The 61,799-nt window shown below is 35.7% G+C and overlaps 4 protein-coding genes and 1 pseudogene across 4 annotated transcripts; all 5 read left to right on the top strand.

The window, feature by feature from the left end:
* The first annotated feature begins 6,327 nt into the window (after positions 1-6,327).
* LOC132274559 (protein NODULATION SIGNALING PATHWAY 2) lies at positions 6,328-8,125 on the top strand. Its single transcript, XM_059775871.1, has one exon. The coding sequence runs from the start codon at positions 6,515-6,517 to the stop codon at positions 8,015-8,017; it is 1,503 nt and encodes a 500-aa protein (XP_059631854.1). The 5' UTR covers positions 6,328-6,514; the 3' UTR covers positions 8,018-8,125.
* A 6,746-nt stretch (positions 8,126-14,871) lies between these two features.
* Positions 14,872-21,798, top strand: LOC132274557 (uncharacterized). Its single transcript, XM_059775870.1, has 2 exons — positions 14,872-15,326; positions 20,428-21,798. The coding sequence occupies exons 1-2, from the start codon at positions 15,102-15,104 to the stop codon at positions 21,577-21,579; spliced, it is 1,377 nt and encodes a 458-aa protein (XP_059631853.1). The 5' UTR covers positions 14,872-15,101; the 3' UTR covers positions 21,580-21,798.
* A 7,194-nt stretch (positions 21,799-28,992) lies between these two features.
* On the top strand, positions 28,993-30,618 carry LOC132272942 (inorganic phosphate transporter 1-4-like; annotated as a pseudogene).
* Positions 30,619-42,435: 11,817 nt separating this feature from the next.
* On the top strand, positions 42,436-43,065 carry LOC132272941 (formin-like protein 20). The gene has a single exon (XM_059774002.1). It carries the CDS (start codon positions 42,436-42,438, stop codon positions 43,063-43,065), a length of 630 nt encoding a protein of 209 aa, XP_059629985.1.
* A 4,928-nt stretch (positions 43,066-47,993) lies between these two features.
* On the top strand, positions 47,994-50,710 carry LOC132274556 (phosphatidylinositol 4-phosphate 5-kinase 5-like). Its single transcript, XM_059775869.1, has 3 exons — positions 47,994-49,090; positions 49,978-50,206; positions 50,316-50,710. Exons 1-3 carry the CDS (start codon positions 48,231-48,233, stop codon positions 50,478-50,480), a joined length of 1,254 nt encoding a protein of 417 aa, XP_059631852.1. The 5' UTR covers positions 47,994-48,230; the 3' UTR covers positions 50,481-50,710.
* The last annotated feature ends 11,089 nt before the right edge of the window (positions 50,711-61,799 follow it).

The following is a 61,799-nucleotide window of genomic DNA, read 5'->3' as shown; positions in this document are numbered from 1 at the left end:
ATTAATTAATTAAGCAAATAATAGTTTATTCGGTGATTTTTTGGTACTAATTGATTCTATTATAATAATTAGATTTATACGTTAAACTTGTTCCAACTGAGGAAGGGTATTTACAAAATTTTGGTTAATAAATAAATAACTGGCGTTCACTTTTTCATGATTGGCATTCCCTACACTTTTTGCACATTTAAAAACGTGGAGTTGTTTAATAATTTTGTTCTCCTTCGAGTGTTTTTGTTTAGGTACAATCAAAGTGTGCCATTTTTGGGGGCACACAGATCAATATTGGACTATTTTAGTTTCAAAAAGTCAAATTGAGTTGGATGTGAACCTAAAGTTTTCTAATTTTCTAAAATTGAGAGGTGTGCAGATTTTGTAAATTAGAAGTCCCTTTTTGAATAAAATTTCATATACAGTAATATATTTGTATAAGTACTTGCTACATTGTTTAGAACGTGGATCCTTTATTGTAATGGAGATATCGGGTGATTAATCAAATAATGCTATTTATGCCACATCATAACATTATATTTAAATTGATGATGTGACATAACACCACTTTAGACCGACATAGGAGTATAGGAACCCTTTGTAAGATCTACTCGAAGGTATTAGTTTCGTGACATATATTCAAATTAATATTGAATTATTTAGGCCTAAGTTATTATAATGTGAAACCTACTAAGTTCTTTTTTAAAAAAAAAAAAATTTGAACATTTCAAACTGATTATTTTTATTTTATTGTTTTTGGAACTTGAACACTTTCTCTACTTTTTAAGGCTAGGTTATACTTTATAGTTATACCATTGGACTAAGAGTTCTTTTTGGTAACTAATAACTCTTTTTTCGATCCAATCTATTTTTACATTTTTGTGATTTTTTGCCTATTTCAAACCATATAGTTAAATATTGAACAATTTTTACTACTGAATAGCCTAATTTTTTTATACAACTCACAAGAAGTATCGAATTCATGCTTTGAAATTAAAATTGATGCAAAGTTTTTTTTTAAGTAACCGAGATATCCGGGGATTTGCCCTTTCCTTTTTCTTTTATTTTTTCAAATAAATATATATATATTAGAGAAAAACTAGTTTGAAAAAAGTTCAATTTATTCTGATTCTAATTTCAATACATCATTTCAAGTCATATATTGCATTTGAAACTACCAATTTGAAATTGGAATTAAAAGAAATTTAGTTCGAAATTTAAATTAGATTCTAATTCTTAAACTCAGGGGCTCCCAAACATACTTCAGGTTATATTTGGTTGCATAGAATTGAAGTTTTGAGATTAGAATGGATGGAATTAGAAAAAAGTAACTCATAAATTAAACCAAAATTTTCTTTAATTCCATCAATTTCAATTTTATCTGGCCGAACACAGTCTCAAAGAATTTTTGCCCTTGTCAAATTTTTATATGGAAAGTAGAGAAAAATTAAAAATTTAAAAATTTAAAAAAGGTACTATATCCGTCTCATATTAGTTGTCCATTTCGAAAATTTTGACGTGCTAACAACTTTTATTTTTTAGTCATTTGAGATTATTTTTAATCATATTCTTTTTATATGCTTATATATTACATATATCACATTTTAAATGTCTATTTCGATAACTAAATTTTTTTGAAATATACAACTAAAATAAGACGGAGATAGTATTTGAGAATAATGCGTAAGGGTCACTAGACTCGTTTACTGTTTGGTTGGCCGTCCAAATTGGAGCAGGTAAGTGCGCCGCAAGACGGACGCGCGTGCTTCATTTCCAGAAACATGTCTGTTTCACCACTTGTTGGCCGTTTCATTAATATACATACCATGCTCAAATTCTACATCTTAGGTCACTTAGTTCATCATCATTAAAATTTTAATCTCATGATACTACAAAGTACAAATTCTCTTTGAAATATATATATATATACACTCACACTACAAATTATTACCCTTTTTTTTTTCTTTTTTTTTTTACTGTTGCCCTTTTTCTCTTTTTGGAAATTTCACTGTCCCTGTCAAAGACTTGCCAGAAGTTTTGGGCCAAAACTAACTTTGACCAATTAATCCAACCTCCTCCTCTTCAACTGCCCAACTGATCCTGAATCATCCTAGCCATTCAGTTGGTTGACTTTTTCTGCATAATATTGAAATGTCCCAAGTCCTTCAATTGCGATCTTTGTGTTCTAGAATAAAATGGATAGTTCTCTCTATTAAATTTTATTTTTCAACATTTAGAGGACTATTGATGCCGGTCACGAATGTGACATTTAATTAAGGGATTGATAATTTTTTTAATAATGTCATTTTTTTAAACATTATTTTAGTATAATCCCCGGTTGATCAGAATTTAAACCACTAAGTATAGTATTTTTCTTTTGTTTCAAGTTTTTAACTTGTGTAGCATTTGTTCCTAAAGCGGCTTCCACCTAGACATGTCTGATATATTCATTCCATCATTTTCATTTTTATATTTGTTTAACTTTGGGTAAGTTTTAATTATAGTTTTGTCAATATGTCACATAGATTGTCTTTTGATTTCATAATTTCACTTGTCTTTTCTGTTAGTAACGACTGTCTAACTTGGTAACAATAATATATTATTTTATCATTTCACCCATGAAATGTTTGCTGTCATTTTAGATATTAAAAGGGCAAAACTGACCTATCCATTTTTTGATGTTGACGTCAGCAGATTCTGTTTATCTCCGCCGAGTGCCCTAACGACAAGGAAGAATTGTCATATGAAACCACAATTATGAAATGAAGAGAAAGTCTACATGGGATATAAGTGAAATTTACCCTTTTAACTTTCATAACATTTGTATTCATTGGATCATTTTCACCTATGTTTAATTTTGGGTACATTTCCTTACTACTATTGAGCTTTGTCAATATCTTATATAGACTTTCTTTCAATTTTATAATCGAGTGATGGCGTTAAATTTGATAACAAAAATGTAATATTTTTACCGTTTTGCTTATGAAATGTTTGTTATCATTTTAGATATTTAAAAGACAAAACTAACATTCTATCCATTTTTGCTTCTCACATCGGTATATTTTTTTTGTTTAAGTCAGGTGTCCCAACTGTGTGAGGAAATCCTTTACATAAAACACAATTTTAAAGAAAATAAGTGAAATTATGAAACCAAGGCGATACCGATAAAGTTCAAGATAAGTAAGTGAAATTTACACTTTTAATTTTCACAACAGTTGGCCTCGAATTAATTACAATTATAGAATAGAATATAATTGATCCCGTGAATTATCTTCTTCCATTTTCTTTCTGAGAGTTATATACATATCTTAAATTGTCTAATATAAATATACAATTTATAAAACTTGAGTTAATAATGTTGTTTCTTTAACATGTACTTAGATTTTGGGGAAGATACGTAGAACCGGAATCTAAAAAGCTAACTAATAAACATAAAGAAAAAGGTTGGGATTACTCCAACCGAATATTAGAAGTGAATGTGAGTGATAATGAGAGCAACACCTCCGTAACCTTTCCCTTGTTATTTTGTTGTTTTTGGTTTTTTCCTCACTTGAAAAGTGACTTGAGCTGCAAAAGTTACTCAACTAACCTCAATATATGAGTTTATATAATATTAAAATCTCACCTATAGCTATCAAAACATCTAGGATCTAAACCAGCCTAGCTATTGTACAATATCTACTCTCGGGGATATTTGACTCTCTCAAACAAGCTCCTTTTAAGGGTAGACTGTTATTGAGATTTAAATCAGACTTTTTTTTTTTTTTTTTTTTTGGCTCTCTCTCTCTCACACACACACAAACAAACAACGAAATTATTATCTCATAACATAATATAAAAATAACAATGATAACATATTCATGCACAACATAATATTTTACATGATTCACTTAATTTTGAGATTACAATTATAAAATAAGATATTTTAATATTATGAATCAAGAAATAGAATATACAATTATAGGTCAAAACTCCGATCACTCACTCGTTATTTCTTTTGAAGTTATATGTATATACTCGATAATTACATATATTTTTTTCTCTTCTTATGATACTTACTCTTAAACCCGTTACATATTTTCTCGATCTCTTCGCTCTCTCTACCCAAACTCATTTCTATTTATAGAATATTCAAATCCAATTCCTTATTGGATAAATATTCCCCAACTTATATACAATGAGTTACCAAATCAATTTTTAATTTTAAAATAGGGCATAGCTCCTTTCCAAATCTTCAGCTTTTTTCTCGAAGTCTTATTGCTTCCAAAACTGATTAAGAAGTTAATTCTCACACATATCAGGTAAACTCAACTGATTTTGCTTATTCAAATATCCATTTTGCCCAAACATAATCAGTTCCACTAAAACACAACAATTAATTGCTTTTTATCAGAATAGAATGCTTCGCGTAAATGTTTAGCCAGAGCTCTAACACCAACGAGTCCTTTTACTTTATGACTCAATTTTCATTGATTACACACACACCAAGCCATTAGATAAAGGACAGTAAGAAAATGGAAAGGTCAAAATTGCATATAAAAATCTATATTTTGTCTATAATCATTCCAAATAATACACTCTATACATGTACCCTGATAAATTTTCTCAATGAAAACTATATTTATAGTAATACATACTACGTACCATTTTTGTGATGGACAATGATTATTTATAGACTAGGTTCACCATTATATAAAGAAAAAGTGCTAGCTACAATAGTGACTGTTATAACTGTTGCATCTCGACTGTTTAATTACGTGATACAGTCATGATCGTTGTACTTGAATCGTCCGATCGAATGATTCCTGGTTCCATTAGGGTTAGAGGTTGCATTAGGGTTAGAGGTTGCAGGCCCCTAATAAAATGATTCAAATGGTACTCATCAACCCATTAAAATCTAGGATTAATTGAATTCAAATGGTACCCATCAACCCATCCACCTCCATTTTGACTCGTCAAATTTCATAGGTGGGACCTTGATGCATACATGATTCAACCAGCACGAAGAGAGAGAGAGAGCAAGTAGTGGGTAGCTAGCTAGCTATAAGGGATTAGTTGAGGCGGTCGAGCCGGCCAATAAATGGTGATGTGGAAGGGGCTCTAGTGACGTGGACCATGAAAAAGGCCTAGTCAACAAGGGTTTTGGAATGTGTTTGGGTAACTGAATCGTAACGGCCACAAGGGTAGTTGTCTGAGTTCAAAATGGCCTTGAGGCCTAAACCAAAATGCCATTTTCCAAACTGAGCTTTCAAATGGTTGATTTCCACGCCTAACTGGATTGAATGTCCCTCTGCATCTGTATTCTTTTGTATCTCTCTATTTCACTTCTGTCCCCCCCCCATGTCTAGAATTTAGGGGTACCCTTTTAATTAACTTTTTTCCCAACTTCTTATTACTTGTTTCATTATACCATTTGTACATCAAGTTTAATTGGTTAGTTCTATCTTCTGTCTCCATCAATCCATTATTTATTTGAGCATTTTTATTTGAAAATTTATTTATTTATTTATTATTTTTTTTTTTTGGGCTCATTATATAATTTGAAGGTGTTGAGTTTTAGGTTTTTTTTTCCTATTAAGAATCATGAATCCCGGACATGGGACACGAGTACGAGATGCTAAGAAGATTGGTATAACACATTTTAAAAAAATAAGACTCAAATACAATATAGTAGCATAATATATTATTATATATATAGATATAAATAGTAATAGTTTTTGTTGATTTTATCCAAATAAGTACAAATGAAAAATAACTGATTTAGAACTTAAAACTACTAGTAGATGTTTGTTGTTTATGTTTCCTAATTAACTCATAATATATTTTAAATTGGATTGAATCTCAATCTTCTAAGAAAAATAATTACAGATCCATTCAGTCATGTACTGATTGAATTTGTTCAAAACAGTTTTTCCAATTGTCCAATTAGGAAATAAAATATTTAAATTAGAGGACAAATGTGTGTACAATCTACAAGTCCGACATTACCATGGCACTCTGAAGCAAAATTATTACATGATTTGAGACTACATGATTCTAACTAATCACAACTTATTACACAAGCAAAAGTTATATAAATCTGACACATTATTTCATGTGTCGACTTGTGATCCTCGGAGACCATATAGTCCCTAGCAATGTAAAAATTTCTCCAGCATGCTAGGGTATTGGATGAGACACATTTTAGAGGAGACACATAGTGATATTGTTTTCCTAAATTAAAACTTCGAGGGCATAAGAGTATTTTATTTGAAGACATTATTGATAAACAGTGATTAAGACCCATTGTGTATAAAAGCCAAACCAAGCCTTAGGATTAGCAGCCCGTCTTAGTCTCCAACCCCTTTTCTAATCCTTTTATTAATGCCTACAACTCAATCAATGATCAACCCATAGTCCCTACCATCAATTTCTCTTGTTTCAGCTCCTTCTCTCTCTACAAACACATTTAAATCCACCACCACTCCACAACCCAACTAGAGACCCTCACACACTCTCAGCTACACCACAATACTTCTCACCTATGGAAATGGTGGTCGACGACATCGTAGCCGACCTCGACTTATCCAGTTACAGCACCACCACCACAACAACCACCACCACCACAAACAGCATAGAAGACGAACATGGCTGCAACTGGAACGATGTGTGGTCTCCGGTGGTGGACTGGGACGTGCTCTCCGGTGACACCACGGACTTCCACGACCTAATTGAATCGATGATGGACGACAACACCGGCCTCCAACTCCCCGGTAGGCTTGTCCATGTCCAAGAAGAGTCCAACTCTGTCATGTCCACAGACACAGTCATGGCGGAGGAAGAGACAACGGGTGGGGGCGGCAGCGATGATTTCAAAGGGCTGAGGATCGTCCACCTTCTGATGGCCGCGGCGGAGGCGCTGACCGGCGTGAACAAGAGCCGTGATCTGGCTCGGGTGATATTGGTTCGGCTCAGGGAGTTGGTGTCTCCTACTGATGGCACTAACATGGAGAGGTTGGCCGCGTATTTTACCGAGGCCCTCCATGGTTTGCTAGAAGGCGCCGGTGGTGCGCACGGTAAGCACTTGTTGGGGAATGGACCCCACAACCGTGAGGATCACCATCAGATGGATGTCCTTGCCGCATTTCAATTGTTACAAGACATGTCACCCTATGTTAAGTTCGGACATTTCACAGCCAATCAAGCTATTTTAGAAGCCGTGGCCCATGATAGGAGGGTCCACATAGTGGACTATGATATCATGGAGGGGATTCAATGGGCATCGTTGATGCAAGCTTTGGTATCTAGGAAAGATGGCCCACCGACTCCTCATCTTCGTATCACAGCGTTGTCAAGGAGTGGGAGCGGCCGTCGATCGATGGGGACCGTTCAAGAGACCGGTCGTCGATTGATCGCATTCGCAGCTTCAATTGGCCAACCTTTCTCGTTCCATCAATGTAGACTTGACTCGGATGAGACATTTCGGCCGTCCACTCTAAAATTGGTGAGAGGAGAGGCTTTGGTGATCAACTGCATGCTACACTTACCTCACTTTAGCTTTCGTGCCTCGGACTCGGTCGCTTCGTTTTTGTCTGGAGCAAAAACCCTAAACCCAAGATTAGTGACCCTAGTGGAGGAGGAGGTGGGACCAAGAGGGGACGGAGGATTCGTGGGCCGGTTCATGGACACATTACACCATTACTCGGCGGTTTATGATTCGCTCGAGGCTGGTTTTCCAATGCAAGATCAAGCTCGGGCTTTGGTGGAACGGGTATTCTTAGGCCCACGAATATCTGGGTCATTGGCCCGAATCTATCGCACACGTGGCGAAGAGGAGGGATGCTCTTGGGGAGAGTGGTTAGGTGCAATGGGGTTCAGTCCCATTAAAATAAGCTTTGCCAATCATTGCCAAGCAAAGTTGTTGTTGGGACTATTCAATGATGGCTATAGGGTGGAGGAGTTAGCTAACAATAGGCTCGTTTTAGGGTGGAAATTCCGGCGCTTGCTTTCAGCTTCTATTTGGACTTCCTCGGATTGTGATTTCTAAATTATGTGTTTCTTTTTTCTTCTGCTTTTTGTTTTTTATTTTCATTCTTGTAAATAAATTGTATTTCTTGATTTTGATTATATGTTATTTTTCCCATATTATTTCCTACGTTTGTAAAAGCAAAAATTTTTGTAAATTACTATGACATATAGAGCTACATAATACGGTAATGAATATGACGCAATGGTTTTGGCATGGAAGCGCTTTCTCAATGTTACAAACTTGCAATTGATTCCAATGTTAAAACATTAAAATCTTGAAGAAGGCACATATTTGAGACTAAGAATAGGCATCTTGTATTAGAATAATATAAAAAAAAATTAGGTCTATTTGTAATTTTTTAATCTCATACCTTGCAAATACACGAGACAAGAAGTAGAACAACAGTCAAATGGTTCTCAAATTACCATTTTCAATTTTAAAATAAACCAACTCTACATTAATACAAAAAGTATAAAAAATAAATAAATAAAGGGTAATAAAAACTAATAGGTGTGTTGATCTATCCGTGACATATAACTTTGGTGATTATTTTATATTTTGAATGAGTGTTGATGACACGTTTTCAATCGAACTCTTTGTAATCCTCACTCTCTTTTTTGCATTTATATACTACCATATAGGAATTCAGTTCTTCCCTTGTGCAGGATATTTAATTACGCTTCATATTTTGCTATTGTAAAGCAACTCATCATAATTCAACAGCCTTGCAACTCATGACGGAGTGCATCATTATAAAATAACAAATTAATATAATTATTGCATAAGAAATATATACGCGGCAACACAAGATAAAGCAGAGAGAATCTAAATTCACTGCATAATTTGTATAAAGGAGCAATTTGATACCAATAGGCCAGTAGTGGCCTAGTGTAATGGGTGGGCGCTTGCCCATTTATTCAAAAACTCGAACTTTCGATGTGGGACAAAATGACCCTTGTTACATTCTCCCCCACCCAAACTCGCAACGCCCTCGTTGCGGTTGGGCCACCCTGCCTACCCGGGTGGACTCATGGCGTGACACCGGATTAAGGATTGGGTTTGGCTCTGATACCAACTGTAACGGGTGGGCGCTTGCCCATTTACCCAAAAGCTCGAACCGTTAGGTAAGGTTGCATACCCACCCATTTATACCCAATCTCTTTCCCATCCGATTCCGATGTGGGACAAAATGACCCTTGTTACACCTAGCGATGCCAGAATCTTACTTCTCAAAAGAATATTAAGAATTTAAGCCTCAGTGAAAACATGTGTGTGAATACCAACTTAAAAAATATAATAATAAAAGAGTAATTTGATTTGATTTATTTCATCATATTATTACATTTTAATTGTATGTTTGGTGAGAAAAGAAGAAAAAATAATTTCAAAAGTATCTCTAGTTCTCACTTCTCAATCGATCAAAAAAAAATATGGGTTTATCTTCTCATCACTTCCTTTACTCTGTTTATTATATATATATATATTTCAATTTTCCTCTTTCCTCGTAACAAAATTTTCCTTTTTTTATTTTCTATTCTCTTAACATTTTCTTCTCTTTTCTCCCACTTTAACATTTTCTATGCTACCAAATGGCATATTAATTCCTAGAGAGAGAGAGAGAGAGGTGGAAGATGGATGGTGGTTGGCATATCCCTCTCTCCTATGTGTAAGGCTGTCTTTTGTATGGGAAGTACAACATAAGCATGTGAATATTCCTCGAATGTATACCCACAACAAAACTTTTTTTGTTTTTTCATCTAAAATATTTTGACTTAAATAATCTCAAAAATACCATTTTTTTTTTTTATTGCATAGCAATCTCATTATAAACACTTTATTTCTTTATTAAACGTCGCCAGAAGGATCCTCCAATGACGAGTGACAAAGGTGCATTGTCACCAATGCTAGCCCGTCTTTTTGGACATTTTTAATTTATAAACTCTGTATTTATAGTTTCTGCAGTAAATCACGAGATACATCCTAACCTTTGTAGATCGAGAAACCTATAAATTTAAAGGTCCAGAAGGGTAGGCTATATCTGACAATGCACCTTTATCATGAACGATATATATATATATATATATATATATATATATATATATAGGTTTCTCGATGCACTAAGAGTAAGGTACTGCACACAAAAAACATGGAGGATCCGAACTCCAGGGTTATAAATTTAAAGGTCCAGAAGGGTAGGCTATATCTGACAATGCACCTTTATCATGAACGATTCTCCTGATGATTTTTAATAAATAACACTGGTAGAGAGGCTGAACCTACGAAACTTCCGAATAAATTTACCGTGTGAAAAAGTACTAATGATATTTAATGCGGGGTAGAACCTGAGAACGCTCCAAATATGTCCCACCATCATAGGGCATTGGTGGGGCCCACACCTCCTAGGCCTTTCGGATCATTTAGAGGTTGTGGGCCTCCAAATAATTTTCCCATATATTTACCCACACAATTCACACACACACACACACACACATTTAACCTATTTGGTGAGAACTGTTTATGTCTCTGTCATTGCATCAGCGCAGGACCATCAAGTTTTTCTTTACACTAGATGGTCCGATAAAATACTCGGACTAACCTAATATTTATGTCATTTATTCATTTGCATTTGGGTGGTCCTAAAAAATGATGGATAAATATATAATTATACAACTGATATGTAAAGTTGGAAATTTTTGGACAGATATATAGATTAGATTTCCGCTAACACTGTAGAGCACGTATGTTAGTGCTGACCAATGGCTAAAAATTTACCTCTTTAGTTAAAGAAATCATAGATTTTTAAATTTCAATCAAAAGATTTTTATGCAAGTTTCAAATTAAAGAAAATTATCCAAGTTTGGACGGCTAAAGATGACGATCTTCTGTAAATCATCTCATTCAGCGTAACAAAGACATTGTTATTTAATTATCGAAAAAAAAAAGAAAAAAAAAGAAGAGACATTGTTATTGTATCAATCTGTCACAAGAACTGAATCTAAATGACCTTCAAAAGTTGCATATATTAAATAAAATATTTATCCAACAAATTACAAAAATAATCTTATGCCATCAATTTGTTAACAGTTGCATGACATCTATAAGGAAGGTAAAAATTGTTATGAATTTCAAATGTTTGTCCAAGTAGTTGGATTGTTCCCCGTCTGAAAGCTCGTGTTTGAGCCTTGACCATCCCTCTCCTCTGACTACTAATCCCTAATATTTTTGTCATGAAAAAATATATATTATTTATTATTATGAATAGAAACCACATGACTATATCATTTGAGTTACGGTTTTTATTTTCTTATTATTTTTATATACCCTATATATATATAATGTTTTCATGTGGTGCTAATTAGGTAGTAAATTCTTGAAGATGTGTTTAATTGATAGAGAAAAATAAGATTAGCTAAAAAAAAAAAAAAAAAACTTTTTTCTTGTTATACTCTTAATTTTTATCTTTTAAAAGGCTATGTCAAACATAACTGATTTTATTTATTTATTTATTTATTTTTTAATGAAACTGTCTATTATAGTCATTTTACTTCAATTGTAATTAATTACTAATTCAAATAATATCACTTCCCTAGAATAGTGCAAGAATTATATTAGCAGTAGGATTAGATCCTACAACTATAATTGAAAGTGAGTATACTTTATCCTGCTCATCGGGGAACAATTGAATACTACTGTGTGTGTATATATATATATATATTGATCGTGAATAAAGCAAAATTGTAAGGTAAGAGCAAGCAACAAAACACTGCTACAATAGATGGATATGGGCCTCTCTCACATCCTAACCTAACATGAAGACATCTATGTGCATTGGGCCGACCCAAGATTTGAGTTAATTGACACCGAGACATCAATGTGGGTATCAAAAGGTTGTGGGCTTTTGCATATTTAGCTCACTTTGCCCTTATGGGGACTCGGTGTTGCATTATAACTGTTGTTTTGAAGAAATGAGTTCTTTATATATATTGGTGAACCCAACCAAAATTGGTTCATTTTAATGTGATTTGAGAATTATTTAGCATTGAGATTGTAGGGCTAAAAGGGTTAGCCTAGTACATGAGACTCCCGCCATTCCAGGGTCTAGGAAGGTTGTTTCCTATTTTGAACCCATACCAAAGAAAATTGGCTGTAAAGTTGGAAAACCCGACCCTATTTAAAAGAATCAGCAGAATATGATAAATATCACACAAATTTTTATAAGGGTGTGTTCGATTGTATGGAATTGGAGTCTTAAAATTGGAATTTGTAGAATTTTAGAAAAACAACTAATAAAATTGAACCAATATTTTCTCAAATTCTATCAATTCCAATTCCAATTCTAAGGCTCCAATTCTATGTAGCCAAACATACCAAAAAAATTTTAAGATGGAAATTTCGAATTCAACATATATCCATGTTCATATTGAAATTCAGGATTAGCCTAAAAAATTAAACATGTCTTTAGAACTTTGATGCTGCACTATTGCTCCATTTTAGATGCCTAGATGGATCTGGAATTAATATTATTTCAATAGCCAAATGGTTATTGTTCGTGTTTGTGCATTTTGGTTAGCCCTGGACATGATGATACTTGGGCTTTACATGTTTGTACATTTGTTAACCCATAAGCCCAAAGAGCATTGCTAAAGGCATGGGCCTACTGATTGAGGGCTCACTTTGCCCTTAATTGGGCTTTTGAAAGGAATAACAATATCCATACTCCACTTTTGTACTCCTAAACTCCTTCGGCGATTGTTTAGGACCTTTGGCCCGTATTCGAAACTCACCACTACCAGCATCATTTTCCCTTTCCCTTTAGGCTTTAACATCTAACCCCACCAACCATTGCCAAGTCAAAAACAAAACTCATTCGGGCTTCTTTTATTTTTTTAACAATAAAAACTTCCAAAAAAACACTTTTGACCCTAAATTTTTGAGAAGTAATTATTTCATTTTAATTTGTTGAGGAAAAAAAAAAGTGAAATGAAAAAGCCCTAGAGTGAAGTGTGAATGCTGCGTTCCTTTACAAATTGCACCAAAATTGTTGTCATGAATCATGATATTGGTAAGAAAAAAGACACCCAGGGTATAGCTCATCAGAAATAATAAAAACTCTTTTGGTTCATGTGTTCGGAGATTGGGTGTTCGTTTCCTTTGGTGTACCTCTGAGTTTGAGTCTGGTGAATGCAAAACTAATAGTGTTGATGCTAAATTATAATAGTGTTGATGAGAAATGTATTCTAAGCTGTCCGACACTTAAACAAACAAACAAAAAAAAAAAATTAAATAAATAAATAAATTGATAAGAAGAAAATGTTTTTAGTAAAAAAGTCGAGGCACATATTGGAAAGAGCATCAAAGAAAGACACCACAAAGAAAACATTAGTTTTAAAGCGCCATTTGTGATTGGAATAAAGTGCTTGAGGATTCCATGCACACAATAAACTATATTGTTGATAATTATCATAATAATGGTGAATAAAGTCGGAATGCTAAAAAGAAAAAAATGCTTTTTTGCGATTGATACTTTACTATAGAAACAAAATTTTAGTTAAAATTATTTAAAAATTCATATGTAAAAAAGTTATGTTATTTAAGGCAAATTCCGGAATATATAAAAATGAAGTCAAGATATATCGAAGTTGAGTTTGCGCTTGAGTACAAGCCCAAATTGAGTTGATATGGATCTAAATGATACTACCAAGAGAGAGAGCTTTTTCACAATAATTATGTATTAGATTAAAACAATTTTAAAAAGTCAAATGAATATTTAAATATCATTATTTTTACTTATTTTTTTATTTTTTAATATTAGTTAGATTCTATGGTCACTTTATTGTACGAGTTATAGGATAGCTGGCACCGTTTCTTTTAAAAAAAGTTCGATTCACTTAAGGAAAAGAAAATTCTAGAACATATACAATTTAAATAATAACTTTTGAGAAGATGAAATTGTTGATCAAGAACCGAGTCTAGGTCAAGTCAAAAATTCATACTTCGATCATCCACCTCACGGGTTTTCTTGAATTAGTGGAGGAATTTAGGAACGTGTGGAGCAGGAGGAGGAGGAGTAGAAGCATTCAAACAGTGAGACACCCGCTTATAAATAAAAATGATATTTCAATTCAATTGTCATAATTAATACATACACACACACACATATATATATATATATTTGAACACTACATCGGAAATCAAGAGTGAAATGTGAAGTGAAAATATGATAAGTTTATTTTATTTTATTTTAAATGAGAAATTATAATTTTATGATTTTAGTAATATGAAACTTACCATTCTGTTCCAAAATTGTTGGGCTTTTTAGGGAATTTAACTTTTTATGGTGTTAGATTTTTAATACATTTTGTATTGAAAAGAGTGAACTTTTAAATTTATCCATACTAAAAGGCAAAGGCAAAGAGATATGAGTTAAGTCACGCAATTATTTTTAACAGGTGTCGTTATCATACTCTGAGCGCGCTCTCGCTTTCACGCTCCGCGCGCGCTTTTACTCAAATTCTCACTTTTTATTACAAAATTTTGCCGCTCTCACACTCCCGCTTTATGTAACTTAAGATATGAGTGCATTTTATTAATCAAGTCAATGCCAAAATTGTAGTCTATAAACATTATAGAAAAGCCACATGTAATTTGAAATTCCAAAAAAAAAAAGAAAAGATGGACAATAATTTTGAGGGGAGGGAGTATTACCAAACTTTTCTTATTATTATTATTTTTTATCAGAACTTTTCTTATTTTTACTCACCAAATTTCTAAATTGTTGAAAAAAAATTCATTTCCCTTTTTGTTTTTTGGGCTAACCAAAAGGAGCCTTTAAAAATTTGGATGGAAAGAAATGGTGAATTTTGAGAAATTAGGTTAGAAGGGATGGAATTAGCACGATGCCAAATAGAAACTACGTTGGATGGTCGGTCCCCTTTAAGTTGGGGGCTCATGGCTGCGTGAAAAGAACCACCTGTTTTTCATTATTATTGCCTTTGTATATGTCAGTTGTTCTACACAAATCTGACCGTCCGACTATTGATACTTTGATTCCTTTGCGCAGCCTTCCTTTTTCTACAATTTGATTCAATTCAAAGCCCTACGCATGTCACTTGCGAGTCACTGTACCTGGACATATAATGAGATGCGTAGACCACTCAGCTTTAAACCTTCCATAGTTCAGACCTTTTCCACACATTTGCACACAGGATTCTCTGATATTAGCAGAAAAATTACCACTCACCCATCTTTCATGGCAAGCGTTTCGACCCAACAAGAGCCCGTTTCGACTCAGGATGGGTCGATTCAGAAGACCCATCAACCCTTGCAGGTACACCCATTTGGCATTTCTTTGATTTAAGCTTGATTTCATTCCAATTTCTTGATGGGTTTGTTTTGAATCGTTATTCTTCATGTTTGTAGATGTTGGTTCTGTTTGCTTTTTCTGTCTCTTTCTATATGTCTCTCATTCCCAGCTTTGTTCACTTTTACACTGGCATAACCTTTAATCTATCATTATATCATCAATTTCTATAATTTGTGTTTAATTCCCGATTCAAAGTTTATATTTTTCTTTTTTTTTTTGAAGTAATTAATAGATGTTTCGTACAGATTTGCAATTTCGTTGGTTATTAGTTTAAATTGAACTGAATTGATTTGATTCCTAATTTGTGGTGCTGTATGTTACCACATCATTATTCTCACAGTATAGACTGAAAGTGAGGCAAGCAGAATGCTTATGGAGAGCAGAACAGTTCAGAATTGTGTTTTTTGGTTTGTGTAATGTGATTTTTGGCCTATTTTAATGTTGCATTTCCTGGGTTGAAGCTTAGGACTAGAAGGGAATGGGGTTGGATATTGACATCCATCGAGATTCTTGTTGCAAAATTGTATATTCAGGCTCTTTGTGCGTGTCATCGAAATTGGTGATTAGAAATACATTTACAAGAACCAGCCCTCGATTTCACCCGTATGCCCCCCTTCCCCACTCAACACGCAAGACAAGACTCACTGGGACGCCATCTGTTAACACCGTGTGCCCTTAATCCTATTGTCATAGAACCTTTCACTTGCACCATTTCCTTCATGGTCAAACTGTCAAAGTTGATTATGTGAACGTGCTGAACAATCCCGGTCAATTGTCTGTTATTATACCCATCATTGAAGTTGCTTCATTCGTGGTCAGTTGTCTGTTATTATACCCATTGTTGTTTCATGATTCTAGCATGTTACCATGGTCAAATCATTCATTAACATTAATAAAGTACCACAATGTTTCCCAAAAGGTGGTGCTATATAAACGATCCATTACTTATACCTCAATAATAAATGAAGGCAATGAAAGACTTTTAAAAATGACTAGCTAGAGTCCACATGTATGAATTGAAGGAGAAAGCTACAAAAATTGGTGCCCTTTGTAACCCTTTAATATGAATATTCGTTGCATTCTTTAGGGGACATGTTCCATTTTCTTTGTGGAAGCCATTAATTTGTCCTAATACCATAAGCTTTTAGCAAAATTTTGTTGCTATTCAATTTACCTTTCTTAAATTAAGTTGACCTATAACATCTATTGAATTTGTCCCTTGTTTATCAGCTTACTGAGGCATTTGGCATTCAAATTTTTACAATAGGGGCTCTGCACTGTTCTTACCAATATTTTTTACCCCTTGCAAGTTGCACCAATAATCGGGAAAGGTCACAGCAAAAAGTATTCCTATGGCAGCTTTAGTCTTATTATCTTTGTGTTACAGTAGAGAATAACAATATGAACATTTCTAAAAGTCCACTGATTCTTTTCCTTTTTCCCTTTATTTTGGTATGGAGTTGAGAGATGTTAAGAACTTGGTTATTAAAGTAGTGCCTTATGCCCCACAGAAAAAGCCCTAGGCTCATCAAAACCTAACCGCAATGTGTCAACCTACTACAGGCATGACCCTTGCACTCAGGCACATATAAAAGTCTCAATTTTCAAGTGAGCTTTTAAGTATGCTCCTTGATAATAAAAAAACTTGTGCCTCTATATTTTAAAACTATTCAGTCATATGTTTTTATCATATTTGCTTTTTTAAAGGCTGCTTATTAACATGCTATGTATCACATCATGGTCATATCATATCCAATTGATTGTAGTTTTTAATAAACAGAGGTTTCAGATTTCATGGGTTTATGGTTGACTATGTGTTTTAAATATATCTAGCTGTTGAGTTTGAATATTTATGGTAATGTAGTGCATGTTTAAAGTCTATAATAGCATTTTATTTTACACTTGAAGTGGTATTTTGATTTAATTGATGATTGCATATATTGATAGGATGTATGAGCAACCAACAGGCCAGTGGCCTAGCGATACTAGGTCCCAACTTCCCAAAGGAAGGTTAGGGGTTTGAGCCTCCATTGAGGCATGTGTGTGTGAGTACCAACTAAGAAAAAAAAAGAAAAAGAAAAAAAGAAAGGATGTATGAGCACGAACTTAGCTGATCCTTTTAGTTGATATGCCGGGAATTTCTCTTTGGAGAAAAAAGACTAGCTTTGTGTTGTCTACTTTAAATTGGTTTGATTTATAATTGATTTAGCTTAATGCATACGCTAATTGAAAAAACTACATATACTTTGACTTTGAATTTGCGAATCTATTGAATTCACATGCTTAAAAATTCCCCATTTTGATGTTAACACTAGTTTGTTGCATATTTCAAATTTTAGTTATAACTATACATGATAAACATTATTGTCACACAAGAACCTTAATTTGCTTGTACTCTGGTTCCTTTGTATATCTCCATTCGTCTGGACAGCGGTGAGAGAGAAATATTTGACTGTAGCAATTAATGTGTATGAATTTCGTTATATAGAGTTTGTTATTCCAGTGACCATCTTCTTCCATTATAGCGCACTCATGTTCTCTTCTTGAGGTTTGCTGGATGATGCTGATGACATTGATAGATCTTTGTGCAGTTGGTGGATTAAGGCTAACAATTGGAGATATATATATATATATATATATATATTTGATAAGTCTAACAATTGGAGGTTAGTAGTGCAAAGGACATTTGATTTTCTATTAAATAAACCTGTTTACTTTCTCTCTAATAGCTTAAGGTTTTAGATAAGCTGTTTGTTAACAGAACTAAATTTTGTGAATGAAAAGTTTTATATCCTAAAACTAAAGTATTTGATATTTTAAATTCTTGTTTGTGTGGGGAACCAAATCAAGTTCTTTAGCTGGCTTTGCCTTTTTAAGTTCTATTTCTATTTTTGTTCACGTGTAGTGTGTGCGTGTCTGTGCCCTCGCGGGTGTGTGTGTGTGTGTGTGTCTCTCTCTATATATATCTGGTACTTAAATCATTTAAAAGAAGCAAATATGAATTGAAGAAGGAAATAATCTGTTATTTTACAGAATAAAAATCAGTTACTCTTCATCGTCACCATTGTTCAGCCATAGCCTAAATAATTAGCATAGATGTGTGAGTTTTGATATCCACTACGTACTTCCACCTTTTAGTGAAGTTACACCTTAGTGATGCAAGACAGTTTGGAAATGCACTTTAGATTGTTATGAGTTCAATCCCAGAAACATTATATGTAAAATAGCAATGTAAAATAACAATGAAAAACTCATATGTTAACTTCTCTGAAACACCCAAAATACCTTTTAAAAATTTTAATACTTCCATCAGAATGTACCTCTTTGGAGGTTAAAAACCTTTTTTGACAGATGAAATTAAGAATGTTACTCAAAATCTCTGAGAAGATCGAATTTTCTCCATTAGAATGGTGGACAGATGTTTGTTCTTGTGCCACCTTGGTATGTTTTTGTGTAAGTTACTGGTGGCTTATGTCTTCACCACCAACCCCCCCAATCCCACTCTCCCCCTTCTTGGGAGTAACTAACTTTATGATATTGTCTTTTATTAAATGTTTTTAGTTTGAAACATGATGCCTGGAAGCTACTCCAAGTGTTCATTTTGATTCAGCTTGCAATCTTAATCTTTCTTGAACAGTAAATAATTAAATCAAAGGTGAAAATAGACTTCACCTTGCTGGGATTAGTCCTCCCCATCAATGATAACCTGGTCTCTGGTCAGTAGATTTGAGCTGGGGTTTGCTGTGGTTTGATACTTCTGCAATGAATAAGTCCCTGTTGTAGATTTACCTACTTATATTTGCTTTATGATGTAGAATTTCAGTATGGGGTCTAAGTTTGGCACTCTGTTTTTTTCAACAGAAAGAATTTATCATATAAAACTCTTATATGGAAAAATGTTTTTCTTATCATTCTCGCGTGTTTGGGTGAATTTTTAAAAATAATTGACACTCTTTATATGCATGTGTATAGAGGTGAATATAAGTATTTTATATGACTATCAACGGCCAGTGGCCTAGCGGTATCAAGTCCTTACTTTCCAAAGGGAGGTCAAGGGTTTAAGCCTCAGTGGAGGACATGCGTGTGAGTACTAACTAAGAAAAAAAAAGTATTTTATATGACCATGTAGTAAGTATAAATACATGAATATAATTGAGTATACATGCAAATATTTATATAAGGGCATTTATATGTACTTCTATAAGCACATGCATAGATTTATATATACATAGATATGTTAATGTGGCTGTGTAGGCACATATATATGCACTGGGCAAGTGTCTATGGGCACATATATAACTTATATACACATGCCTATAGTTTCGTCATATACGTCTTGAGTGTCTATTAATAAAAATAACTTGCAGAAAATTAATACGTAACTAACTTTCAGGTTTTTCAAGCAACTGTTGTTTTCTAAAGAATGTCTAAAACAATTGACAAGCATCCAAATGCTGAAAACATTTTTTGGGAAATCTCTTCTTTAGTTGGGTCATGTAAAGCATGAATTGATTGTAACTTTGTAAGTCAGATCCTCATTGATAACCAAACCAAAGATTTAAAGAATTGGCCTGAATAAGAACAAAATAAAGTTTTGCGCACCTGATAAAATAAAGCAACAGAGCATGTGGCAAAATCCATTTCTAGCTGGAATTTTCCAATATGCTGTAACTAGTCATGATACGTCAGTTTATAACTCACATTAAGGGCTCTTTATTAGAATCATTATCTATTCAGAGCAATACAATTTACTGGTTCTCCTCTGCTTGGACAATACGGTTAGTCTTAGCTTACATTATTTGTACCATTGCCCATTTATTTATTGTCGTTAAAGCCTACAACATAATCTATCCAAATACTACTAACTTCTGACCGAGTGAGTTCATTTTTCCAAATTTTGATCCCAGTTGTTGGATATCTGATTAATGAATTGTTTTTGCAACCAAAATTTGATTTTCTATCTCGTCGTTGTTTCTTTGTTAGACAATACAGGGGAATGTTACTATGCTGATAGTGATAACTGATATTACTCTTTTGTTCTTAATTCTCCACGTTTCATTGTCAGGTTGCAAAGCGCTTGGAGAAATTCAAAACGACAATATTTACTCAGATGAGTATGCTTGCTGTCAAACATGGAGCTATTAATCTCGGGCAAGGCTTCCCCAATTTTGATGGCCCAGAGTTTGTGAAAGAAGCAGCCATTCAAGCAATCAGAGATGGGAAAAACCAATATGCCCGTGGATATGGAGTTCCTGACCTCAACTCTGCCGTGGCCGAAAGGTTCAAGAAAGATACTGGACTTACGGTGGACCCTGAGAAAGAAATTACCGTTACCTCAGGATGCACTGAAGCTATTGCTGCAACCATGTTAGGCTTGATAAATCCAGGTGATGAGGTGATCGTCTTTGCCCCTTTTTATGATTCTTATGAAGCCACTCTGTCGATGGCTGGTGCCGAAGTTAAGTGTGTCACATTACGGCCTCCAGATTTTGCTGTCCCCATTGATGAGCTCAAGTCTGCAATCTCTAAGAACACTCGTGCAATCCTTATGAACACTCCCCATAATCCCACGGGAAAGATGTTCAGCCGGGATGAACTCAATGTGATTGCATCTCTATGCATTGAGAATGATGTGTTAGTTTTCACGGATGAAGTTTATGACAAGTTGGCTTTTGAAATGGATCACATTTCTATTGCTTCCCTTCCTGGAATGTATGAGCGGACTGTAACCTTGAATTCTTTGGGGAAGACATTCTCCTTAACAGGCTGGAAAATTGGGTGGGCAATAGCTCCCCCGCATCTGACATGGGGAGTGCGACAAGCTCATTCGTTCCTCACTTTCGCCACATCCACTCCGATGCAGTATGCAGCTGCAACAGCTCTTAGAGCTCCGGACTCTTACTATGCAGAGCTGAAAAGGGATTACATGGGAAAAAAGGCTATTTTGGTGGAGGGATTGAAGGCTGTCGGTTTCAAGGTATACCCATCAAGCGGAACCTACTTTGTGGTGGTAGATCACACCCCTTTTGGGCAGGAAAATGATATTGCGTTTTGCGAGTATCTGATCAAGGAAGTTGGAGTGGTGGCAATACCCACGAGCGTGTTTTACCTAAACCCTGAAGATGGAAAGAATCTTGTAAGGTTTACGTTCTGCAAAGACGAGGGGACTCTAAGGGGTGCAGTTGAGAGAATGAAAGAGAAGCTGTTGAAGAAGTGATCATCCGAATGCACGGATGTTCATCATTTGACTGAAGAGCATTGTGCTACGTAGAAATTTAAAGGTAATCGGTATTCTCCTTCCTAGCAGACTGTAGACAAATAATAAATTTATAAAATGATGAACATTTTGAATTAGTTGTATGAATTTTGCTGCTTGTGATGCTGAGAAATTCTAATCTTAGTAGGAAATGCAAAGTGAATTTCCAGATTTTATGCACCCTTTGCTCTAACTTTTGTGCAGCCATATGGAGCACAATAGGTTGAGACTTGGTAATGGTTAATGTCTCCTTGTTGATATGTCAATGCACACTATATGAGATTTGGTGTTAATATGTTTGGTTAATCAATGGAAAGTTCAGAATTAGCTGAGAATTTCCAGTTCGGCCAGCTCCACTTATTAACTGGTTCAGTAACATATTAGACCATGTAACTTAACGACCGTGGCCTACATTAGAAGGTAATTACTGAAGTATGTTGTGCAAGTTTCCATCGTGAGACTGTCATATAGACATGTATATGTTTATTGTATGTAACTATATATGTGTGTATATATCATATTTTGCATGCACATTTGCCCTACTCTAGTATCCTCTCCTGTACACCATTGGTGTTGTACAATCAAGGGCTGAGATTGAAACGCACAGGGGGACCATTAATTGTTATACACCCCACCTATGTTGTATAACACTCCCGGGTCGGATTGGCATTGCTGGAACTTGTAATACTTACTTTTATTATTATTATTATTCATGTAAAGCTGTAAAAAAAAGTGGTTATCCGAGGACCCAGTACCTCTACTATTTGTTTGGTCACGTAATATGTAAAACACATTTTATATATTAATTATATATATATTTTTTTACCTCTTCTTAAAAAAAGCTTCACTGATCCAAAATCTCTTTGATTATATATGTGAATTCAGAAACGATCTGTTGTTTATTGGTGAACAAGAAATTTGTTCACACAAATAATCGTTAAATATGATTATTATTATTTTTTATATATAATTTTACCTTTATTACACTCAAATCATATTTGATGTAGACATTGTGGAGAAAGTTTTTTTTTTACAAGAGATCATTACTCATATACACGGCCATGCATATTTTGTATGTAGGCGTGTGTTTGACATTTTTTAAATTTAGAATGGTTGGGAGATATATTTTGTATGTAGGTGTGTGTTTGACATTTTAAAATTTTAGAATGGTTGGAAGATTTATGGAAAATGAGTAATGATACTTACACCGAATATTTATAGTGAATAATTTTTGATTAGTTATTTATACTAAATACAAATAAGTAAAGGAGCACAGTCAACCGGGCCGGTTGTGCTCTTCCGTTTGTCCTTCCTTGCACTTACTGTGGACGCTGCCATCAAAATGTGGAAATCAAAATTGTCACCCAACTGAGTTACTGATCCAACAACAGTAATATTGTTTCAAAATTTTATTTTTACACGCTATTGTGTCATTTTCAACCCACCCAACCTTCTCAATTAATAGTTGGGTTATACGAAACTAGTATTCACTTTGTAGCTGTGTTTTTCTTTTAATACCAAAATATTATTTTTTGATACACATGTTTATATGTATCAATATTATACTATGTTAAAATTTGATGTGGAACCTTGTAAATGTCTTAGATATTTTAAATTTTTTTTTTTTTTTGTATCATTAATTCATTATAGAACCCCATTGGTGTAGACCTTTAGTCTATATATACATATGTATAGGAACGTATGTATATATTCCTATACATTGACAGATAAATACAAAAGTATATTTAAGTAAAAAAAATGACGCAATCACTTAATTTATTCTGTCTCAGATACAGATCGTATAGATCATTCAGGTCATTATCAGTAGTCTATTCGCTAGTAAAATTGTGAAAATGTTATGTCTTACGAACATTGATCCAACTCTTATTAATGCGAATACACACGCCAATCACAAAAATCAAATGAATTTGTGGGAGAGATAGGAAAACTTTTATCATCTCGTGAGTTCTAAACTTTAACAAATATATTTATCCTAATATAATATGAGATACCATTGTGAAAAATTATATATACATCAAAAACCTTAGAATATAAATTTTCTAACCAAAATTGACTTGAGCAATGTTAATGCATTTCCAATAATCCATAAATTTTACTACACTTCCACCAAATATACGTACACTACCCATTAAACTGCTAATTAATTCAACCAAAACTCTATGACTTACAAGAGCACTTCATTTCAGCCCACATTAGTTTAGCCTGTTCCGGAGTCAATTCAACACGACGTCATAGGTATAATTTGATTTCATCAACCTGCAAATTGCTCCACTTCTCCTACAGCTTCTCTGCCTCGGCACTTCCAATCCAACACAAACTCATTCTTTCTTTCAACAAGTTCCTCCCAGATTCCGACAATGAGAGACACAACTCATTCAATCTGGGATACATCGACAAAAAAAATCCATATATAAGGAGTTTCCATTATTTATCGGGGTATATATATATAATTATTGCTGCTCACGTTTCCACACAAAATGAGAAAACAAATTCATGAGATTCCGGCTAATCACAAATGGACATATAATCAATAAAACTGATGTTTTTTATTTAATTCTATTCTATTAATTAATTCAGTACCAACTCTGCACGAAAAGATTACCATATTTTGTGTGCACCAAATTATACTCGCGAGACGGAATCAATTCCTCAAGACGGAAAGAAAGAGAAGTTGACATACCTCAAAGCTTAGTGCTTAAAGTTCCTATCCCATACTAACCCATAGCTTTAGTGCTTAAAGTTGGTAATTAACCTATTCTCTTGGTTTTGTGTTTGGAACATCTAATCAGCGTCTTGAATTTGAGATTGAAGAAAATTTAGTTTAAAATTTTAATTAAATTTCTTTTAATCTCAAATCCAAATCACTAATTTGGAACACCTAATCAACGTCTTGAATTTGAGATTGAAGAAAATTAGTTTAAAATTTTAATTTAATTTCTTTTAATCTCAAATCCAAATCACTAATTTGGTACTCTCAAACACAGCTTAAAAATGATGAAATAAAAGAGTAATTTTTTTTTTTTTTTTTTTACTAGTAACATATATTAATTCAATCCACGGGATGACACAAGTTTTGAATGTTTGGAGCCATGGAAGAAGTCCGGAGGTATTCTTATGAAAAAAAGTTTAGAGTCAGGAATGTTGAGGTGAATGATATTATCCTTATTCCACTGGAAAATGTTGTATGACGTTGTTGGAATTGTCATTTTTTAATTATTAACATTGTATTTTTCAATTCTAATGGCAAAGAATCTCAAGGGAATAATTTAATGAAAAATACTCTTACATCACATTTTGTTATGGGACAATATAATTGCGTATCATTTTGACAAACCTGAGGAAGTGGTGTGCAATTTAGCTTTTTTTTTTTAATTGACAAGGATAATATGGGTTATATAAATGGACTTAGTAGAGTGTTAACTCCAATTTCAAAGAAAGGCTAGGGTTGGAACCTCTGCATGACTTGTTTTAACTTCCAAATAATAATAAATAATGGGATAATATGAAGAGCAAATATGACATTTCATCACTCAATCTTAATGGCATATTTTGTGTAATTAAATTTAATTTCGGAGTGTAACGTACCATCAATTTTACTCTACTTTTGTCGGTTTCAAATTGACCTACGCTTGAGTTATATCGATTTAACGCATTTATGTATTTATACTCTTGAATTTTTTACTTATGAAAAGACCCATATATAGAACGGCTTAATTTAACTATTAATTTTTTTATTCAAATAAAACTATGTCACCGTTTGAGGGGTTATATTTTGGATAAATTACACCGATTTTTTTTTTGAAGTTTGGATGAATTACACACGGATAGAGGATTTGGCCTTTATTACTTTGACCTCCTTTAGAAGTATAAAATGATTTTCATATCCTTATATAGTTTAATAAAAACCTTAAAGATTTAGGCAGATTATACACCTACGTTGACATTACTTAAAAGTGTGAAATGTCTTCGTACCCTTATCTAATTTTAATTGGCCGTGAGTGTAATGTACCATCAATTTTACCTACTTTCGAGTTATATCGATTTAACGCATTTATGTATTTATACTCTTGAGTTTTCTACTTATGAAAATACTCATATATAAAACGGCTTTATTTAACTATTAATTTTTTATTCAAATAAAATTATGTCACTGTTTGAGGGTTTAAATTTTAAATAAATTACAATGATTTTTTTTTTTTTTTTTTTTTCTTAAGTTTGTATGAATTACACACGGATAGAGGATTTGGCCTTAATTACTTTTACCACTCTTAAAAGTATGAAAGTTTTTTATATCCTTATATAGTTTAATAAAAATGATAAATTACACTTATCTCCCTTAATAAGGTTTGAACAAATTACACACGATACACTGACATTACTTAAAAGTGTGAAATATCTTTGTACCCTTATCTAATTTTAAACTAGTTTAATAAATAAAAAAAAAATCCATTAAACCAAAGACTATTACCTTTATTTTCCCAATATTACCCTACCTTTTTCAAAAAAAAAAAAAAAAAAAAAAAGAATCTGATCAAACCCTAAAAAGAAATCTAATCAAATGTCGTTGACAAAAAAATATTATTTGTAAAATTTAATAATATAAAATTGGTATGAAATTGATATTTTGTATTTCAGTGGTATTTCATAATATTTTTGCCATTTCGTGTCAAAATATAATGTTATTGAGGTCCTTTAAAACAAGGGAAGGGCAAATTAGTCTTTTTAATTTTAATTAATGACATGGGGTGTCATTGAGCACACGTGCCAAATCTCAAGAAAGGTCAAAGTAAAAAAGGTGAAACCAGGTCAATATAATTTATCCAAATAAAAAAATATATCTAACCAAAAGACTCTATTATCCTTTTATTTTATTTTTTGGAAAAAAACAAACTAATCAAATCCTAAAAATAAACCTAATTAAATGTCGTTAACAAAAAAAATATTTTTTTTGATAAAATTTAATAATATAAAACTAGTATGAAAATTGATAATTTGCATTTCAATGGCATTTTAATGTTATTTTTGTCATTTCATGTCAAAATATAAAGCTATTAAAGTATTTTAACAACAGAAAATGATAATTTAGTTATTTTTTGAATTTTTATTAACAGTAGGGGTGTTATTGAGCGTCCACACTAAATCTTAGAAGAGGTCAAAATAATAAAAATCAAATACTCTATTTGAATATAATTTTCTCAAACTTCAGGGGAGATTTTTTATCCTTAAATTTTTTATGCCTTTAATTTCAAAGCAAAGTAACTGTATTTAAAAAGATTTTACATAATTGAGATGGGTGTAATTTATATGGAAAAGCCATTACACATTCTCAAGAAAAGTGTATGGAGAGGATACATATAGAGTAAAGGTGATTGGAATGAAGAATTAAAATCCTATAATCTCATTCTTATTGGGATGTTACCCTACCTTTCTACGCCTCTGATAATGTTTTATTTTTCTAATTTCCAGAGTATCTTACTTTGTTACCACTCATTTGGTATCGTATAATCTCATTCTTATGGGATCTTTTCATTTCGGAATACTGAATCGACATGTTAAATTTAAAAATAAAAAAATAAAAAAATAGTTTAAATTTTATATTAATTTTTTTTTTTTTTTCCCCAATATAATTCAAAGTGTCAATTCAATACTAGCAAATGCAACAGCAGTGTTTTACTGGTGCAAATTTAAAAGTAAACTAAAATCAAAGTCTAATTTGAACAAAATTTTAATTATATAATCCTAGTTTAGTTATTTCAAGTGGTTGAGTTCATGTCTCAATATTTATACATAATTATGATTAAAAAAAAAAGGAAAACAAAACAAAAAAGGAGAGCTAGTGAGAAATTTTATGTGAAAGACCCCATAATAGCAATACTTTAATAATAACAATATTAAAAAGTGCTTTTTGATGAAGGTAAAAATTGAAGTTCTTAAAATTGCATTAGGGGGCCGGGTAATTAACTTTTTTTGGACAATCTAATCCTTCTTTATTATTTATAAATAAAAGTTTATCCCTTGTACTAGAGGTTCATGTAAATAAACATGTTTTGGTCCGAGACTCTATCACCGGTGGCTTTATATCACTGTTACAATCGCCTATGTATATATTCTATTACAAATACAAATTCCAATATAAATATGTTTAAATTATTGGTATTTTGGTGTTAAATACAAATACTATATTATATATACACACAAAAAAAAAAAAAAATTCAAAACAACTTTATCATCATATGATTATTGAAGCCAATAAATTCTTACAATAATGAATATTAATACGCATGTTTATTGGTGCATGGGCAAGATAATAAAATTAGTAATGGAAGTGTTTTAGAAGTGTTTTAAATATAGAATGTTTATATTGAGAGCAGTTTTATGACAGTTGTACTAATAAAACCCCTTACACTTCACATAATACAAATTGTTGTACTAATAAAAGCCCTTATACTTCACATAAGAATTAGAAAAAGTAAATTGTTTTTATTTAGAAAGTGAAAAAATGAAAGAGTTAAGAATAGGAAGAGTTAGAAAGAGAAGATTAAATAATTTTTATTTAAAAATATACTTTTAATAAAAAATTTAAAATCAAATATAAAAATAAAAGTAAATATTATGGAACTTTTTGTATTCACTACGCACATATAAAAGAAAATTTATAAATTAATAACACTTTACAGAAGAATTGGATAAAATACATCTCCTATTTTGGGTCCCCTCTTACTATCCCGGCACCTATTTTTTTATATTTGGAAAAGGTTTCTTGGTAACGACTTTTTCCCTCCAACTATGGTTTTTCAAAGAGTTAGAAAAAATTTGATGGTGGAAAGTAAAAGTGAAAGTAAAAGAAAGTGACTTGAAAAAAAAATATAAAAAAATAAATAAATAAATCTACTTGTGTTTGATAAACAAGAAATTTTTTTAAAGAAAATTATAAAAAAATATCATTTATAGTTTAAATAGTGTAAAAATTATCATAAAACAGGAGTACAATTGAAATATCATCAAGAAGACAAAAATTTGGTGTGTTTTATATTATTTGAAAATTTGTGAGAATGTTACGTAATTCAGGAATCTCACAAAATATTTCTTTTCTTGCCATCCAAGCTCTTTAAAAGTCTAAAAAAAAATTATTTATTTATTATTATTATTACGTTATTTCCGAGTCAACCTACTACATTACTACTTTAGCATGATAGTGTCCCACAGGGATAATAAGTCTTACGAAATACTCTATAAAACCAAACTAAAACACACTCATTCTTCACACACTACTCTACCTTACGTCCAAACAACTTCAGTTTTTAGGGTTTTCTTTTCATGAATTGACAGTGTGAGAAGTCAAGAAAATCATCAATGGAGACTGATCATCAACATCAAGTTCTAAAGACGCTGGACACAGCAAAAACTCAGTTGTACCATTGGAAGGCGGTCGTTATCTCGGCATGGGCTTCTTCACCGACGCTTACGACCTCTTCTGCATCTCCCTCGTCACCAAACTCCTCGGCCGGATTTATTACCACGTCGAGGGCTCGCCCAAACCTGGAATTCTCCCGCCTAGCGTCGCCGCCGCTGTCAACGGAGTCGCACTCTGCGGAACCCTAGCCGGACAGCTCTTCTTCGGGTGGCTCGGGGACAAGCTAGGCCGGAAGCGCGTTTACGGCATCACCCTCATGCTCATGGTGGTGTGTTCCATCGCTTCCGGCCTCTCCTTCGGCTCCTCGCCAAAAGCAGTCATGGCAACTCTCTGTGTTTTTTAGGTTTTGGTTAGGGTTTGGCATAGGAGGAGACTACCCACTCTCTGCCACCATCATGGCAGAGTACTCGAATAAGAACAACCGCGGCCGGTTCATTGCGGCGGTGTTCGCCATGCAAGGGTTCGGAATCCTCACAGCCGGGACGGTAGCCATTGCTTTGTCAGCCATCTTTAGTTCTTTATATCACGCGCAACCCTATTCAGTCAACCCACTCGGGTCCACTCCTCCTCAGGCCGACTACGTGTGGCGAATTATCCTCATGCTCGGAGCATTACCGGCGGCTCTAACGTATTATTCGCGGATGAAGATGCCGGAAACGCCTCGCTACACTGCCTTGGTGGCGAAGAAGGCCGAGCAAGCTTATGCAGACATGTCCAAAGTGTTGAACATTGAGATAAAGATGGAGGGGGTAAAGAAAGTACAAGTGGTGGATACAAGTCAGACCCGGATCCGAAACTCTTATGGGTTGTTTTCAGGAGAGTTTATGCAAAAACATGGGTTGCATTTGTTGGGCACAAGCAGCACCTGGTTCTTGCTTGACATTGCTTACTACAGCCAAAACTTGTTCCAAAAGGACATTTTTAGTTCAGTTGGTTGGCTACCACCTTCACAGACCATGAGTGCACTTGGGGAGCTCTACAAGATAGCTAGGGCTCAGTCCATTATCCCGCCCTGCGGGACTGTCCCGGGCTACTGGTTCACCGTCTGGCTCATCGACTACATGGGTCGCTTCCTGATTCAGATTATAGGGTTTTTCTTCATGACTGTGTTCATGTTAGCACTGGCTTTTCCTTATCAACATTGGACTCAGCACGAAAACAATCTAGGGTTTCTGATGATGTATGGATTGACCTTTTTCTTCGCGAATTTTGGGCCTAATAGCACCACATTTGTGGTGCCAGCGGAGATTTTTCCGGCACGGCTTAGGGCTACTTGTCATGGAATTTCTGCGGCTGCTGGTAAGGCGGGTGCCATTATCGGAGCTTTCGGGTTTTTGTATGCTGCACAGAATCAAGACAAGGCCAAAGCTGATCCAGGGTACCCTGCTGGAATTGGGATGAGAAATTCTCTATTTGTGCTTGCAGCTATTAATGTAATTGGGTTGATTTGTACATTTTTAGTGCCGGAGACGAAGGGAAGATCGCTTGAAGAGATGTCCAAAGAGAACGAAGGGGAAGAACAACAACAATCTGATCATAGGACTGGTGGTACTGAAATTGTTTAGCATGGCATGGAATTGTTTTTAGTATGTTGTTTGAACTTCAAAATGATTGCATAGAATGATTTTCTTTTGTTTCTAATTACATTGTTTGATTTTTTGGAGAGAAACACTCCTTCAATTCAATATATATGTGTTTGAGTAAGATTTAATTTGTTTTGTCATATGGATTTTTGGACAGTTTTATCAACTTTTTCTCCTTATAGTTGATCAGATTGTCACTCATCATGATCAAAAACAACCCAATAATCAAAATCCACTAAATCTAGCTAGTCCTCCGTTCATTTTGAGGCGAAAAATTACATTTTTCAATCTATAGGAAGACTATTGAATATTTTAGAAATTTTTGTTAGAGGTGATCTATACAAATTCTAAATGTTGTGAAATTTGGCATTTATCTTAATTTAATCATTAAAAACTCATCTCTATTTGTTCTTCATTTTTAGAAACACAATGCCCTAAGTGAATGAAACAACCAAACCCAATATTTACATTGATATTTACATTTGGATCAATTGGGCCGTGACTACGGCCAGGCCCAAGGACACACTTTGTACTATGGGTTTAATTGGATGAAATCCCGTCAAACCCACACGTTATCAAAGTAAAAGAAACTTGGGAGTAGTCGGCTAGGCAACCATATTCTAATTCACGCATCATTCAAGTTAGGAGTGTAGTTCTTTTGGATGTTTTTTTTTTTTTTTTTTTCTTTTTTTATTATTATTATTTTTTTTTGTCTATCTATTAACCGTGGTTGTTTTTAGGTTGAATTAAACTCGTTCATCGAGTGTCCAAGATTTGGAACCATGTAATAATTTCTTTTAAAAGAAAACTCAGATTTTGACTCTTGTCTATCCCGAGAAAGCGTAAAAGACAGTTCAAAATATACTCCCTTTGAAGAGAGTAACGAGAGAGAGAATTTTGTTGGACGACTCCTCTCAGAAATTCCTATTACATAGAGAATGGGCAAATACTCTCCTGGACTCTTGGTATCCTTAAGACAAGACTAAAATTAAATATAAAAAAACACTTATTTCAATATTTTGGGATTCTTATAAAAAAGAATGGGTGTTTTTGTAAAACTTTTGGGATTTGGGGGTATTTTGGGATTTTTATAAATAAAAAAAAAAAAATATTGAACTAAAATACCTTTTGGAGTTTGTATAAAATTTTGGCCAAATTAACTGGAGGCATCAGCTGAAAAAATTCAAATTGTAGAGATTTATATGCATATATTAAATAATAAAAGTATTTTTTTTTTTTTTCACTTTACTAGTTTATATTTACTTCTTTTAGGTGAATTATTTGTCAGTGTATATAATGTTCCAATTTATATTGACATATTTTAGGTGAATTTTTTGTGAAGTTATTAGATGGGCAGTTATTAGATGGGCATAGAAGCTTCTTGGTCTCATAATCTTTTTTTTTTTTTTTTTTTGAATTTTGAATTTTGAGCAACTGATATTAAATAAGTAATAATTACAGTGTGGGCCAATTGGCCAAACAGCCCTTAAAGGGAAAAGACAGCCCAATTTGGGCAAACAAAGGGAGCAGGCCCAACCCAATCTAAACTGAAAAGGTCCAACCCAAAGCAAGTTTTGGTCTCGTAAATATCTCCTGTTTGAACAGTTCTTGGTCAGAGCAAGTTTTTGTTAGGAATAATTGCAAAAACATGGACTTTTTGGGGTCCTCAAAGTCAACATTTTTCATAATTATGGATTTTGTTAAAAATTGGATGTGAAAAAACACGATTTATTTACTCAAAATATCTTTAATATTTTTATGTATCACTTTTGTACATGCAAACATTATTTTTGTGCTAACCAAGTCATCAAAATGTTGAACACAAAAAGTGATATTTTTGTACACAAGAATAATACCTCCATGCACAAACGTGATGAATAAATTCACAATAATGGTATTTCTCATTATAAAAATGATATTTATATACATAAAAGTGATATTTCTATGTACAAAAATATTGTACTTGTATGTACAGACATGATTCTTGAAAATGTTAAGGATAATTTGAAAAAAAAACCCTATTTATCCTAATATAATTCCGACTTTCAACAAAAAATCATGACCGTAAAAATAAAAGTTGAATTTGACTCTATAAAAAGGCTTTCAAAAGTTCACGTTCACGTTCACGCAACTAACCCTTTTTGTTACTCCTGAACCCATTAGCACGGCTGAAAATTCAACTTCATCCCTATGGGGCCCTTTGGAATTTCTCAAGTCATTAACTCAAATACTCTCTCTCTCTCTCTCTCTCACACACACACACAGAGAGGCCAGCCTTTCCACTTTAATAAAGAATAAAGGTGGTCCTATTTCCATGGTTATATTTGGCTTTTTCCACGAAAGTCGTATTAATAATGAGAGTTCAGTTGAAATGGTAATAAAGAGGCCGTATGGATAGCAAATCTGAAGGAGATTTCCACACTAATTAATTAATGAAAATTACCCCACCACACTTCTATTTACAACTTATGGTATGCTTCACTTTTTACTTTTTTTCTGTAATACTTCTGTTTGTTGGATGGTACTCTCATTAGTCTCATCAACCCACCCTGCACTGTTTGTTGTTATTGCACCAAGAATGCATAAGGTTAAGCATGTGAAAATCAACCGTCATATAGTACAAACCATAAATGTATATACACCATGTCTCTCATATGCTTCAACAGTACACCAATTTAGATTGTCTCATGTGCAATATGGGATACAATACTGTAAGAGTAATACAATATATTTTATATCTAGAATGCAACAATCACGCTGTCTATTGTATATAGTTGTATCTGTGAGATATATTTTGTAATTGATTAATTTTGTTATCAAAACAAATCCGATCAAATTGTAAAATTTTAGTTCAGAATTTCAAAATTAAAGATCGGAAGCGGAGTTGAAGAAGTTCAAATGTACTCATACATTAATACACTCCGGAATGATGAGAACAATGATTTAGAAAGATATGTGAGTGTGTGAGAACACTTAGGAAATTTGAAACACAGTGTTTATATTCTGCCCAACTTGAATTGGTTCAAGAATATTAGAACAGATTCAACTTTTGAGATTTTTTGATTGAATCAAGTCTGGCCAAATTGAACCGATTCAACCACCCTGAACCAGTTCAAGAATCATAGAAGTTTAGATTGTTTTCTTCGAAAACTTATTGACCAATTTGAATCGGTTCAACCACCCTGAACCGGTTCAACGTCTTCAGATTTGTTTTGGTAATTTATCTTCCTGATCTGTTTTGATTCCTATTGGTTATAAACTTCTTTCCAAAAATCTATGCACGAATTTGACTTGATTTCCATGTATTCTTAGGTTTTCCAAAAAAAAGGCTTCTTTCAAAATAACGAATTTGTGTTCCAAAAGTATTTTACAAAGATCAAGAGTAAGCCTGAGGTCGAGAGCTGTTGGACGGGAGTCGCAAAGCCAGAAATTATCAGCGATTGGTTTTTGGTAGAACGATAGGGTATGAACCTGAGTCAAAGTTCATTGTACTTTGCTTCAAACATTGTGGATCGTTTTGCTCTGGACTGCACAGTCCACTAGATTTTTACCACAACAATTGATATATTCTGTCAATTGGAGTTTCCTCACTAAAATTCTAGTATCATCTCTCAAATTTTACTTACTTTACTTTTTAGTATTTATCTTTGCGATTGTGGATGTTTAATTGATCATATCGCTTAGGTAAATTAATCAATCAAAAAAATTGGGCAAGTTGACCAAATAATCTCATCTAGGTTATTTAAGGAGTTAACAATTAAATCAACTAACAGCTTTCGCACCATGTAACTCATAACATCACTACAACACCATTAATATTGTTGTAAGGGTGAAAAGTACTTAGGCCATCCGCAACAGTCTCTCTAAAATTTTGCTTTCTAAATTAGTCATATCCGTTTTTTCAAGAGTCACGTCAGCTTTTTTAAAAGTCACGTAAGTAGCTTCTACTCTCCAAATATTGGCGCTGCAGCCTCTCCGAATTTTCGCTCTCTAAATATAAATTTTTTTAATAATTTTTAATTTTTAATTTTTTAATTTATTTTTTATTTTTTATTTTTACCAATAGCTATATTTATAAAGGCTATATATATATTTTTTATCTTATATAATAACTCATTTGTTCATCATCTGAGAATCATCAGTACATTCATCTCTTTCATTATAACAAGATATCATTATTTATCTCCTTCAATCACGTAAGGACCATTCATTTTTTTTTTTTTTTTAACGACGACTATATTTCTTACTCTTTTTTTTTTCCAAAAAATATAACCATTGAGACATTGTTTATATCAGCCAAACAGTGCCTTAACGACTACATTAAATAATTTAAATCAGTAAAAAAAAATATGAAAAAAAAAATTGATTTTTTTTTTAAGATAAAAAACAAAAAAGAGGAATGAACCCTACAAATATGTTGTACAGACCTTGAAACAAACAATTGTACACTTCAAATAAAAAAAGGAAAATGATATTAGGGCCGATTATTTTGACAGATTTGTAAGACTGATGTATACGTGGCTAGCCACGTCATGATTTCAAAAGTCATCCCAACCCTTGTCTGGTTTTCTGTAATACCCCTAATTTTAAAAGGACAATCATGTAATTTAATATAATTATTTTTATTTAATTAATTGATTATTTGCTTGTTTTAATTAATTAATTATTTGCTCATTTGATTTGTTTTATTTTTAATTAACTTAAATGTGTTTTTTTTTTTTTTTTTCATTAATTGTTTTAAATTGTGTTTTCTTTAATAATTGCTTAAATTGTTTTTGTTATTGGATTATTTTGAATTGGGTTAAGTTAAATGTTAATTTATTTTAGATTAGGATTATATTTCTGTGGAAGTTATTTAAACGTTAAATTATATAATTAAGTTGATTTACGTATATGTCAGTTAGGGTTGGAGTTACTGTAGCCGACCTAGGTTGTATTAAGTCGCCGTGTATTGTAACTTGGACAATTGCATGGGCCGACTAAGGGTTTGCATTAGGGCTCTAACTATATACAGATTAGGGTTGGAGAATTAAGCCTATAAATATATTTCTTCATGTGGGTTGAGGGTTTAGCAAACAAACATTACACAACCTGCATTCACGTATCAGGTTTTCAGAAAGGGAAAAACAGAGAGTTGTAGAGAGTTTCAGAGAGAACCTTTAGGGATTGAAGGAAGAATTCAAGGAGAAGGTTGGGGATTGAATTAGGAGCAGCAGAGGGAGTTAAGACAACCATCGTTGCCGGAGTTGACAGAGGTCTGCAGTTCCACAGTCTGAAACTGAAGGTAAGTTCTGTTTCCACTCTATCTCTTTAATCTGTGTTTTGTACAGGCTTAGAAAGACTCTAAGGATTAAACCAAGATTAAAAACAGATTAATGATTAAATTTATCTTGTATGCATGTTCAAACGGAAATAAATCTCGTGAATCAAACTGTGCAAATTTTTAAAGAACTGTGAACTGATGCATGCTGTGTCTTGGGTTCAAGCTTGGTTAATTGGGATTATTGATGCATGTTGGGGGGTTTCTCATGTAATCTAGGATAGTGTATAAACACTGGAACAAGGTTTTAAAATACTAAATAGGTTTTGAACTTAGCCGGAGGCGAAGAAGACAACTAGAGAAGGAATTACGGCTCTCAAAGGAGGAGAGCCGGCTCACCAAAGGGGGAGCCGGCTCTAGGGGTGTGAGAGCCGGCTCCACAAGGGATTGGAGCCGGCTCCAATAAGGGAGGAGCCGGCTCCACCAAGAAGGGAGGCGGCTCCAATATTCTGGAGGCGGTTCCAGCTTCTTTTCTTGCTTCTGCGTGATTTTGGGTTGTTTCTAGACCTATGGGAAGATGACTGGGTTGTTTCAGTGGGTAAAATCGGGTTGTATAATAGTTCCAGAGATGTAAAAATGGTTGGAGATATTGTTAATGGTATTGTGTTGAACCTTGAAGCAACCTAAGGTTAAACGAAAAAACTGCATATGTGAAGTTGTCTTTGAAATCTTTGTAAACTGTTTACTGCTTTGAGCAAAGTTTTGGGTTCTTTTGCATGTTTAAATTTATCAAGCATGTTCAACTATGTTATAAGCATATATTTATCTATCTAGAAGATTAAGTATGCTTAAATGGAATTAATGGATGTTTTAAATTTATCAACTATTGCATCAGATATGGTTGTGCAGGAGGAGTGGTAGGTTTCAGTCTTACTTAAGAAAATGGGACTGGAAAGGGATTTCTAAACCTTATGTAGGATGATTAATATGTTGTACACATATTAAACTGTTTATATGCAAATCTTGAAGTATGGTGGATTGGTATTTATTACTGTTCCGTCAACTATATTAACTGGAGGAACTACATGTACAGTCTTTTCATCTATATATAAAGCACTGTAATGTGATATTTAAATGGTATTTTGGATGCATAAATTGGTTGTAAATATGTTAAACTATATTTATGTTTCTTTTGGAAATTAGTTGATACATGTTTATGCTGTGTTATTAACTATGGAACTGGAGGATTGTATGTACCGGTATGGGACAGTGGCATACTAGGTATGGATTAGTTAAAACACTAAGTCCTACCTAATTTGGAAGGAGTTGGATTAACCATACAAAGGTTAAGTCTTACTTAAATGGATGTGTATGAACCGGTATGGGACGGTGTCATATTGGGAATGGATTAGCTCAAAACACTAAGTCCTACCCAAATTGGATTAAGGTATGGATTAATCATAAAGGTTAAGTCCATCACCTACTTATGTCATGTCAATCAAATAAATTGAATGACCTATCATGGTTTCAGGATGGATTTGTTATACATATATCAGACCACTATACAGATGGATGATATTTTGTATTAGGAGTACGGACTTTATATATTTATTATATGGGCCATGGTATGAGCTTGAGTCTTAGGACCATGGTTAGGGTGCGTATATTGCCTAGGATGGATAGCTGGACAGAGGTGTTGTTCCCTGGTAGGTCTAGATACACATGACCACAGTATGTGCGATTTGCATGGTATCTCTATTCAGGCTGAGACAGACCTTTTTGGACTAGTGAGCGTCCTATAGTGTGTACTTATACATATATGGACTACTCTAGATATTGTTGAGTCTTCCTAGGATGTATTTGCGTATCGGATTACTGTTTGGATTGTAGTAGATCAGGACTTGCATGTGGGCCTGACCCACTCCTTTATTTTTCAGGTATTCGTCAGTTCCAGGATTAGAGCTTGGACGTGCAGAGCAGATACATATATTCATTCCTCCGACTATGTAGGAATCTTCTCTATGTTAGCTGTAGAATTTATTTCTATAATTTAAACTCCTATTTGAGAATTTTATAAGGGGTCCAATAGATGGATTCCCGGGTTGTAAACTTACAGAGGTTTTGAAGCTTGGTTTTTTATAATTATATTTGGAAGATATTTATTTCTAGTTCCTTTTAGCTTTTAAATTTTTATTTCTTAAACAATTTTGTATTCCGTGTTCGATTTAAAATACTTTAATTGTTTGATATCCCTCGGGTTTGGGCCTGGACCTGATCAACCCGTGTCTCGGATGCGAGGGGTATCACATTTTCTATCTCATCCGGCTCTCGCTCATCTTCACCACTTTCTCTGGTATAATCTATGTTGTGGCTCTCTCTTACTCTTCTGGTGGAACCTTCTTATTTCTCTTATTTCTCTTTCCTGCAGTAGAGAATCGACCGAAGAAGATTGTATGAGAGATAACTGGTGATAAGGACAGGTCCGGTGTTGTCGGACCTTACCGATGCCGAATCAGTTCTCTGGGCATGCACCACTAGTGTTGTTCTTGGTAGGAATTGGCAACGTCGTTGTTGTTGAAGGAGATCGAGAATGTCGGCGTTGTTTTTGATTTCTCCATGATTTACGATTGTTAAGCGATCGAAAATTCACTCCTTGGGTTAATAGTTTCCGGTGTTGAAGATTTTGCAAGAGATTGTCAATGAAGTTCAATCCACTAACGCGGTTATTGAGAGTGTGGTGTCAATGTATTGACCCTCACGATGCTAAAAGAAAACATAGACCAAGGTGATGACTTCGAAAACTCCTCACCTGGCCAGGTAGATAGCGCCGGAGGTAAGTTGACGGGAAAAAAATGAGTCGGGCACGTGGTGGGTGTGCGGGCACGCTATGTGGAGGAAGAATATGCATGAAGCGCCATGAGGCGCATGCTGAACACACGTGTTGCAAAAGGTCAAGTGCAGAAAACACCCATCAACTATGCTTACAGTGCATATCACACTTTTCCCGTGCAAAAAAACATCCTTCAAGTTTCAATTTGGTGCAATCAAGTCCCTCTAGCACATTTAAAACCAAACTGGACTAAAGTACCCTTAGTCAACAATTTTACAAAATTTTATAAAAAGACTAAAATGGACAATAAACAGTGACGTCTTATTTTGCACACCCATTCTGCAATTCAGTCTGGGTGAGGCATCGAGACGACGACGATGAGATGGCAGAGGAAAGAGTGGCAACCATGGGTATGAAATTGGATTGACTCAATTGCTTGAATTGAGCTTTGTTGAGAGTAGAGCATAGGAGAAAAATTAACAATATACATTAACACTAAAAAAATTCGAGGCCATGGGTGATGGTTTGGGGAATTGAAGGCGTCGCGACCCTTGGAGAGAAGGAGATCAAAGGAAGAAAGGGTTTCAATAGTAGAGGAATCGGCCGTCGCCGTTTCTCCCCAACCACATCCGCCACCTCTCCCCAACCACATCCGCCAGAGGCAAAGAATAACCATGGATAAAGGCACCAACTAACCCAATTGCAATCAAAACATAGTCCAATCCATTTGCAAATCTGAAACTGAAAATCTCACCAAACCTAGATGAAGGTGGTGAGCTTCAATATATACAAACAGTGGGAGAAACCCAATCGGCGAAACAACTCCGGCGACCATGAACACCGGCGAGACTTGAGAGCTTGTTCCATTTTAAGTTCTTTACAAGAGTTATGAGTTGCTGATGCAAGCACCAAATGCTGAACTTCAATGCCGTCGAATCTACGGCTATGTAGTCGCCGTCGAATCTGCATCATCGCCATCGGCTGTGTAGTCGCCGTCGAATCTGCTCTCTGGGGCTCTACGTCATCGCCGACATCTTCTTCGGCTTGCTATCATGTGCGAATTGGGTATCTTCAACGCGATCTTGAACGTTGAATATGACCAATTTCACTTAATTATTCCTATAATTACAGTTTCTCAAGCTTTAATTGCTCACACTTATTCATAATTGCAAGTTTATTGCAATTCTAGAATTTCAAACTGAAAATTGCACGTTGGTGGCTAAGGAGAAGGGTTATGGATATTGCTTGTTGTTTGAGTTCTGAGTTTGAGATAATTTGAGTTCACAGACCCATTGTAGAAAGTGAAAGGAATGGATCCTAATTCTTTTTCACAAACCCATTGATCCTGGGTTCGCAATCTTGGCATCGAGATCCGGCCACCGCCACCTCCAATCCACAACCCATAAGCCATCGATACCGCTGGTGGTACCCTGATTCGCAGCCGCCGTGTATATATATATGTGTGTGTGTGTATATATATATATGTATAAATGGATGAGATTCATATGTGTGTATATATATATAGATATATACGTGTGTGTGTGTGTGTGTGTGTGTGTATGTATATGGATGAGATTGATGGGTGGAATTGAGGGGTGAATTATGGTGTGAGGAGGAGGAGGAAGCTGTACCATCAAGCGGTGGTTGAAGAAGAAGAAAAAGAAGAACACGGTGGTGGGAAGAACTAGCGGCAGAGAGTAGAGAGTAGAGAGAGAAGGTATGGTATTTTTGGAAGACTAAAAGGGCAAAATGGGTATTACAGCAATAATTTAGGGGTGTTTATTGCACAGAAGGGTAATTTTGCACAATTTCAAAAGATTAGGGTGTTTATTGCACACATTTTCAAATAGGGGGTAAAAGTGCTACTCAGAGTATACTTGAGGGGTCTTTTTTGCACTTACCCCGTGTTACAAACGACGCCGATGATGTCGTAGTTGACGCCGATGAAGTAAGGTCTCGTAGATCGGTGTTTGGAGATGGTGTGCAAAGAAAATCAATAGCGTAGAGGCACGAATCAAAACACGTTGCCACGGTTGTAGGCCATGCAGAACGGTCTCTTCAAGATGGTGAAGTCGACGACAATTGATGAGGGAAGAAACAAGACAGGCAACGAGGAGGGAAGAAGAAAAAGCAAGACAGAGGTTTTTATTTTTATTTTTTAAGTTGGTTGCTAGGCGGACTGCAATGTGGATTTTGCCAAAGCAACCAGCCAAAATGATCGGTCCCTCTATCACGACCCATAAAAAAAAAAAAAAAATAGAAGAAAAAGGTTGATTGCTCGCTAGACCCCTCGTTGAATACCACGATGCCTTCAACGATCCCACGAATGGGCCCCACCATACCACGATTCCCTTGCAGAACTAAACTCTCCCTTTCTCGTCAAAAATTCCATTTGGCGATGACACTGTAAATGACCTTAGAGGGTACTGGACCCAAATGTGTATTGAAGAGGATCCTGATTCGGTAAGATACAACTTGCGTCGTGATAATACTATGTTTAGTTTGTAACGCTTTTGGTTGAAGGAAGAATGGAGGCACAAAGTGGGAGGAATAAGGATAAAAGGAATTGAGGAAGGAGTTAGGTGGATTTGGTATGAGAGAAAGGGAAAGAAGAGGAGGGGTTCTTTTGTTAAATTTAGATTTTGTAATTATGTTCCAAATTTTCAATTTTGTTGGGTTTCTATTTGAAAATTGTATCTTGTTTAGGATAATTTTTATTGGAAGAAGTTTTGTCTACCAAATAATTTGGAACTATTAAAATTTTATAAATAGATAGCTAAGTTATTATTGGTTTAATACCCCTATGAAAATGAGAAAAATTGGATATATCTAATGAAATAGTTGGGAATGTGAGGTCTTGCTTGACGTCACTCCACACATTACGCAGACATGTGGAAATACTTGGTAGAATTGGAAGAAATTGAGACAATCAAGGAAATAAAATCTTTATTGCTTATATTGCTTTTAAAACAAATTTTATAGAATTTAAATTAAAAGAAATTTAATATCAAATGATTATATGTCAAATTTCTTATGAATAATGATGCTAATCTCATTATCTGAATAGTAGAATATCCTTGTAATATTTTTCCTCTAAGCTTTTTTCTACGTTAGCTTTTATCAAAACAATAATAATAATAATAATAATAATAATAATAAAACCTATTAAAGTAATAATAAAACCTATTAAAGAAAATATGAAAAGAAAGAATTGGGAAAAACATTGGGACACCAAACTGTGGACTGTCTCATGTAGAAAGTGGAGGGCTTCACTTGTGATGGGGATTTCACAATCCACCATTCAATTAGTAGAATTTTGTAATGTTTATTATTACTCATAAATAATTCAACTATGTGAACCTAAGATCTGAAAGTATTTTTGAGAATAAATTAGAGAGTGTGCAGGAAAAGTTAGAAAGGTAATGGAATTTAATAAAAAAAGAGTAAAGAGTTATAAAAAGAAAGAGTTGAAAAAAAAAAAAAAAAAAAAAAAGGTAAATTATATAAGAATTATAATAGGGAGTATTATATATTTTTATTTGCAGAACCTAGGAAAAAGGTTAGAAAGATAGAGTAATGCTACGTTTGATGTGCATGAATGAAATGGAATAGAATATTCATTTCAACTATTATTTTGTTTGGTATGCAAATTAAAGTGGGAATGGCCATTCCTGCGAATGAAAATCTATTATACAACTAAACTTATGGAATGGCCATTACATTTTCAAATATTTGTTTTAAAAAATCGACTTCCCAAAACACCCTCATATTCCAAGTTCAAAAACCACCATTACCTTCCACGACAATCATTTCCACCTTCCACCACCACCATTGCCTTCCACCACCACTGACTTTCACCATCGCCCACTATTTTCCACCGCTACCGCTTTTCACCACCGCCACCGCCACCGCTTCTCACCACCGCTACCGCTACCGCCACCACCTTCCACTGCCATTACCTTTCACCACTGCTACCGCCACCACCATTGCCGCCATCACCTTTCACCACTGCCACCACCTTCCACCACCACCACCACTACTACCGCCTTTCAGTATCACCGCCACCTTTCACTACCGCCACCGTCACAACCCTATACCACCACCGCCACCTTTCATCACCACCACCGTTGCCGCCATCACCTTTTACCACCTTCCATCGCCACCACCACCTTCCACCACCGCCACCGCCACCGCCACCACTTTTCACCACATCCACCACCTTCTGCCACCTCCACCGCTACCAGTACCACCACCGCCTTCCACCACCACCACCACCATCGTCACCACCTTTCAGCACTACTACCACCGCCACTTCCATTGCCTTCCACCACCACCATAGTCACACCATTATCTCCTTCCACCACAAACCATCACACTACTACCACCGTCTTCCACCAACACCACTGCCACCTTTCACCACCACTGCTGCCACCAATTTCCAACATTGCCACCTCTGCCGCTTTCCAACACCACCACCTACATTATTATCGCTTTCCACCATTCACCACTGCCATTGCCACCATTTATTTTTAAATAATTATTAGAGAATATCATTTTGTTAATTTAATTTAATTTAATTTATTTGTTACTAAGAGAGATATTTTGGAAAATTCAATTAGAAATTTATTCCATTCTAAATTTTAAATTGGTCCAACCAAACACTAGAATGGTTATTATCATTCTATTCCTACACATTTCATATTTATAACTAAATAATAGAATGAGAATGACCATTTCATTTCATTCCTATTTTCATTTCATTCCCACTTGCATTCCATTCCATTCTTGCACACCAAATATAACAAAATAGAATAAGAAAAAAAGGAAAAGTTGGAAAGTGAGAAACTGCCCAAGTGGAAAGTTAATTCAACCAAACAGAATAGATATATTGGTTTAAAAAAACCCGAATTTATGAAACCTATTAAAATTAAACGAATATTTTAACTCACAAAATTAAATTAAATTATTTTTGTAATACCATCACTTTTAATTTCAAAACTTTAGCCAAACGCAACCGTTGTACTCCTATATATAATAAATTCGTACACATTTTTGTGAAATTACGAGATGGGGGCATGGAAGCTTCTCCTATCATGTCACAGCAAGTTTTTGTTTCTCCTGAACCCATTGGAACGGTTCAAAATTCAAACCCGCTCTAAAGGCCCATTGGAATTTCAAAAGTCATTAACACACACTCTCTCACACACACCAGCCAGTAACCCGTTGCACTTCAATAAGGAAGAGAGAGAGAGTCCTATTTCCATGGTTTACATTTGGCTTTTTTCCACGAAAAGTCCTTACCACCATGTGGTTTTTGTAATGAGAATTCAGTTGAAATACTGAAATGGTAATAAAAAGGCCGTATAGATAGCACCCCTGGAAAGAGGAAAAGATTTTAAGACAAATTAAAATTCATGAAAATTACCCCACCACACCCCTATTACAACTTCTTGTATTTATTTAAATTTTTTTTATGGGGTTTCTTTTCACCCTTCCTTCATGGTACTGGTCACCCAGGAATATTTAGCCTTATAAGGTAGTCCTAATTCACACAGGATTCCACGTGCCTATGCTACTTGGGTCAGAGCGTAAGCTGGTGTTTTGGCTATTGGACTCTCACTATCTAGAGTGCAGTATTCCACCGCTTCGCCTAATAACACGACGCTTGTATTGCTCTCCCTCAACCCCATTTTCTTTTCTTCCGTAAACTTCTATTTGTTGAAATAGTACTCATCAGTTAGTCTCATCAATTCACCCTGCAGTGTTTGTTATTAATTGTTTCCACCAACAATGCATAAGATCAAGCACATGAAAATGAACTATAACATAGTGAAAACCATAAATATATACCACTTGTCATATACTGTAACAGTTGTTACAGATTAGCGGGATCATTGATATCCCCGTTAATCACATGGTAGTATTTAAGTAAATGCGTTAGTTTTGTGTACTTTTTATTTGTGCAGCATACAATGTGATTAGTCGTGATTCGTGACCAATGATTCTGGATTAATACAATAATTTATACTTAATAGTGTTACACATCTTACATCGAATTAGAGTTAAAAGCATGTTTGGTTGAATGAAGGGAAGAAAGGGGAGGATGGAAGGAGTGGAGGAAGGGGTTCTATCCATTTGGTATGAGAGTGGGGGAGGTAGGGAAGGGCTCCTTTCTTAAATTTTTCTGCTGTAATTATGTTTCAAATTCTCATATTTATTGGGTTTTTATTTTATTTTTTTTTAATCTTATTTAGGATAATTTTTATTAGGACAATCTTTATCCAATAAATTATTTGGTACGAGTAAAAATTAAAATTGTATATATCTTGGGTTCGTTTGGTTAGATGAAAATAGATAGTAGAAAGTGAAGTGAATGAAAAGAAAATTAAGTTTCCATGGTGCATTTGGTTAGCATAAAAATTTTTCAAGAAAGTTGTGAGAAAATATTATATTGTAAGTTTGGATGGAATGAAAGAAAAAAGAAAATTATTGTATTTGTCAAAATTGCCCTTATAATTTTAAATACTAAAAATATAAATAAATTTGAGTAAAATTAATTCATGCATCAAATTTTGTTGTCGATAATACTATTCTGAACTGGTATGAGACACCAAGTCACCTGAATTTCTTTAGTAAAAAATATTTATATTTATATATATATATATGTGTGTGTGTGATTTGGACATTACAATTTATATACTAATTGTAAGTCCTTTGATTTCACTAGATCGATATTTGTTTATATTAGAATAACCAAAGCCAATAGAATTTTACATATAACTACTAAGTTTATGAGGGTTTTCTTTTTTAATTCAACTGGAATTATATAATTATAGAATATTTTCTATTATTCTTTTTAAGGAACATATATATTTCCTAAAACTTATAATAACTCTAGCATCCAAATTCTAAAAACCTAGTTGATATGTATATTTACATATTGTAAATTAAAACAATGCACTTAAAAATACCCCCCATAATATGTTATATGCATATACGTATTTGGAAGGAAGAAAAAAAAAGGGAGGAAAAAGAATAAAACGATAAAAATACATAATAAAAAAAAAATGCTAAAAATAAGATCTCCCCAATTTCATGAGTTCATTTAGGTTTAAAAAAACAAAAAAAATGTCTCTCAAAAAGGGAGAAAAAGATAAAGAAACTCAATTGATAATTATAGGTATAATAGGAATTTAAAATATAACTTCACAATTTTCTCGAGAAACAAATTTTTTTGTTTTATACCGAATTTTAGAGAAAATTAATTACTTGCGAGAATCCTAATTTTATACTGAACAAACGCACAAAAAGTATAATTATTTTCTGATTTTTTCCTTTCTTACTAATTCTATTTGACCAAACAAACCCAATGAAAAAGTTGGAGAATGTGAGGTAAGGAATTGCTTGACTTTACTCCGCACATTAAGGAGAGATGTGGAAATAGTCAGCATAATTGGAAGAAATTGAGAAAAGGTCAAGGAAATAAAACCTTATTGCCCGCAACGCTTTTAAAACAAATTTTATAGAATGTAAATTAAAAAGATATTTAATATCAAATGGTTATCTCATAATCAGAATACCCACCCTTGTTATATTGTTCTTCAAATTTTATAGAATACCCTATTATAAAATAAAAAAGGAAAAAATAAAGGTAAGAAAAGAAAGAACAATCCGCCGAAAAAGATTGGACCAAAATAAAGCTATTGATCAACATGTAATCCGCCAATATTTAAAAAATTCAAAACATTGCGATAACAGGATATCACAATACTAACAATTATTAAATAGGTTTGGATTTTCCAAGTTAAATTCTCTGATTATTGACATGTGACACTTTTTTTTTACTGCTTGTATTAAATCAAATCAACTAATTTAAAAAAAGTTTAAAAATTATACCGTTTTGAGATAAAAAAAATTTATCAAAATTTGAAAACTGCACCATTTTAAAATAAGAAAAATTCACCATACTTTAACGACGTTAACGTTGTTCTCTAAAATGAATATTTTTTTCCACAATTTTTGGTGCCTAGAGCCCACACATTCCGATTGCCATGTAATCGATGCTGGCACGAGTTTCTCTTTCAAGAAAGTCAGTCATTCCCCAGTGGCAACGAATGCTCTACTCCCAACTGGCCTTTTAGTAAGCATTCTCCTCGTTTTGACGTAATGAGCTTTCTTTATGTTGAGTTAACCCGGCGGGTTTCGCCTATATGCCTAGTAAAGAACGAGCTGGTGGTCACCCTCTTTTTCTGAAATCTAAATTGCAAAATTCTTCTTTTTTCACTCTCTTATTTTGAAATCTAAATTGTAAAATTTCTCTATTTTTTGAAATTTAAACTGCAAAATCCATTACAGGCTTTTAATTTGCACATTTATTTTTGGCGCGAAATATTCCCCCAATCATGGGAATAAGCAAGAGGAGAGAGGGAACGATCTTTTTCAAAAAAGATGAGATGAGGGAGAGAGAACAAAGTTTAAATGGTGCAATTTTCAAATTTTGGTAAATTTTTTTTTATCTCAAAACGGTACAGTTTTCAAATTTTCTTTAAGTAGGGATAGATTTTAAATGTCATGTGTCAATCAATAGAGAATTCAATTTAAGGTGACTTAAAAAAGATTTAACTTAGAATTCAACTTAAATGACTTATTTAACTTTGATGATTTAGGTTCAAAATAAATACCTCAATCCAATTAAAATAATATTATCATCTTTTTTATAGGTGATATTTAGTAACGCTACTAATATTTTTCTCCTATGATAATTTGTACTGTACAAATATTTACCAATAATATCTGTACACGTGTAATGTTGGTGTGGATTTATACAATACAATACTTGTGTTGTACTACACTGATGCGAATTAGCTAGATGTGATCCATTTGGACCAGTTTGAACGGTACGAGCCTGAAGAGGATCGATTAATAAAAATCCACTAATCATGATATCAACAGCAATACCAATGGTGTGTGATCGTGATGTAGATTATTATCATAGCCCGCCGCAACATCCCACTTTTTCCTTCAAAGGACTAAATTTAAAACTGTCGTGGCACGTGCCGGCCTGCAACATTAAAGTGAAAGACCGAATCTTGATTCCGATTACCAAATCTCTTCCGTCTATACCCGGGAACTCCCGATATAGAACCCATCCAACGGTTAATGGCCCACCTTCAAATTCACCCGTCCGATCACCATCCAACGGCTCAAGTTAAACCTAGGTGTCTCCTCCCCCAAACACAATAAATCAGCAAAACCCGGTCTACTCTCCCCATCTCTCTCTCTCTCCATCTCTCAGTTCTGTTCTCTCTCTCTCTATATCCCTCTATATATCTTCAGTTGGGTGTTGGCACCTGCTAACCTGCGCCAAACACCACAGCTTATCATGCGCCACCTGAGATGGCGCCGGCGTCATCCTCCTAGATGACAAGAATACCAAGCTACATGAAAACCCACTGAGAAGATCAAACGGCAGAGCTTGGTGTTTTCGAGGGGGACCCACAAAAAATGGACGGTCAGAAAAGCCAGGCGAAGCTTACTAGGACGCAATCCTCACTTCTCCGGTCGTCGACCATCCGATCATCAATCCACAGCCTATCTTCCGTGAACGTAATCTTGCCGGAGCAAGAAGACACAGAAGAACAGAAACCCCACAAACCCAACACAACCCCGGTCCGAGCCGGTTCGACCCGGTTCATCCCGGTTCTGATCATCACACTGCTCACCCTCTACACCCTTTTCGTCCATTTCAACAGAGACGACATACCCACTTCGGAAAACCTTCTGTTAGCTCTGGTTTTCATCGCCGTTTTGCTCTTTTTCGCCGGAAAAAGAAAGGATCTTTTGCACCAAACCCTCACAGTTCTCAGACAATTGCACAATGAACACACCAAGAAACTTGGTTTCTCCGATAATAACTCGAAACCGGTCCAATGGTTCATTGGTGAATCAACAATGGCAGAAGAAGACCAAGGTGATCTGAAAGAGAACCCTATTGTAAGTGAAGGTGTTGAATTTTACAGCAATGGTGATTTCTATGAAGGAGAGTTTCACAAAGGAAAGTGCAGTGGAAGTGGAGTGTATAACTATTTTGTGAATGGGAGATATGAGGGTGATTGGATTGATGGAAAATATGATGGGTATGGGATAGAAAGCTGGGCTAGAGGTAGTCGATACCGGGGTCAGTACCGGCAAGGGTTGCGACATGGTTATGGGGTTTACAGGTTCTATACAGGGGATGCATATGCAGGGGAGTGGTGCAATGGGCAGAGTCATGGTGTTGGAGTTCAGACTTGCTCAGATGGGAGTTGTTACATTGGTGAATTCAAGTGTGGTGTCAAGCATGGCCTTGGTTCTTACCATTTCAGGTGAATTCTTGGATCTTCTTCAATTTGGGCCCTTTTTTTTTTTTTTTTTTTTTTTTTTTAAAAGGTTATTTTGAAATTGTTAAATTTTGGGTTTCTGTGATTGGTTTGATGTGTCTGACAGGGGAGATTGGTTGCTAGGGTGGACCAAATGATATGTGGTTGTTTTTTTGTGTTGAATGTTTAAGATTGTGTTATCTTATAGTTGTTATTATTTTTGAATTCTGTTTTATATTTTGTTTTTATTGTATCATTAATTTTTGGATATGTATTAATGGATAAAGATGGGATCTTTATTGGTTTCTGTTATTCACTAAAGATTTTGGGGTATCCTGATGTATGATAGAATTCTATATTTTGAAATGTATCAGTTTTAAATATTTGTATTGAACATTTGTTTATGATTTTTTGTGCAAAAAAATCATAAAAAATTATTTATGATCTTGATAATTATCTTTAAGTCAATGATAGTTTGAAAAATAGTTTTTTAGTATGTTTGAATTTTTTTTTTCTTTTCTTTATTGTTGTTTGCTTCAAGGTTTTCTGCATAATTGCTTGAATTTTCATAAAAAAAATTGGTCGTACAAACTATAATTGGGTAACTGCGGTTGAATGTTCTTATGTTCACTTGTTGCAGGTTCATATATTTGGATTTTGAATAGCTATCTGTATTTCGGTCTCCGATAATATTTACAGTTCTTCAAATTTAGATTTGTTTTGCAGTTATGGAAGAACATATATAAATAATATACAGTTATATTCATTACTGAACCCATAAAATTGTCCTAGTGAATAATGTTTGCAGAGTGTGGTCCCCTTCATAAATCTGATTCTATAAATGCATATCTAAGGCACTGAGTGAAATAATGATGCAATTATTTTTTCTCCAGAAATGGAGATCGGTATGCTGGTGAGTATTTCGGAGACAAAGTCCATGGATTCGGTGTCTACCACTTCTCTAACGGCCACTATTACGAAGGGTCGTGGCACGAAGGCCGTAAGCAAGGCTATGGCATGTATACTTTCCGAAATGGCTACGCAAAATGTGGTGAATGGGACTCTGGCAATCTCAAGAACCCCTTGCCCCCACTGACTGATGCAGTCATCCAAGCAATTCAGGTACATTCATATTCCATTCAATATTTTCACCAACCTTGATATGGAGCCATGAGCTCAGGACTCGTGTACAACTTTTCACGGTCCGTTATTCTCTTTCCTTTAATTATAGGCTGCTAGAAAGACATCAGAGAGTGCAATTCACCTTCGGCGGGTGGATGAACAAGTAAATAAGGCAGTCACGGCTGCAAACAGAGCTGCAACTGCGGCTAGAGTGGCCGCTGTCAAAGCAGTTCAAAACAGTGTGGATGGCAAATTTTGTGTGACTGATTTTTAATAGATAAGCTTTTGCTTGCTAGTGTAAATTTGTTTTTCTTTTACTAGATCGTTGTGTACTAGTCCTACGAATATGAACCGCCCTGGTGAGCAAAAGCTTATCGGAGGTTGAGAGGACATATGTTTGACTGTTTGAGACTTGTTTACCACTTGCGACACTGTAACTTGTAGATAACTCCTGTATATCAATGCAAGATGAATTTTCAGAAATTCCGTCTTTCTTATTCGGAATCAAGTGTTTGTTGAATTTACCTTTGAAAGGAACAAAGAACAACTTAACATAAATCACTTTCAGATTGCATAAACTGTCATTAATGATTCAATGAACAACTTACAAGAAAACTACTTTTTTTTTTATGTGTAGAGACTTTTTCCAGTTTATGGGTAGATGCAGATCCTTGCATCTGCTCAACTTTTTCTATGCAAGGAGCTTCCTAACTCATCCATGCCCCATGCCCTTGTCTCAGACATGTCGAGACGAGTAATGTGAGAGACATAAGGATGTTGGCACCATACACCATAAAAAAACCTGCTGATTTTTGTAACACAATCCAACATATGGTAAAAAACTGGATATTACCAAAATAATTGTCCTAAACTTCATAATTGAATTATATGGATTTGAGGTTGTCTTTAACAATTAGTATATGAATCATATGATGCTAAGTAATTTCATTAAACTAGTTTCAGGAGCCATGTGCATGTCTTATCTAAGGTAGGATAATGTGGGGGTTGTCATTATTCTTGTTCAAGCACATGCTGTGATGGTGGGGGGTGTTATTGATATAAAATCAATAGCTTTCCATGGATGCTTGATCTACAAATCTTTTTTCATCTATGATCTACACTGAAAAGATGAAAATAGAAACTACTTTTTCTGTTCTTTTTTTAAAATTTTCAGATCTATGTAGATTCTTTTTCTTGCTTCCATTTACTCTTATTATCTGGTGCCTGATTCAGATCTCTATAAATTTCCAACCACTCCCACATGCTTTTCATAGAAGTGATTCATATAGTGACTGTTTTACTGAATATCTTTTGGATTATGTGATTAGAAGATGGTTTCTGTTATCTTTTGACTAATCCAAGAAGATGGATTTGGTTTTAAAAACCAACCAATAGATGTGGACTACCTCAGTCATGAGCAAGCCCTGTTCCCAAGATGTTAGATTATTCAATTAGACATATAGAAAACACAAACTCATATATTTTATATTGCCATGTTAATATATATATATATATATATATATATATATATATATATATTATAGCCTCTATGTTTGAATGTGGACTATAGGGAGGGAGGTAGTATGTGTGTGTACATGGAGTGCATTAAAGTTGTTTTGTATTGTCTTCTTGGATGTCCCTTGCATTACCATAGTAAGGAAAAATAATCTGTATTTGTTATTATTTATTATTATTGGTATGACCAGTGATTAAAGAAGTGTTTGTTTCTTTCTTTTAGTTAGCTTGGAGGGATCAATCTCTGACCGTTGTGGGAGTTGCTTCAATTAATTATTTCTAGGGTTTTGCTCCATTTCTCTGAATCACTTTCTGGTCAAATTACTGGGGGGAAATGGGAAACTGAGATGCAATATAATATAATGGGGAAAAACTCATATAATTGATTCAAATATACTTTTAAACCCATGTTATGATTCATGAAATATTACCCAACATCTTATGTTTAATAGAACTTTTTTCCTCTTTTTGATTTGGCTTGATAATGGGAAAATAATTTATTTTGGATTTTTTCCTTGCTCTATTACGAACATTACGTAGCTTGTGTTATTAGTCATTGAATCGAGAGTATAACTCAAAATTAAAAATAACTCATTCTCATTTTTTATTTTTTATTTTTTTCCCCCTAGATCTGTGGGATGAGAGGGACAAGTCCTTGCATTCATTACTCATTATCACAATAAATAATTAGCATTTCCTGGTGGTCTTGTCTTATTGATGTCAGGACTAATCATGGCATTCATAAACTATTTCAGACATTGTTAATTAGGGACTCATGATCTAGTAGCTCTAATAATGGCACTGAATGAATTTTATAAGTCTCAATGTTTGTATATCGATAACTTAAATTTGTATAGAATGTAATGACTTTAAGCAAATCATGTTATGACAGTGAAGAATGTTGGTAATTTTGGTGAAATTATTAACTTGTATTAATGAGAATATAAAGCTATAGAATTCACACATTCAATGACATAATTGTATTATTTTGTTATTATTATTCATATATCTTGACAAAGATAAGAAATACTCTCATATTTTATGAAATTCTGCCACCAAAATAACATGTAATTATTCAACTTATGCGCTAAGCAACTCATAATACACGGTCTATGCATAATGTCAAAATAGTATGTCTTAAAAGAATTGTTATCAATCACTACTTCAAAAGCATACATACTAGCTTCTCAAACCAATAATTAATTGATATATTTTGCAGCAAGACAACAAATTTTATGTTTTCTTTTATTGAGTCAACTATTTGAGCCACATTAGTCCTAAAACAACGGAGGCAATTTATTTTTGGTTAATTAAAAATTAATAAATGAAGAAGGGTCAAAGACGACGGGGTCATGTTTGATTTTAAAGAAAATATTATAGTAATTCACAAAGACTGACTTAAACTTAAACTAGAACGTAACATAATTATAGAACTCGTCTTCCTACTCATGCGGATAATAAATGCAATTTCTTTTTCTCATAATATTTCTAAGCAGATTAAATTTTAAAAAGGTCCTGTACCAACATGTGGGAGATAGAAATGGAAAATAAATGATCTCTAAATCATGTCCATAACGCGGTAGGTGGTGAATATGAAACATTTTTTGTACGTTTCGTTTGGAAACCATAAATTCCAATTCAATTATTTCCTGTGTTTGGTGGAAATTTTTTTAGAAAAAAATAAATTCAATTATTTCCCAAACATGCAGTAGTATATATTTTTATCGATGCCCCCAAAAAATGTGACCATATAGGACTTACCTCTGATTTGGGTATAACTTGCTCAAACAAATTAAATTCATTATGTTATCAATATTTACACCAAGTCTAGACACATAATGTCATATTTTCTCAGTGTCACCAACTTTTATTTTATTTTATTTTTATTTAGGAAGGAGAAGAAAAAATGTTGTGAGTCGAACCTGAGTTATCACACAATTTAAGGGAGTGCATTTACTAACAAAAAGCTAGTTATTATCGGTACAACTTATCCCAATCATCAGAGAATTTTTCATAAGGGAAAGTATTAAGAATGTAATACTCCTAATTAGGAAGTGACTATTCATTGCTTGAAAGTATTACGTAATAAATATTCGGTCAAAGCATATACCGGGAATACTGCAAATAATAATTACGTTCTTGTTAAATTGATTTACATTTCTGCATGCCCCAAAAAACAAACCATTTGCATGGCAATCCATTTCTAGAAAATTCATTATAAATTTATCACCTAGATTTCCTTCTCTTTGAAGCAGTCATTGACACAAACCTCTCTAATTTCATCCTTAGAATTGTCTTAGAAATTAATGTCAAACTGTCCTAAAAAGAACACATAGTTTGACTTTGATGTATTACAATTTCAAAAAAGTCCAAAGAAATTGGGACATTAATGTTATATTTAAGTTGTTATTAATTGTGAAACCAATTATGGGTGGGTTAAGACAGCTAACTGATCACCACCTTATTTTGACTTCTGTACAAATGCCAGTCTAGACATGAGGTCACTTTCTTGGAGCTTTACACAGAAGGGTGCTGTAAATATCATAAAAATATTAGCCTTTTTATTTTTTTAAATAATAATAAAATTAGAAATTTCACTTTTATCTTTCTAAAAATTTGAGGATGAATGAAACTAAATTAATATCACCATCATGTCAATTAGAAACTCAAAAGAGAGATGAAATAGAGTGGAGATAAAACTGAGATGAATTTAAAACAAATGAAAAAAACAGGAAAGTGAGAGGGAGAGAGCGGAGTAACAAAGTTAAGTTAAAAAAACACAAAAAGATACAAGGCTAATAAACTTATAAAAATAATTCTACATATACCACAAATTCCAATTAAGTTAAGTTAAAAAAACACAAAAAGATACAAGGCTAATAAACTTATAAAAATAATTCTACATATACCACAAATTCCAATTCCCCATTGGAATTTGTGGTATATGTATGATAGATAGATAGAAAAAACAAAATAAGGAAGTTTCCTCTCTCCTGTAGAGGCTCCCCTTTTCCTCTCTACTGTAGAGGTTCCCCTTCGTTGGGGCGGTGTTATGTTTTTTCAGAGTTTGTGCGTTCGATGATGTTTCCGGTGATGGGGTTTCTCCATGGCTTGTGGTGAGACGGTCCTAATTTTGGTGAGGGCTTTACGATCTATACTTTTGATCCCGGTATTGGCGCCGTGTTGTTCGGGCTCTGGCTTTTCTTGGTTTGTTCTCATTTTTTTGTTTCTGCCCTATGCGTTCGTCGTTGCGGTGTTTATTTTGGTTAGGCCTTCAGTCTCCTTCCAGCCGGCCCTTGCACTTCCAGCCTGGTCGTTCTTCCGATCTGGAGTTTCCCGTTCCCTTTTCGGTTTGTTCTTGGCACTGCTCTCACTTTCGGGATTTCTTTTGGCCTTGAATTTCGTTTTCAAATCCCTTTGTGGGATACTTTTCCATTGATGCCGTTTGCCGGTGTCTATTGTGTCTGGTGCTTTCCACTGCTAGCGGTGTTTTCCACCGAGTACGTCTTGCTGACGTCATTCCTTTGGCGTATAGTTCATGCTCGGTGTGCTGTGATGGGTCCGGGACCAGCTTCTGGGTTTTGTGGTTGGGTTGATCTTCTTGATGCCGGCTTGCCGACGATTTGGCCGCTTTCTGGGCTCTCGTTTCCGGCAAGTTCTGTTGTGTTGGGTTAATCATAGAAGTCCAAGTCTCGTCTTGGGATTGTTGTGTGTGGCGCCGCAATTACGACACGTTGTTCCCACCAGTTTCTGGTGTCTGTTTTCGCTGTTGTGGTTTGTGGTCCTTTTTTTTGTGTTTTGTGGTCCTGTTTTTTCCATGTAGGTGGTTGCTACCACCTCTGTCTCCTAGGGTTGGGGCTTGTGTCTTTTGCTTTGGTTGTCTTTTGTGGGTTTGTTTATTGTAGCTACCGTAATGTCACGGACTTGAACCTTTTCAAGCTCCCGTGCGGCCTTAGACACTTTCAAGCCCCCTTGAAGCGCTAAGTCAGCCTACCCGAGTGTGCTAGCTTAGTGAAGACTAAGACTAGACAAGTGTTTTGCTTACTTGGGTATGTAGGAAGAGGTTAGGCAAGTGAGCAAGAGAGTTTGGGAATGTATAGAACTTGTATTGCTTGAGAGGAGAGATTACAACTTGGTTGCTTGGTGAGGAGCAAATGAACCCCCACCTCCTATTTATAGGCCTTTGGCCTTACAAGAACATTCTAGATGTGTACAAATGTGTGGCCTAGATTTAGTGTCTAGAATCCTCCAGAAATATCTACACAATTCTAGAACTATCTACTATGTACAAGACAAGTCTAGAGAATTCTATACAACTCTAGAAAAGGCTAGACAACTCCACACTAATCTAGAGAATTCCGAAAAGTTCCATACTTGTGTAGAGAAGTCTAGAAAGCTCCAGTCCATGCAGGCTCCATGTCATCGTCTGCTGGGCTTCTGCGTGGCGCCTGCGTGGCATAGCCTCTTGGTAGCGGGGTGTGACATTCTCCCCCACCTAAGCTCGCGACACCCTCGTCGCGTCTTCTTGCTTGAACCGCTGGATATGCTCCGCGAACTGCCATAGTGTATCCTCATGCTCCCAGCTCTCCTCGCTATCTGGCAGGTTCTTCCATTTCACTAAATACTCTGTATATTTGGGCACGCCTCTCTTGCTCATCACACGATCTGCAAGGATGCAATCAACTTCCTTGTCAAAGGATGTGACAATGGCCGTGGGTGCCTTATGCGATATGCCCCGAGTAAGGTCTTCCGTGTCTTCATGATAAGGCTTGAGCATGCTGACATGAAAGACTGGATGTATCTTCAACTTGGGTGGAAGCTCCACCATGTAAGAGACCTTGCCCACCCGCTTGACGATGGGGAACGGGCCCTCGTACCTCCTTACTAGCCCCTTATGCACGCTCCGAAAGGACTTAAACTGTTGGGGTAGTAGCTTAACCATCACTTAGTCTCCCACTATGTACTCCACCCGCATTCGCTTGGTGTCGACCCACTTCTTCATCTTCTTTGCCGCCTTATCAAGGTACGCCCTAGCCAAGTCGAACTGCTCATGCCACCTCTTGGCAAATTTGTAGGCCGCCGGACTCTTACCATCGCAAGTCGAAGCAATGGCGTTGGGTGTCATAGGCTGCCGTCCGGTAACAACCTCGAATGGACTGTGATTGGTAGCCTCACTCCGCTGCAAGTTGTAAGAAAACTGTGCCACTCCAAGGAGTTTGGCCCAATCTCGCTGGTTGGCACTCACGTAGTGCCTTAAATAAAGCTCCAGGAGAGCGTTGATGCGCTCCGTCTGCCCATCTGATTGGGGGTGGAAACTTGTAGAGAAGTTGAGATCTGTCCCCATCTTCTTGAAGAGCCCCGTCCAAAATCTACCCGTGAAGTGCGGGTCTCTGTCACTGATAATGTTTTGCGGGACTCCCCAAAGCTTGACCACATGGTCAACAAATAACTCCGCTGCCCTCTCTGCTGTGCAGTCTGCTGGTGCAGGTATGAAGGTGACATACTTGCTGAACCGATCTACCACCACTATAATGCTCCCGCAACCCTCTGACTTGGGCAAGCAAGTGATGAAATCCATAGAGACGCTCTCCCATGGTCTCTCTGGAATAGGCAATGGCTCCAATAGGCCTGCAGGATGCTGTTGCTCAATCTTGTCTTGTTGGCACACAAGACAAGTCCTCACATATGTCTCCACATCATTACGCATCTGAGGCCAATAGTAAGAATCTTCTAGGAGTGCTAGTGTGTGCCGCATACCTGGGTGACCAGCCCATTTGGTGTCGTGGCACTCCCGTATTAGCTCCTTCCGCAAGTTGCCCCACCTGGGCACAAAGAGTCGGTCCCCTGTAGTGAGAAGTAAATCATCCCTTAGCCAAAAGCGTCGAGTCTTCCCTTCCTTAGCCAGCTGAATAAGGCTTTTGGCTAAAGAGTCATGCTGTAACCCCTCTTTGATTCGCTTCACAAGAGAGTGCTGGGGCCGACTGATAGCTGCGAGCTCGGCCTTGCGACTAAGCGCATCCGCCACAACATTGGCCTTGCCCGGCTTATATTCGAAATGGTAAGTGAACTCCGCTAGGAAGTCCTGCCAACGAGCTTGCTTGGGGCTAAGCTTCTTATGTGTCTGGAAGTAGTTGGTGGCAACATTATCCGTCTTGATCACAAATTGTGCCCCGAGCAAGTAGTGCCTCCAAGTACGTAGGCAATGGATGACCGCCGTCATTTCTTTTTCTTGCACAGTATAGCGCCGCTCAGTGTCATTAAGCTTGCGGCTCTCGTAAGCTATGGGGTGTTCTTCCTGCATCAACACGCCCCCAATAGCGAAGTCTGATGCATCCGTGTGCACCTCATATGGCTTGGAGTGGTCGGGCAAGCTAAGTACCGGCTCCTCCATAACTGCCCTCTTCAAGTCATCAAATGCCCCCTGGCACGACTCTGTCCAACTCCAAGCACGCGCCTTCTTGAGAAGGTCTGTTAATGGGGCTGCTCTCGCTGAGTAACCCTTGATAAAGCGGCGGTAATAGTTGACAAGCCCAAGAAATGAGCATAGCTCTGTCACCTTAGTGGGCGGCTCCCACTCTTGAATGGCCCTCACCTTTGCCTCATCCATCATCAGCTTGCCATCCCGTATCTTATGCCCTAGGAACAACACCTCCTCTTGGGCAAATGAGCATTTCTCCGTCTTCACATATAGGTCGTTCTCCCGTAGGACTTGGAAGACCGCTCTCAAGTGCTGCACATGCTCTTCTAGAGTGGTGTTATACACAACAATATCATCCAAGTACACCACCACAAAGCGATCCAAGTAGGGATGGAAGAGCTTGTTCATCAAAGTACAGAAAGTAGCCGGTGCATTGGTGAGGCCAAACGGCATAACAAGAAACTCATAAGAGCCATACCTCGTCACACACGTAGTCTTAGGCTCATTCCCGTCCGCTATCCGCACCTGGTAGTACCCCAAGCGCAAGTCAAGCTTAGTGAAGTAGCGTGCTCCACCAAGCTGATCAAAGAGATCGGCAATGAGAGGAATGGGGTACTTGTTTTTGATAGTCAACTTGTTGAGCGCCCGGTAGTCGATGCACATGTGCAAGGACCCATCCTTCTTCCTCTGGAACAACACCGGTGCGCCATATGGGGCCTTCGATGGTCGAATATAGCCCGCATCTAACAGTTCCTTAAGTTGCCTCCGCAACTCCTCCAACTCTGGGGGTGCTATCCGGTAGGGCACCAAAGCAGGGGGTTTAGAACCCGGTTCCAGTTCAATCTTATGATCCACCTCCCTCCTAGGTGGAAGTTTCTTGGGCAGCTCCTTAGGCATCACGTCCGTGTAGTGGGTCTAGCACGGCTCGTATCTCCTTAGGCACCTCTTCTTGCGGGGAAGGGACTAGCTCATCATCGGGTGTCTCCAGTACCGTAGCAAGGTAGCTAGTCTCTCCCTTCTTGAAGCCCTTCTTGAACTGCATAACTGACAAAGCTTGGGCTTCCAACTTGGCGCCTCGCTCCACCGGTACCATTCATGCTGTGTTGCCTTCCATAATACACATAGTGTTAGCAAAAAGAATGGGGAAGGCTCTCACCTTGTCTAAGAACTCCAACCCAAGGACTAATTTGAAGTCGTCCATGGGTACCACCAATAGATCTATGTGGCCACCCCACTCGCCAATGCATGCTTGGACGCCGTGTGTTATGCCATGTATAGCCTTTGCCGCCGAGTTAACTGCCTTCATGGAGCCCCCTTCTTTGTTATATTTTAGGCCCAACCTCTTGGCCTCGTCAAGGCTTACAAAGTTGTGGGATGCACCCGTGTCCACTAAAGCACGTGTGGGTGTCCCATTGATACTTGCCTCCACGAACATTAGCCCTTTAGCCGCCGCCTTAGGGACTTCAGTTTTAGCTTTGATGGCATTAAGGATTTGCAGTGAACCCATCTGTGCCTCCTCCTGTTGTTGCTCTTCGTAGTGGCTCGTCATGGCATTGAGGGTCTTCCGCTTTGGGCAATCTCGTACCCAATGTGGTCCATCACATATGAAACAAGAACCCTTAGGCTTGGGTGCTCCTTCCTTGTTCTCCCTTCCCTCTTTGCCTCCATGGCCACCACTTGGCTTACGGGACCAATCCTTGTGGGGTGCAGCGCCTTTGTCTCCCCCACCTTTGCCGGCATACCTCCCCTTGTCCTTGTCTTTGTCTTTTGGCTTGGACAAGGGTTCCTTCTTAGAGCTGAAATCAATAAAGGACTCCGCCTCTGCAATAGCTGTCGCAAGGTCTTGCACGTTGCGCCGCCTCAACTCTGTTTTAGCCCACAACTGCAATCCATCCATGAAGAAGAAAAGAAAGTCCTTGTCGGATAGATCCGGGATCTCAAGAGTCAAGTTAGTGAATTCCTTCACATAGTCCCGAATCGACCCAACCTATTTTAGCCTTCGGAGTCTGCCCCTAGTTTCATCCTCGGCATTCTCAGGATAGAAATGCTTCTTAATTTCCCTAGTGAAATCAGCCCAAGTATCAATAGAGACCGTACCTTTGCCTATGTCACCATACTTTTTCCTCCACCATAGCATGGCATGGTCGGTGAGGTAGTGGGTCGCTGTGCGTATCTTGATGGTCTCATCGGTCATGCCCGTAGTCTCAAAGTATTGCTCCATGCTGAAAAGGAAGTTCTCCAACTCCCTCGCTACCCGATTCCCACCATAGCACTTAGGCTTGGGAATATCAACCCGGGGTGCTACTACCCCCGTAGTAGCTGTGCTGGACGCCACCGCCCGTTTGCACAATGTCCAGTCCGCTCGTATTTCCTCCATTTACTCATGGAAAGTGCTAAGCTCCTGATCAACATAGCCACGTAGGGTGGCAAACTCCCCCAACATAAGTTCTCGAAGTGCTTGGAGCTTCTGCCGAAAGTCACCACTTAGGGCATTGAATGACCCTTTGACAACATTTTGGACCTCAACGTCCTCCGACTCCAGCCCATCTATGCGCTGATGAGCATCCTCAAGCTGCTCCAACACGTTAGCTATGGACCCCTCCATCTTTGCCACACGTGCCTCTAAGCCCGCCATGATGTCCTTCGACCTAGCCCTCATCCTCACTCCGCCTGGAGGGGGATTTATTTCCCTTCCACGTAGAGTCTCCTCTTGGGTGCCAGTCACGTCTGATAGCTCTACCGTAGCTTCCTCCACACAAGTTGTGACGCTTCACAACCTTAGCTCTGATACCAACTGTCACGGACTTGAACCTTTTCAAGCTCCCGTGCGGCCTTAGACACTTTCAAGCCCCCTTGAAGCGCTAAGTCAGCCTACCCGAGTGTGCTAGCTTAGTGAAGACTAAGACTAGACAAGTGTTTTGCTTACTTGGGTATGTAGGAAGAGGTTAGGCAAGTGAGCAAGAGAGTTTGGGAATGTATAGAACTTGTATTGCTTGAGAGGAGAGATTACAACTTGGTTGCTTGGTGAGGAGCAAATGAACCCCCACCTCCTATTTATAGGCCTTTGGCCTTACAAGAACATTCTAGATGTGTACAAATGTGTGGCCTAGATTTAGTGTCTAGAATCCTCCAGAAATATCTACACAATTCTAGAACTATCTATTATGTACAAGACAAGTCTAGATAATTCTAGAGAATTCTATACAACTCTAGACAAGTCTAGAAAAGGCTAGACAACTCCACACTAATCTAGAGAATTCCGAAAAGTTCCATACTTGTGTAGAGAAGTCTAGAAAGCTCCAGTCCATGCAGGCTCCATGTCATCGTCTGCTGGGCTTCTGCGTGGCCTTGGTAGCGGGGTGTGACCGTAAGGCTTCTTGTCTTTACCACTGATAAAATAAACAAATAAATAAATGAACTTATAAAAACTTAAAAAAATAGAAATGTATTATGTAGTTTTATATCCATAGAACTCTTTTAGTTTATTCAAAACCTACTGTCCATATAATTCTTTTAGTTGATTCTAACCTACTATTGTCCGTGGAACTCTTTTAATTTATTCAAAACCACAGAGTTTTATACTTAAATAGAAAATTTTCTTTCCCGTAAATAAGTATAATGTTAAATGGAATGTTTAGGGTTATATTTGTCATTTAGTCA

This window comes from Cornus florida, unplaced genomic scaffold (assembly GCF_030987335.1).
Source record: "Cornus florida cultivar Cherokee Brave unplaced genomic scaffold, ASM3098733v1 CherokeeBrave_3.0.0_Hap2_Chr09, whole genome shotgun sequence".
Classification (NCBI taxonomy): Eukaryota; Viridiplantae; Streptophyta; class Magnoliopsida; order Cornales; family Cornaceae; genus Cornus; species Cornus florida.
Note: the sequence above shows the minus strand (reverse complement) of the source record. Positions and strands in the feature narration are given on the sequence as shown.

Bases quoted from the DNA above. Each gene is read 5' to 3' on its own strand.
- LOC132274557 (XM_059775870.1), top strand. From the start codon at position 15,102: ATGTCACTTGCGAGTCACTGTACCTGGACATATAATGAGATGCGTAGA. The intron at 15,327-20,427 runs GTACACCCATTT...TTTCATTGTCAG, and splicing joins AGACCCATCAACCCTTGCAG to GTTGCAAAGCGCTTGGAGAA.
- LOC132272941 (XM_059774002.1), top strand. From the start codon at position 42,436: ATGGCCATTACATTTTCAAATATTTGTTTTAAAAAATCGACTTCCCAA.
- LOC132274556 (XM_059775869.1), top strand. From the start codon at position 48,231: ATGGACGGTCAGAAAAGCCAGGCGAAGCTTACTAGGACGCAATCCTCA. The intron at 49,091-49,977 runs GTGAATTCTTGG...TTTTTTCTCCAG, and splicing joins CTTGGTTCTTACCATTTCAG to AAATGGAGATCGGTATGCTG. The intron at 50,207-50,315 runs GTACATTCATAT...CTTTAATTATAG, and splicing joins CAGTCATCCAAGCAATTCAG to GCTGCTAGAAAGACATCAGA.
- LOC132274559 (XM_059775871.1), top strand. From the start codon at position 6,515: ATGGAAATGGTGGTCGACGACATCGTAGCCGACCTCGACTTATCCAGT.